The 65375-nt window shown below is 38.0% G+C and overlaps 3 protein-coding genes and 1 long non-coding RNA gene across 4 annotated transcripts; 1 reads left to right on the top strand and 3 right to left on the bottom strand.

Annotated features, from left to right (window-relative positions):
* Window positions 1-3972: 3972 nt before the first annotated feature.
* Window positions 3973-13984, bottom strand: LOC140137177 (uncharacterized). The gene is made up of 4 exons (XM_072158828.1): window positions 12586-13984; window positions 11723-12526; window positions 9480-9609; window positions 3973-4291 (listed from the first exon to the last, which is right to left on the bottom strand). Exons 1-4 carry the CDS (start codon window positions 13982-13984, stop codon window positions 3973-3975), a joined length of 2652 nt encoding a protein of 883 aa, XP_072014929.1.
* A 13530-nt stretch (window positions 13985-27514) lies between these two features.
* LOC140137689 (uncharacterized) lies at window positions 27515-33412 on the bottom strand. The gene is made up of 4 exons (XR_011856885.1): window positions 32772-33412; window positions 29406-29571; window positions 28833-28939; window positions 27515-27965 (listed from the first exon to the last, which is right to left on the bottom strand). It is a non-coding gene; the product is annotated as an uncharacterized lncRNA (long non-coding RNA).
* Window positions 33413-35723: 2311 nt separating this feature from the next.
* LOC140137176 (cytochrome P450 2B4-like) lies at window positions 35724-42486 on the top strand. The gene is made up of 3 exons (XM_072158827.1): window positions 35724-36102; window positions 40752-41693; window positions 42302-42486. The coding sequence occupies exons 1-3, from the start codon at window positions 35724-35726 to the stop codon at window positions 42484-42486; spliced, it is 1506 nt and encodes a 501-aa protein (XP_072014928.1).
* A 10488-nt stretch (window positions 42487-52974) lies between these two features.
* LOC140137688 (cytochrome P450 2A10-like) lies at window positions 52975-57188 on the bottom strand. The gene is made up of 3 exons (XM_072159444.1): window positions 56775-57188; window positions 54613-55554; window positions 52975-53720 (listed from the first exon to the last, which is right to left on the bottom strand). The coding sequence occupies exons 1-3, from the start codon at window positions 57145-57147 to the stop codon at window positions 53536-53538; spliced, it is 1500 nt and encodes a 499-aa protein (XP_072015545.1). The 5' UTR covers window positions 57148-57188; the 3' UTR covers window positions 52975-53535.
* Between the last annotated feature and the right edge of the window lie 8187 nt (window positions 57189-65375).

The following is a 65375-nucleotide window of genomic DNA, read 5'->3' as shown; positions in this document are numbered from 1 at the left end:
GCGCTTTATGCCGTAAACAGCCTCAAAGCGCTTTACATTTATTCCGCCGTTATTAGAATATGTCGGAACCACGTTTGCTGCCTACAAATGGCGCAGGGTTCATCAGTACAACGACTGCGACTACCCCTAACAGCTTCCCATTGCACCTGGGTGGGGTGAGGCAAGCGTGACAAAGCGCCTTGCCCAAGGGCGCAACACGGTGGCGGGACGGGGACTCGAACCCACGGACGTCAAGCAAGCTCTAAGATTATGAGTCCAAGGCCGTAACCACTGAGCCACCGTGCCCTCACAATGCACATACAAGCTGTATATTTAAGTACATGCTGAAGCTATCAGTATTAAATGATATATATGACCTTCACGATGCTATTAATTTAGCCCAAAGATTAGGAAAACTAGCAAAACTGGTGAACTGGTACTGTTCAAATAAAAACATCTGCAAATCTTGCTGCAATTTCCAAATAGTATTTCTATTACTTAAATAATTATTTTTGTTATTTCTTTTAATACAAACACATTACTGCCTATGACGACTTTATCGTATTACTTACATATCAAAATTAAGTAATAATTACAAAACTCGCCGTAAACGATCACCTCTGTGGGTGTTTGGGATATAACCGGCACGAATATTTTCTCAACACTGCGGCATGTGAGAAAGTAGGTCAATAGTAAGAGAATACAGGGCGGGTGCGGCGCCGCACCCGCCCAAAAAGGATGTATAAAATTAATGTTTTGGTTCTTGTCCCCCCCCCGTGTAAAATTAGCATTGTTTGTAGTTTTCAGTCTTTTCGCCAGCGTTAGCTGGCTATCTAATTCGGAGATCGTCTTTGTTTGCTAAAGAGATTACGGGGTACTAGCATTGGTTTGAATTACTTTGCGGAACTTTTTATGGTGAAAATATATAATAGACCTGTTATTGGATTTGTAAGAAAAAGAAAGTATGTTTTGCCGTTTCAACGAATGAAAACGAGTGAGAATTTCAAAAGTTATGGTTTGAAGGAAATATGACATTAAAAGTTTATGCCAGGCCTATAATATTTTCCACAGCATATCAACGAAAGAAAATTATAGAATCCTTGTTATCAGGCGTTCTTAGATTTACATTTGCAGACCTCCTGGAGATCAGCACAGCATGAGATGTGAGTGTATTGATAACATGATTAAAACCTTTAAATGGACGTAAAAGTCAAAGTAAAAATATCCTATATCCTGTATCGTTTTATGGATAAAAATGACTCAAAATGTCATTTATGAAATAATTTATATCTTAAACATCAGTTTTGTCTTTTCAACGGGAAAAATTCGATGCAATTTCAGGGCCTATTTTTGATATGGGTATAATTTATATACATGTAGGCCTATTATAATTGAACAATATCAGTCTTTATACATTTTATAATGTGCTATATTAAGTATAAATTGCGAATTAATATAAAATTAATGTGCATGTATAAGGCAAGTAGGATGGCAGTGTTTAGCCAATTAACTAAAAACTGCATTTCTTTATATTAATAATGAGCTAAGGGTAGCCTAAAAGGCAGAAAAGACAAAAAGACAGAACAATTTGGAGTAATTAATTGACAGGAAGTTATAGGAATTGTTTGGTTTGCTGTTTCTGTGTGCATGTTCTCATCATTGATGGTTTGGTGGACTGTCATGAAACATGATGGATCATAAAAAAGAGTGATCCTAAATATGCCACCACCCAAACTAATTACAAGGCATCTTCTGCATTGAAGCTGGCTTTCCCTTTAAAGGGAATTTTTATCCAGCAATGCTCGAGAAACGGGTGGTATATTATGGGGGGGTAGGCCTAATTATTAGCAGCCTAGGAGGAGCAAAGTTTTTTTGTAGGTCAACTTGGCAGAGGGGGTCGGGCGGTTGGCCGGGTTTTTTTGGCCGACTGTTTGGGCACCGGCACAGCTTCTAACCTTTCTTGAAGGTTCGACAAAGATAACCCGGGAGACAACCATCAGCCAATCGGCTGTTAGCAGCCCAAAATCCGAATCAATTGAAATTTTGGAAATGATTTCTTTCTTTTTTCATGGTCATGAGATTGAACAATACCCCACCCCCAATGTTGTTCGCGTCAGGAACATTTTAGTTAAAAAAAAAACTAAATCTATGAAGGTACAAAAATAGCTCAAATGAAAATTTGTTACGCTTTGATCATGATAAATTGATAACAAAAGTAAGTGAAATATTGCCACCCCGGATTGCCACGCGGGGTAGTGGCTATCTGACAAAAGTTTACGTACTTTTCAATGGAAAAAAAAATATTTGTGATCAAACACCCTATAGGCCTTGGCCTAAACTACCTCATCATCCACTAGTCACTCTTTGCTCAGGGCCCTGAATCTGCTCAGGCCTGAAGCTGGGATCTGCTCTGATCTGCTCTATCACGGCAAACGCGCCACCATTATTATTATACAGACTTTAAAACAAGATGGCGCTATCAGACGGGAAGACCCTGTCAGCAACAGTGCTTGGTGCACGCGATATTCAGCACGGTTTTTAATATCATTATCAAAAAAAATAATAATGATAAAAAAAAATATTAAAAAAGTAAATGTATTAATTTTATGTATGTTCGTGTGCTATTGTTGTTGTGTTGCGTAAAATTATTATGCAAGTGAAGAAAATCAATACACAGTATTTTTATAAAATATAAAATTTAGAATAAAAATATTTATTTAGGCTTACAGTTTCCAAAATATCTGAGCAACTTACACACCGCATATACGATAAAAAGACAAGTTTCTTTCACAATGTACGAATGCGGCGTTACCGTTCATCATCTGAAATGACTCATTTTTAGACATGCGCATTACGCATCTTTATGCAAGTACAATTTTTGTAAGTTTTTGTTTTTAAAGTGCAGACAGAGCTTACCATATTCTTTCAACACATTATATTCAACTGCAAGTCAAGCAATATGTTTTTACAAAATACCAAAAATAACTGGATATATTCAAGGATTTAAAATATAATCATACATTGAATGTCAAAAGAAAATAGTGCCTACACGTACACCATCAGACCACCACATGTAGGCCCCTATATAGTTTTTTCATTACAAAATTAATTCATCTCAATATGCAACAAAAGTGATTCAAGAATGTGCTATTATTGTCACTGAGTTTTCTATTCTATACAGACAGCGAGAGACTCGGCGTTCAACAATAGGATTTAACCTGGTTTTTTCAAAGACAACTCATCTCTCTCTCTCTCTCTAAGGTCACATTGCATACACGTATGCAGGTGTGGTTTTTATGAGAGTATGCCATCGAATGCGGTCAGCGGCAGCCCTGGTAGCCTCAGTGATGCTCAGGCCTGTGATAATTTTGATGTCGTCAAGCCAGCTCGCTGCAGGTCTGCCTCTCTTGCGTTTTCCCTCAACCATTCCTTGGACAATTGTTTTCTGAAGACAGTGATGTCTGGTGATGTGGCCAAAGTATGATAACTTTCTAGAAATGATATCGGCTCGCGAGGTCTTCTGAACTCCAAGCTCTTGGAGAACCCACTCATTTGTTTTCCTCGCAGTCCATGAAATCCTCAGGATTCGTCGATAGCACCACAGCTCAAAAGAATCCAGCCTCTTCATGTCATCGTCCAGGATTCAGATCCATATGATGTCACAGCAAATGCAGTTGATTTTAGCAAACGAACCTTGAGGGATGAAGGAAGTTTACTTTTCCACAGTTTGGTCAGGTCTGAGACTACGCCTCGAGCTATTGCCAATTTTCGTTTTATCTCATGGGTGCAGTCACTTTTGGTGTTAATGGTGGAACCAGAAATTCAAAGCTTTCCACCTCTTCAATGAAATCACCCTCTAAGGAAAAGTTTGCATCTGTGTCATTTCGTCCTGCGTCTACAATCATGACTTTCGTCTTCTTTGTGTTCAAGATGAGTCCCTTCTGTTCATTTGCCGATTTTATTGCTTTCAATAGATCCATCAATTCCCCTTTGCTACTGCACCAGGGTTGTGTAGTCTGCATATCTGAGATTTGTGATCCGCTGACCACCTATGGTAACACCTCCTCCAAAGTTTTCCAAAACATCTCTCATGATGCTCTCAGCATAGATATTGAAGAGCTGAGGAGACAAAATGCAACCTTGTCTCACACCTCTGCCAATTTGGAACCACTCTGAGTCACCTCTACTCGTCCTGACTGAAGATTCCTGATCCTGGTATAGCGTACTGATGAGCTTCACCACGTGACCGGGGAATCCCATATCCCCCATGATGTTCCATAGGTCTTGAAGGTTGACACAGTCAAATGCCTTGCTGTAATCGATGAAACAAAGGTAGAGTGAAATGGAATGTCCTCTGCATTTTTCAATGATATTTTGCATATTGACAATTTGATCCCTGACAACTCATAGCTGAATTAATTACATCGCGATGAGCTATTTAGCGATTGGTTTTTAGACAATCGGTGTGTTTAATCAATCGCTCACCGGGCATGCGAGCGCGGAGTATAAGGTCAGCTTATTTTGTAATAGTAGCAATTCTCAGCAGCACTCATGCTTTGATGCAAGTCGAATTTCTATTGGTTCGTTTACTGCCTGTACAAAATAATTCTTTACCTGATGTGGACGATGTGTTCTATGTACATCCATGAATTTCATTGAACAGGAAAGTAACCTCAAACTTGCGTTGGTAGCAAGTCATTTTCGTAAAGTCCACGGTCCAAGTTCAAAATTTTTGTCTAAGTCACAAGTAAGTCATTTGCAAAAGTTGCAAGTCAAGTCACAAGTCGCAAAAAATAGTGACTCGAGTCGAGATCAAGTCACACGACTCGAGTCTACTCTGTTTAGAGTGAGTTTACTTCTTTTCATCCACAATGCAATTTGAGAAAGTCATAATTAGGCGAAAAATACTATAAAATCGTTGAATGAGTTCATGAGGTTTGTTGGTTAAATAAATGAGCTGACATTTTGTTTGACAAAACCAAGTGAATTATTACTCACTAAAATATTTCGTCCTTCGCATCGGAGGACTTCATCAGGTATGGCCAAAGATGTTTTACTTTAGTAAAACCTAGATAAGCTTATGCCTATACTGATGCACGGCAGTGAACGTAACCGTTCCGGCTGAAATCCAGAAATGACGTCATTTGTTCTGGTGCTGCCACTTCCGGGTAACGCGGGAGAAGAACATGCCTTTTGCAAACAAAATGGCCGACTCGTCCCGGCCCCTTTTCAGCGAAAATACAGCTTATTTAGCCAATGTGAACATGGGTCATCACCAGAAATATTTTCCTTTGCATATTGGACTAACACCTCAGCTATATGGTATTTCACGATATAACAGTAATTAAAAGAAAACTGCAAACGTTCGTTCGTCGGATGTTTGACGAAGTGACCAGCTCTAATGACGTCACTATGTAAACAACATAGAGGTATAAATAATTAATTAGGTAATACCAAATATGGAGGTATCCAAAAGTATGCTAATTAGAACAGGTTAGAAGGAACGACGAATCAGAATACGATCCTGGTATCCAGCTCTATGCAAATGAGATGAAGGAGGTTACGTGAACATGTAAACTTATGCGACTCTTGTGTATACCGACCTCTGTGGGTATGGCTGATCTGCAGTCATCTGATCCACTTGAGACTGGTTTCCGGTGTTGCTTAGACTTATTACCAGTCTTTAGAAGTGGGTCGTAAACGTGGCTCAGGAAGCATGTGCCCTCCTCTCTGTTTAAGGTCTTGCACCCCATTCTTCTTAATTATCTCCATGGCTTCTCGAACTTCTCTAGACCTCCTGTCATGCTCCCGCCCAAGGATCTTTGATTACCCCCAATTTTGGTTGCATGGTTGGCCCGTGCAACATGATCCAATATTGCTGATTTAGTCTGTTCCTTTTCTGATAACTTGCGTTCAGAGCGGGTGTATTTTTGTTCACGGCAGTGAACATTTCCCCCACTTGAACCCATATCTCATATGCACAGTTTATCCCTTACATACACTGTGTCTTGAATAACTATTCTAGCCCATCAACCCTGTGGTTATGAGACTAGGAAATAATTCCTAATGCCTCATACCCAGGTTTGTATCCCTTTATCTAATCCGGCCCCACATGACAAGGACTTTTTAGCACATCTTATCTTGTATTGAGACAATGGCATCCAGGACAATTTTTTTGCCTTTTTTCTAAGCATGTTTACTATTGGATTTAGCCATCACATGATTATAATAATAATAATAATAAACAGACACTTAATATAGCGCATTATTACGAAGAGCCTCAATGCGCTTTACAACAAAATATACATGCATAAAAAACATTAAAAGAACCAACACGCCTAAGAATACAGTCAGAAGGAGAGCAAAACATGGCCAAAGGCTGAAACTCAAACGTGATGGTTTTACAAAAGCAGGCAAGCAATACAAGTAAAATACAGTTATACAGTTATACAGTTATAGAACCACAAAATATAGGCAAGCAATATAATGATATAATGATATAATATGAAAGTAAGCTACAAATATATCAAAGCATCAACATAAAAATATTTCAATTACAAATGCCAAGTAATAAAAAGAGAGTATGGATGACCAGCATCCACGCCCTCGGCAAAAAAGAACATGTCAAACAACATTATTTTAATGCAGGCAAAACCTTATCTAAACAAACATCAGAATACATAACATAAGAGCATATTACATTTCAACAAACTATATGAAACCACTAATGATCATTAATGATTATCGGAAAGATCATTAATAATTATGAAAACAAAACCAAATAATGTGATCAAGCAATTAACAAAGATACAATATATATGCAAAATATAATGCAAAATGAATCAAAATATGAACCAATAATTATGAGGAACACGCAAAGGCAAGAGTAAATAGGGAACCCTTGAATAACGAAGAGGTCACCAGTACATATGAGCAACATTAAGATGCAACAAAGTATAATGAGAAACAATTCAATCATAAATACAACAAATATAATAAAGCATTAATGAAACCGGTTATCATGAGCATACAAAGACAAAATATTATATGGAACCCTGGAGGAGCAGAGGTCGCCAGTACATGCATCCTCAGCCTAGATCCTCAGCATCCGGCTCTTGAAACAAGCAGGAACCCGAGCACAAGAAAAATAAGCAAAACACACAACCCTGGTGGAGCAGAGGTTGCTAGCACATGCATCCACAACCAAGATCTTCAGCATCTGGTTCTTGATGAAGCAGGGTATTACAAATTTTGAAACATGTGTGTCTTGAGCAATTTTTTGAAACAAGCAGCAGATGGAGCGGAACGGATGTTTTCTGGTAAGGTGTTCCATAGTGCGGGTGCAGCTGACGCAAAAGCTCTATCGCCGTAAAACTGCGTAGATGAGCGGCGTGTAACAGACAGAAGAGTTTTGGAAGATGAGCGAAGATGACGTTTGGGCTTGTACAATGAAATGATGTCAGATATGTAGCGTGGAGCAAGGTCGTTGATCGCTTTATAGGTGAGAAGAAGGATCTTATAAGCTGTACGCTGTTTGACCGGGAGCCAGTGAAGGGAATGAAGAACTGGAGAGATGTGTTCGTGACGAGATACGCGTGCGACAAGTCTGGCAGCCGTATTCTGGACTCGTTGAAGCTTGTTGATGTCGGAACAAGGAAGACCATACAGGGCAGAATTGCATGAATCCAAACGCGATGTAACAAAAGCGTGAACCAGTCGTGCACATGTTGTATCATCTAAAAAATTGCGAATTTGGCCGATACGACGAATTGCTGTGAACAGGCTTTACTGATTGGTGGGTAAGGTCAATGCTATTTTGTGATAAGGCTGAGCATATTACTGCATATATGAAAAATACACTGCTATTTTGATACAGGCGATTTACTCAATTCCTTCCAACTGACAAAACTTAATTCCTGTTATCTACCTGGTAATGTTTGCTTATCTTAATTGGATCCCAAATAATTATTGGGCCAAGGTTATTATCTGCATGGTATATTAATTGAATTTCAATAAGCCTATGATAGTGATAATGAGTTTCTTGCTGGATGGAGAGTTATATAGCCAGAGTCAGGATGTATAGGAGTCATTATGCCTCAAATCACTAATTTATTGTAAGATCAGTGCAGAGTAGGTTAGATATGAAAATGGAAAGTTATAGAACAAATTGCTATACACCTGATCCGTGAACTGTGTCTTTTTGAAAGACTCTTCTTGTTTGTTATGCCTTGTCAATTGACTTCAGCTTTGTGTTCTGCCATTCTAGTTCCAAACATATAGTCGGGTATCTACCAGGCTTTAATGTGCATCCCCCCCCAGGACTCTACCAAACCAACTTTTTTAGCTTCCTTTTATGGTCCTATAACACATTCAAGATGTTAACAAAAAATATTTCCCGGCACTCCGGCCATATTCAAGGTTATAGGTCAACACAGGGGTCAAATTTCAAAGTTACTCAAATCTGGTTAACAAGCACATCAAATTATTTCTCTCATTGCAAGGATTCAGAAAAAGTATAGTTTGACCTACCTGGGACATACCGTTCTTGAGTTATAAGCAAAAAGGTCAAATTTTGGGCGGTGGTCAGTTTTTTTGGCCACACAGGGGCCAAAAATTAAAAATGCTCCAATTTGAACGAAATTGGTCTCAAATTGCTTGTTATGTAAAAATAAGTCAAATAAGGAATAGTTGTAACCATGTAGGATGTTTCGTTACCTAGGAAACGTCACAACATAGGTTGTGGTCAATATATAGGCTGTAATGGGGGATTGACCTTTATGGCCAATTTTGTCAATAACGAAGCATTTTAGACAGTGCAAACAATTCCTTTTTTGACTTGTTTTTGCATGACGAGCAATTTGAGACCATTTGCGTTGAAATCGGAGCATTTTTAATTTTTGGCCCCTGTGTGGCCAAAAAAACTGACCACCGCTCAAAATTTGACCTTTTTGCTTATAACTCAAGTTCGGTAAGTCGCAGGTAGGTCAAACTATACTTTTTCTGAATCCTTGCAATGAGAGGAATAATTAGGTGTGCTTGTTAACCAGATTTGAGCAACTTTGAAATTTGACCCTGTGTTGACCTATAACCTTGAATATGGCCGGAGTGCCGGGAAAATTTTTTGTTTAACATCTTGAATGTGTTATAGGACCATAAGAGGAAGCTAAAAAAGTTGGTTTGGTAGAGTCCTGGGGGGGGGGATGCACATTAAAGCCTGGTAGATACCGGACTAATACGCGAAGTTTCGCCAACATGACTCATGAGTGTGATCACAATTTTGGTATCCAATTTCGTAGATGCAATTGCCCGTTTTTTCTTTATCTCGTTTGTTCTTTGGGTGGACTAAAATGCGTCTGAGTGTTTGGTGGGGTTTCATGGCTGTATGATCCTGTATCTACCTTGTTTTTTGAAAATTCACTGTATCCGCTCCGATAAACCATTTAAAACATAATTATACGGGATAACCACCATGCATTTGCTTTTATCTTCAGTGGTCTTACTTTTCTTTGGGTTTGGGTTTGTGGTGTTTTGATTTTTTTTTTTTTTTTGCATTTTGATCTTTCATTTTGTCATCACAGTTTTTAAGTGCTGTACGACTATGTTCTTCTTCTTTGATTTTATCACCTGTTTCTGTGACGAAAGAGTTCATACGATCAAAAAGGGTTCTGATCAGACCCGTAGCCAGGATTTATTTGGAGGGGGGTCGCTGATTTTGAAAAAGTGGACTTTTTTCCTGAACTAATATCAAGGTACTGATCAGTAAGGATGGGCTTTCTCTACACAAGCAGCTTTATGGAGCCGTCAGGTTTTCTGATTATAAGAGTGTCTATTAAGAAAGGGATTTTGCCTTCTTTCTCTTCTTCAAAAGTGAATTTGATACTGTCTGTTTGAATTTTGCACTTGACCATTGTTTATTATTACAAGAACATCATCGGTGCCAAAGCCGCGGCTTGCACTCGATGGGCGCGGTCGCGAAAGCCTGCTGTTCCAGGAACTCCATTAATTAATTTGCTATAATATGGCTGACCAGGCTGCTCATCGCAGCACCAAAACGCTGCCTATAAACGCTGCCCGAAATTCAAAGTAAGTGGTAGTCAAAACAGTTGTCGAAACTTCGCGTATGTTTGGATCTGGAATGGCAGAACACAAAGCTGAAGTCAACAAGGTCACTTCTCCCCTAAACTGTAGACCAAAGTTATGGAAACGTTATGTTGATGACATTTTGGAAGTATAAACTCAGAAAGCATCGGTAGACAAGCTTACACAGCACCTCAACCAAGTAGACCCAACCAATAGTATCAAATTCACCCATGAGACAGGGCAAGATAATCAGATTCCATTTCTTGACACACTTATTGTGAAAAAATTAACGGTTCAAATACTGTCAGTATCTAAATTACAGATTCGTGTAAAATGTCTTATTTTGTCTTAAATACACGACCTTCGGCTGAACCACATTAGCACTTCTATGACAATGGCAAAGGTACCCAAATCTGAATTTTGATGATTTTTACGATCGTCCGGATGAGCAAATCACTGAATGGGCTTTTAAACAGAGAGGAGGGCACATGCTTCCTGAGCCACGTTTACGACCCACTTTTAAAGACTGGAAATAAGTCTAAGCAACACCGGAAACCAGTCTCAAGTGGATCAGATGACCAGGTCAGTCATACCTGATGAAGTCTTCCGATGTGAAGGACGAAATATTGTAGAGAGTAATAATTCACTTGGTTTTGTCAAGCAAAATGTCAGTTCGTTTGTTGAAAAATATAAAATTGCATTATTTAAGTAGACATACTTCGAATCGAAAAGAATAGATTTTGCAGTATAAATCTTTCCGTACGCAGCCACTATAAACTCACTCTAAGTTTCAGTACAAAATGAACACTTACTGTAAATTGCCTAAAATTATGCTAAATTGTAACCGATCACTACAGATCATGTTTGCTTACTTGCTTACTTGCTTAATTCGAGTGGTGTCCTCGAACTGTGATGGCTTTCCACAACTTCCTGTCCTCCATTGCTGTCTTGAAGTCTGTTGCCTCCAGTCCAGTGTCATTTTCCAGAATGTCAATGTAGGTCAGAGCAGGTCTTCCAGGTTTCCGCCTCCCATGCTTGGGTATCCAATGAACCATTTTTGATGCGGGCTCCTCGCTTCTGGAACAGTGGCCAGCAAACCGGGTTCTTCTTTCCCTGATCTTGTGGCTTATTTTGGGAATATCTCCATATAGGTTTGCATTTGACATATGTTCCTTCCAATGAACATTCAGAACAGTTCTTAGCATGCGGGTGTAACAGCCATCCAGACCCTTTGCAAGTTTAGGGGTGATGGTCCATGCTTCGCAACCATAAAGCAGCACCGACTCCACTGTTGCAGCAAAGATTCGGAGTTTGAAACTCCTGGTAAGAGTTGACCTCCAGATTTTCTTAAGTTTACTGCACGCCCTCCATGCTGCTGCTTTACGTAACTTTACATCCCTTTCAGTGCTTTTCATCCAAGCGCCTAGGTACTTGAAGTCATCTACCTCCTCTAGTACTACACCCTCATTCGTTGTGATGTTTTCTCTCCTGTTATTGTAGGACATATACTTTGTTTTGCTTCCATTCATCTTCAGGCCCACTTTAGCAGCTGAAGTCTCCACTCTATGAAGGAGTTCTTGTGCTTGGTGTATTTCCTCAGACAACAGTGCGATATCGTCAGCAAAATCAAAGTCTGTCACCACGACTGGGCCAACTCTCCTACTTCGTCTCTTTTCCAGATGGAATCCTAGCTCCTCTTCGTTTCCTTCAATAGCTATTCTCAATGCAAAGTCGAGGACAATCACGAACAGGTATGGGGCGAGGGTATCCCCCTGAAGTACTCCTGCTAAGATTTCAAACAATTCTGTCTCGCCATCTGGTGATATTACTTTGGCTTTTGTGTTTTGGTACATGTTGCCAATAGCTTCAACAATGAGTTCCGGAATACCGTAGGCACGGAGTATCTTTAACATCTTGCCTCTATGGATGGTGTCGAAAGCTTTCTTGAAGTCGATGAATGTTATTATCGCTGGCAGGTTATGCGCCTTTACCTCTTCAATCAGCCTACGCAGTGCAAGGATGTGTCCAACAGTTGTTCTACCAACTCTAAATCCATTCTGATTTGTTCTCAGATGCTGGTCAATTTCAGGTCTAATCCTATTAAGTATCATTCTGTTGTAGGTTTTGGCTACGATGGAGCTTAGACTGATACCGCGATAGTTGTTTCCGGAACTAAGATCTCCTGTTTTAGGGATAGGAATAATATTAAGTATGGACCATTGATCCGGTTTCTTCCCTTTGAGAAGTGCGTCATTGCAGAACCCTAACACAATGTCATCTAGGTTGCATCTCTTCAGCACTTCTGGAGGTATGTTGTCCTCTCCACAGCTCTTTCCCTCAACCAAAGATGCTTTAGCTTCTTCATATTCTTCTTTGTCAAATGGCCCCACTTTAATATCAAGCTCGTCTAAAACTGGTGTTATTTCTTCTTCCTCATCATCGATGTCAGGAGGGCTTCCAAGAAGGCCTTTGAAGTGGTTGTACCAATTGGTGACCCTTTCACTTTGTGTATTTCCTTCAACTGACCTGTACTGCATGCCTTTCTACCAGTGATGTCGTTGATCAATTTCCACCTTTCACCATGTTTGGAGTTGACATGCGCTCTTTCAACCTCTTGCAACTTGCCATTTAGGTCTGCCTCGATGACTTCGTTGTATGCATCATCAAGGTTTTTCTTCGCCTTCTTGTACTCCTCTCTTTTACAATCAGTAGTGTCCAGTTGATATTCCTCATACGTCTCCCTGATATGGTCTCTTGCATTTATGACTCTTGGATCACGAGAAAAGTTTGCCCTTCGAGATCGCTTCTTTGCAGGGATGATCTTCTCAGCTGCTTCTTTGTTGGCAACGATAAATCGGCTGTACTTATCCGTAGCTGTTTCCTCCATGTCATCAAGGATTTCAAACCTGTTGTGCACTTCTATGGTGTACATCTCTTGGATATTTCTATCAGAGCTCAGGGATTTCCAATCGAACTGGTTCTTCCTTGGTAAAGTCTTGCTCTTCCTGAGGCTTAGTCTTATTCTTGCCGACACTATTCTGTGATCGGAGCCCACACTAGCAAAGGTGTTGTATGCCTCAGCATTCTGCAGACTGTTCCTCCATTTTCTTCGTATGAGTATATAGTCTAGTTGGTATTTATTGCCTCCTGGGCTTGTAAATGTCCATAATTTTCCAGCTTTCTTACGAAACTGTGTGTTCGCAATTATGAGATTCTTTTCTGTTGCTAATTCCACAAGGTACTTTCCATTTCTGTTGGTGGTGTCATGGTATGTAAATTTAGTGTCTTCCAGTCCAACTCTAGCATTGAAATCGCCCATCACTATCAAGAGGTTATGAGCTGGGATGGATTCAATGGCTCTCCTCATACTATCGTAGTGATTCTCTACTATGTCTTCATCAGCTACGTTGGTTGGGCAATATGTAACGATGACAGTTGTTGCTGGGTTACCCTGGAAGTTTGCGATGAGAATTCTGCTGTTGTGTGATCTCACACTGGCAAGTGAATTTTTAGCATTTTTGTTCAGTAGGATTCCAACCCCTCCAACTGCAGCTCCCGCATCGTTCTTAGTTGCGGATGTTGTAATCAGTGTCCTGCCCAGTATGTTCTCGTATCTAATTGGTTCATCGTGAATAATACGATGCTCTTGTATTCCCAATACTTCCACATTGTACTCAATGAGATTAGAAACTAGCTCCTCTCTACACTGCTGTTCTCTTATTGTCCGTACATTCATGGTGGAGATTGTAATGACTTTCTTGCAATTTACAAGGTTTCTCCTCCTGCAGGCACCTTCATCAGACTTGTCCCTTCCATCAGGATTTCGAGGCAAGGCGTCATGTGATCTTTGCAAATCGATGTCTGCACCAGGAGATGTTATGACTGAATTAGGGACTTTAACCCTAGTGTAGTTTTGGTTCGCCATCATAGTTTTTCGATTGCTGATATAGCTGTGGTCGCAACTCCTACAGCTAGCTTTGTTAACAGAGTTTTCCTCTCCGCTTGTCCAGTGGCCGTATAAAAATGTACATACAAGACATCTTTCTTGCGCCCTTCACACTTGTGCTCTCTGTCTCCAACCAAAGAAAACAAGAAATAGTGCAGGTTCCAGGACACCCTGCTTTTGTTCACTGGCCGGTATGGTGAAGTTTAATCACTACGCCCTCATGCCGTTTACAGGATACGTCTCCTTACGCCTGAGGTAGTGAACTACCTCAGCTATTTGACCCATAGCTGGGGCAAAGGTTGGTGTGTAACCAGGGCGTGTCCACGCGCCGGTGGGCCTGCGTACCACACCTTTGGGGCCCTTTGCTGCTCCCAGATCCCCTCATGTCTGCCTGGTATCGCAAGATGCCAGTTGCCCGGTAGTGACCGCTGGGAGGCCATGAGGAGTCTTGAGTAAGGAGAGGCTATGTACTGGCAGGAGAAGACTTACATAATTTGCTTCCCTTTTCGCCTTGCGGCTAGCCAGCGGCAAGTTGGGTTGATCCGCAGTATAGAATTGTTTCAAGCAAGCAAAAAAGAGAAGCGAGGAGATCGATAGAAGAGAAGCTAGGAGAATGCTAGTAGGGTAGAAAGCTAAGAATGAAGGATAGGGAAACAGCAGCTAACTACATCTACAACTACAACTATATGCACTAGACGCATCACCTACCCCTGTGACATAAGTCACCCACCACCAAATCATGTTTAATTTTGATAAATAACTTGAAATTTTGGTAAATTTGACAAAAATTGTTTCAAATTTTGATCAATCTGCTAAAATCGGCAGAAAACGCCACAATATCTGCTTAGAAACAGGAAATGATAAATGAGCAGAAAGTCTACTAAACATGTGCGATTTACCATCCTCATGTGACATGGGCCTGATTTGCTCTTGGCCATATGTTACCGCACCGTCAGCCTTTAGTGGCGTTAGAGACTAGAATCAGTTAGTCGATCCTTTCTCCCCGCCTTTCTCCGGGAAACAATTATTCTAAACATCACAATTAACATAAGTCTACTAATAAGGCTCTGGCTGTGCATCTTTCTGTGGGTCTGTTTTGGCAGCTTGCTTGGCTATATATATTGAACTTGAACTCACTTAACTGAACACATGAAAAGAGGGAAAGTCTGGCAAGATTACAGAGTGGTCATAGTTATTACAGCACAGTAATAGAGCTAATTTGGTCACCAAGGTTTTTCACAATTAATAACTCTTGTCACCAATATCTGTGGGCTAATGCATTACATTTATCATTTCTGACTGTGGTAATCACAGGTATAATTTATCTTAAGACTTTTGATATGCGAGTCTGTCTGTTCGTCCTTATTCTCGGAACTGACAGGTGGCGTGTAACTCAAACTTGGTGGGTAGGTGCGACTTGGTCCCAGAGAGCAAGTTTGCATTTGTAAGGGCATCCAAGGTCAAAGGTCAGGTCAAATTTAAAGTAGCTCCGATCGGGGAAAACAATCCCCGGCACTTGGGGATTATAAAACCGCAATGGTCATGAGGTCAAAGGCCAGGTCAAATGTAAAGTTGCTCCGATTTGGCTGTAACTCGAAGGAAAATGACCCCTGCCACTTGGGGAGATTGAAGTCATTCATATGGAAAGGTTTCTATACAAAAACGACTCTCTTATAAACTATCATGTGCATAGTTTCCATCTCGATACACCTGAGCACACATTTTCGTCACAGTCTTTGATTACACTACACGGTTGAGTGCATAGCAATGTAAGAGCTGTGGAGCTTCTGGCTGAAAAATATGCCTCTTTGATTGGTTTTTGTCGAAATCTCAAGTGTTCCCTTCATCCAATCAGAATTTTTAGCTGCGGGTAGCAGCTCTATAAGTCACCATGTCTCTCCGTTAGTCCGTCCGTTAGTCCGTTAGTAACAAACGCTAAAAGATGCTGTTACGTCAACATCGTTTGTCGCATGGCTATGGTACTTGGTGAGGGGGAGGGCCTATACCGGCCCCATACTGGAAAAGAGTTTCGTCCCGAAATATGCTAATTAGGTCATTAAGGGGCATTACACGATTTTCAACAATTTCTAAAAAATGCTGTTACGTCAACATCGTTTGTCGCATGGCTATGGTACTTGGTGAGGGGGGAAGGCAGGTACCGGCCCCATACTGGAAAAGAGTTTCGTCCCGAAATATGCTAATTAGGTCATTAAAGGGCATTACACGATTTTCAACAATTTCTAAAAAATGCTGTTACGTCAACATCGTTTGTCGCATGGCTATGGTACTACTTGGTGAGGGAGAGGGCCTACAGGGCAATTAAGGGAAATTTGGGAAAAGTGGGGAACATGAGGGAAATTGGGGGAATGGGGGAAATTAAGGGCAATTTTGGGGGAATTAAGGGAAAATCAGGTGAATTAATTGATTTTGTGGGCAATTAAGGGTAATTGAGGGTAATTGAGGGAAATTGAGGGGAATTAAGGGAAATTTGGGAAAATTGAGGAGAATTAAGGGAAATTCAGAGGGAATTTAAGGGAAATTTGGGAAAATGAGGGAAATTGAGGGAGAATTGGGAACATTGAGGGAAGTTAAGGGAAATTGAAGAGAATTAAGGGAAATTGGGGAAAATAGAGGGCAGTTAAGGAAATTTGGGAAAATGAGGGGAAATTGAGGGGAAATTGCGAACATTGAGGGAAGTTAAGGGAAATTGAAGAGAATTAAGGGAAATACTGGTGAATTAAGGAAATTGACAAGAATTAAGGGAAATTAGGGGATTTAACACTTGATGTCAAGGCGCTTTTTTTCCCGAAAATCAACACTTTCGATGTCAAGACGCTTTTTTCCGAAAATCGTTTGGACATCAAAAGTGTCCGAAATCGGTTTCCGAATTGAGGGAGAATTGGGAACATTGAGGGAAGTTAAGGAAATTGAAGAGAATTAAGGAAATTCAGGAAATTCAGGTGAATTTAGGGAAATTGACAAGAATGAAGGGAAATTTGGGAAAATAGAGGGCAGTTAAGGGAAATTTGGGAAAATGAGGGGAAACTGAGGGGAAATTGGGAACATTGAGGGAAGTTAAGAGAAATTGAAGAGAATTAAGGGAAATACTGGTGAATTAAGGGAATTGACAAGAATTAAGGGAAATTAGGGGATTTAACACTTGATGTCAAGGCGCTTTTTTCCCGAAAATCAACACTTTCGATGTCAAGACGCTTTTTTCCCGAAAATCGTTTGGACATCAAACGTGTCCGAAATCGGTTTCGAACACTTTTGATGTCAAGACGCTTTTTCCCTGAAAATCGTTTGGACATCAAACGTGTCCGAAATCGGTTTCGAACACTTTTGATGTCAAGGCGCTTTTTCCCGAAAATCGTTTGGACATCAAAAGTGTCGAAATCGGTTTCGAACACTTTTGATGTCAAGACGCTTTTTTCCCGAAAATCGTTTGGACATCAAAAGTGTCCGAAATCGGTTTCCGAACACTTTTGATGTCAAGACGCTTTTTTCCGAAAATCGTTTGGACATCAAACGTGTCCGAAATCGGTTTCCGAACACTTTTGATGTCAAGACGCTTTTTCCCGAAAATCGTTTGGACTTCAGAAGTGTCCGAAATCGGTTTCCGAACACTTTTGATGTCAAGCCGCTTTTTTCCCGAAAATCGTTTGGACATCAAAAGTGTCCAGAATCGGTGTCCGAACACTTTCGATGTCAAGACGCTTTTTTCCCGAAAATCGTTTGGACATCAAAAGTGTCCAAAATTGGTTTCCGAACACAATTTTTCAAATTTTGATTTTTTTTGGGTGTGGATGGAAATACCCTTTCTGGCATTATTTTACGATGAGCGCCCTCAAAGGTTAAGCTCACAGAGGGGTTACAGGTCAAAATAGGGGTCAAACTTGAACCTGCTTCAAAGACACCAACACTGCAAAATTGAATTCCTTGTCCCGCAGCGACCGCTACGGATCCGACGGTACTTGTTTTTATATCAAACGAAAGCTAACACTTCCCCCTAAAAACACTTTTCGTCACAAGGTCAACAGATAACGCAATTCAATGTTATAGCAAGGCGAATGTGGAAAATCTGTTGAAAACTGCCTATCCAAGCACATTTTTTGACCAAAATGTAGATTTTAAGAGTCAAAACCTCAAGTGTTCCTTACAATATTTTTCAAATTTTATGTCATTAAATGAAAAAGCACACGTATATTGTCCATATACTAGCGTCTATGGGAAGCCAAAAGGCCCATTACGTATTGCGACAACGCGTTGCTTTCGAAAGCAACGCGTTGCTAAGCCAGCCAATAGATATAGAGCTTTTAGCAACACGTTGCTTTCCCCAAAGCAACGTGTTGCTTTCGCCCTCTGAAAGCAACGCGTTGCTTTTGCAAACAACACGTTGTTGTCATTCTTTACGTCTTGTGGCGACAACCAATCACAGCGACTCTTACACGATACACAAGAAACTCTTTAAGCTTATATATTGTTCTCATAATATCTGTGAAATTTTACGCCTGAAATGGATTTCGTTTTATGATATGAACAAATTAATATTGTTGCTCAAGGAATTTCTCAGACTGAGCTGATTTAGGTCTACAATTGAGTGTACAATAGTGTGATACACACAAACATAGTATAGTATAGTATATTTTATTCACACACAAATCGTGGCCCTCAGGCCAAATTACAAGTGGTTTACAATATTAAAACAAATAAAAATTAAAAAATATAGTATCAATATTAACATGGAAAAATACAGCAACTGCTGTCGATAGAAAATAAAATATTGCACTTATTCAAGACATCATTCAAAAACATTATAAATACACACCATTAAAAGGCTAAAATTGCCTCAATATTACCATATTTAAAAAGTCAGAATATGCAAAACAGTTCAGGGCATTTAGTTATTCAATAAATTGATATAGTATGGAATAGCGCTGTTTTTGAAACGATCGGTCCTTGCATAAAGTTGAGAGATTTGATTTGCATTGCGAAGGACCCTGCCATGACTCTCCAGTCTGGTAGGAGGGATGAGATCTTTTGTTCGAATAGAAGCAGAAAGCCCTTCGGCCAACTTACGACAATGATCCTCCCTCCTATCAGCTAGAGAGTCTAGCTGGCACAGATTAAGAGCGTTTTCATAACCATCATACAATTTGCCCAGAACTATTTTGCAAGCTCTTTTTGCAGCTGCTCCAAAGTATAATCTTGAGTTGTGGTGAGTGAGGAATGCCATACTACATCCGCGTATTCAAGTAATGGTCGTACATATCCTTTGTAAACTGAACATAATTCCTGGGTATTAAAACCAAACCTTTTTAAAATCCTAAGCATATACAACCGACGATTGGTTTTGGACACAATTTCAGCAATGTTTCTATCCCATTTGAGGTTGTCCTGCATCCAAATACCCAAAATTTTTGCCTCAGAAACAAAGTTGAGAGGAATGTCATTGATTTTGATAACATTATTGGGTGGATTCCTCTTAAAGCAGACCTGCAGGGCTTGACATTTCAAAGGGTTAAGTTTCAGATTATTATTGGCAGACCATTCACTGAATTCATCCAAAACATCTTGAATTTGGCTGGATTGGGGATGGATACAGTTCTCAACAATTGTTAAATCATCAACATATTTCCAACATTTTGTTTTGGGCACACTACTTGATACAGCATCATTGATTATAATCTGAAAGCCTATTGGGCCTAGTTTTGTACCTTGTGGGAGACCTCCATTTACAGTTTTGTAATCAGAAAGAACATGTTTATAACGAACACACTGTTGTCTGTTGCTGACAAAGTCAGACAACCATGGCACAATAGACTCACGGACCCCCATATGGATAAATTTCTCCATAAGCAGAGTATGGTCGATCAAGTCAAATGCTTTTGAGAAATCCGTGAGTACCACTGTGCCAACGTTGCTGGCCTTGTCAGCACCTTGATGAAGAAAGTGAAGCATGCTAATTAAATAATGTGATGTTGACACACCTTTGACATTACCAAACTGTTGGTGGTCAATTTTATGACTTACATCTTCTAAAACCCACTTGGATATAAAACCCTCCCCAATTTTTGCAAAGCAGTCAGTAAGTGAGACAGGACGTAGCTTCTCAATGCTTGGTGGGTTTGTTTTTGGTATTGGAACTACAATGGCCTTCTTCCATTGAGAAGGGACTACTCCTCAATGAGGGAGGTGTTCAAAACCTCTGTTAAGGGAACACTCAGCTCATAGGCAAATTCTTTAACCAACCTTGGAGGGAAGCCATCCGGCCCACATGCTTTACTCCGATTTACCTTGCTGAGTTCAGCATACACATCCCAAGGATATAATTGAGGGGGTGAGTTGTAAGCAGGTAAATAAGAAGGAAGCTTTGTGTTATCCAGAGGATTGATGTTGGAAGACACATTCACAAACAATTCATTGATGCTGTTAGCAATACTGACATGATCAGAATTCTGAATACCAGGGACGTGTATGTTGTGCTCAGACTTTGTATCATTAGTCATTACTTTAATTTGTTGGTGCCATTTACGTGGGTCCTTATGTTGTAAGTTCCTGACAGAGTTAGCGTGATAGTTAATTTTAGCTTTAGCAATTTCACGTTGAACTTTATTGCGAAGTTGACGCCATTGAGTTTTATCATCAGCCAGAAAGGCTGCTTGGCGTTCCCGAATCAGTTTTTTAATTCGGGGGGTAATCCACTTTTTATCATTATCATGGTTCTTTACTTTGACATGTGGGAAGAATGACTCCATTGCACTGTTAAGATGTTCATAAAAAGCATCCACCTTTTCCTGCGTATTATTGGCTTCAAACACATTAGACCAGTTTTGATCTTGAATCCAAGTGCCAAACTCCCTGATTTGGGAATCTTTAAAGGTGCGTACAACTCTGACAGCATTTTTATGTTTGCGAGTGATGGAAGGATTGGGTTTCCAAACAATGCATATGTGGTCACTCTTACCCACAGGTGACATAGGTAATGGATCTGAATAAAATTTACTAAAGTCAGTCATAATCAAGTCCAGTATAGCTTGTTCACGAGTAGGAAAATTTATAATTTGTTTTAGATTGTAAGATCTTGTTATCAGATTAATGTTCATTCTATTGAAATCACCTAAGATGGCAAAACTAATGTCCGGATATTTAACATGTAACAAGTCCATTGATTCAAGTAGGTGTTGCCGAAGAAGATGTTGATTGGGGAGTCGGTGGTGATGTACACTGCACAAAGTGCTATAACAGAAACATCCCTCGGTAACATTTGAGGTTCAAGCAATACCCAAACACACTCAAGTTCATCTGGAACTGTTATGTCTGTAATATGCATGGCAGATATGTGTGATCTAACATAAACCGCAACGCCGCCTCCTTTACTTGTATCACGACACTGGGAGAACAGATTGTTACATGTAACAGCTAGTACCACTAAGGCGTGATGGACATAACCAACAGCTCTTCAAAGCGCCGATATGATTGGCTAATAAAAAACACGGCTTGGGCGCCCCTGAATTGAGTATGTGAGCAACGCGTTGCTTTGGGAAAGCAACGTTGCTTTCTTGTGAAAGCAACGCGTTGCTAAAAGCTCTATTTCTATTGGCTTTCGAAAGCAACGCGTTGCTTTGGCGAAAGCAACGCGTTGTCGCAATACGCAGGGTCGGATCCAGGAATTTTTGATAAAGGGGGCGCCTTTTGGTCGATGACGAAAAAAATGTGTTAAAGGGGGTTACCCCCTCGAAAACTCAACGGTTTTGGCCCATTGTTTGCTGTTCATGGCCGAATTTGTTCCTTTTTTTATTTCTTACAATTTTTTATTTTAAGTTACCGGCACCCTTTGCTAGTCAAAAAATAGAGGGGGCGCGCGCCGGCTGCGCCCCCCTAAATCTCCCCTAAATCCGCCCCTCGAAGGGGGGGGGTCAAGCTATTTTTGGCAGGTCGAAGGGGGGGCAAGCTATTTTGGCACAGATATGTTGGGCACCATTTCACAAGAAATCTGTGAGTAAATGGAATAGTGTGGAGCAAGACCTGTTTCTTGAAGAAAGTGTGTGAAAAACAGAAGCAGCCCCGTTCCAAACTATTCCACTTACTCTTTTGATATAATCACCTGTGTAATGATCTTGTAGGCATTCTCACAGATTTCTTTTGCTGGGTTCCAATTATTCGCCTGTGAATATGGTCCCGGAAGCTGTTCCGTCTCAGTGCATTTTACTGTTGTGTCAGTTGGACAACTGCTTGGTTACTGACATGGGTTTAGAGTAGAGTATTGAAGCAATCCTGTGTGCAATTTTTGTTCATTTTTATGGACAGGATTTTAAGATATGACGTTGTGAAAAATTATAAATTTCTTTTTGAGGTCGATGACGAAAAAAATGTGTTAAAGGGGGTTACCCCCTCGAAAACTCAACGCTTTTGGCCCATTGTTTGCTGTTCATGGCCGAATTTGTTCCTTTTTTTTATTTCTTACAATTTTTTTTATTTTTAAGTTACCGGCACCCTTTGCTAGTCAAAAAATAGAGGGGGCGAGCGCCGGCTGCGCCCCCCCTAAATCCGCCCCTGATACGTAATGGGGCATTTGGCTTGCCATAAGCGTCACTAGAATGAGCAATGGCCAATTCTCTTTAAATTTGCAAATCTTGTGCAAAAAGTTACAATTTCACCTGTTTTGTCATACGGTTGTAAATTCAATGAACTATGACTTTGCTAAAGAGCTTTGCTCCTAATAAGGCTCTTTCTGTGGATCTTTCTGTGGACCCACTTTAAAACTGATAACACACGAAGAAAAGGAATCTCCAAATCTCATTACTTTAACACCACCAGGTACTAGTAGGTTTGTGGTCTATGACCACATCTTGCATCTAGTTCGATATAAAGTTCAGATAAAGAAGACTCCTAGGACCGTGTCATGGATCAATAAACCAGGATGTGGCACTAGCTAATTTGCATGTGTCCATATTCTAAAATGACGTTGTGACCTTACTAGGGGGCGTTGATATGTCGGACAGGCAGAGCTTGACTCGGGAGTATGATGTCTCGTATCATAATAATCTATGGTGGGTTAAATGGGTTGAATAATCGACATTGTATATCATGCCCTTATGATATACACTGTATGCCTGTCACTTTTTATTTCCTCCGTATTTATATGAAATCCTAATTTCGACATTATTATAGGAAAACAACATTCCCTTATCAAATTAGAAGACTTTCTTGGAAAAACAAATCACTGCTGCCTGATGGGATCATAGTAGTTGACCCCATATCCGGTGGTCGTGACCGTGATTGAGGGCGTTTTTACTCTCTTCAACAGATACGATTCGCTAAACTAATACGACACCTTTATGTGGTGACTTGAATCACATGGGCCGAATAAGACTTTATGTGAATTATTCATAACCGATCGATAACTTGCCCAATAACTTGCCTCCATTTGTTGACAGGAAGCCAAACAAATTTGCCATAGGTTTGTGTGGCAAAAACAAACACCGTGAATTTAGTGCCACCCCCTGACCGTGTTTAGTTCTGATCAAGCATGTCAAGAGGTGGTCAAGAGGTCATGTTCTGGAATCAAATACTGTACAGTACTCTCGATGGTTATCCAGCGAGAGAAAATATTTAGGAGCGCTTAAAGATTGAGCACCATACATATTTGCCGCATGATATAGTCCATGTACCCACACTATCCCAGCTAACCAAAAAACGTTTTCTGAACGTTGTGAGAACGTACCGTTGACGTTTTCTAGACGTTCTGATAAAACGTTTTTAAAACGTAATTTTGTGGAGGGTTTTTGACGTTTTAAAAACGTTATTAAAAGACGTTCTAAAAACGTTTTCGCAACGTAAAAGACGTTTTTAAGACCTATCTTTCCGTTACCCAAGACGTATCCAGGACCTACAGAAAACGTATTGGACGTTCTAGCACGCAACTAACGTACTAAGAACGTTGCAGAAACGTCCAAAACGTCCTGAAAACGTTATAGCAACGTAAAAAACGTATTGGAGGATGCATTACTCACCACCAGAAAACGTATGTTACGTTTCTACTACGTTTTTAGAACGTTTTCTTGACGTTTTAGTGACGTTTAGAAAACGTGCTATGTTTTATTAGTTTAAGACAATGAAAATAAAGCGAAAATGTAATTTAATAAAAGTCCAAAACAAATATCAAATATTATTAAATTAGGCCAATACAAAATTCATGAAACAAGTTAGTTTGGCAAATTAGTGATACTTACGACTTACACGACACATAATAAATCACACCAGACAATTAATGTTGATTTGATGTGTGATTCATTAAACTTTATTCCTGTGTATGAATATTATTCTTCATTCATTTTCGTTGAAAATACTGCTGAAACATAAATTAATTTTATACAAACATGCTATGCAAAATCACCCCATGGAACATGTGGAACTTGTGTTACCATGTATCGAGTCAACTATTGTCATGACCATTGATGACTGTTTATACACTCTATTACTCGATTTATAATAATTATTGTTTAATACATATGCATGGATGGAATACTCATGAAACCCGATTATTGTACATTTATAGGATAAAAAGTTTTAAAACATGATTTATATACATGAAAACTCTCAAATATAAGTTACTATTTATAATTGAAGACAGAATAATATTCAAAAGACTAGTTTGCGTATAATGTCCTGTCAACCAGACCAAAAATGCTGTTCTGCGCAGGTCAGCAACCAATCACACCGCGCCTTTGCCCTGACGTCAGACGCAAACTAATGTTTTCAATTCGGTCTTCAGTTAAATTCGACAAACTTAATTGATTACTCTCACGTACAAAGCGCAGTTAACACTCTAAGAAATAAAGGTTCTAAAAGATTCTAAAGTTGTCCTCACAGGAGAACCCTTAGAGGTTTTCTAAAGAACCAAATATGGTTCCAAGACCATCGAAAATGACCCCAAACTAAAGAACCTTTTAGAGGTTCAAGATCTAAGAGGGCAGGTTCTCCTGAGAGGACAATTATTTCTTAGAGAGTTGATGATGACTAGACTTGAAAGTGCTCGTAACTTTTGCCAACACTTTGCTAAAATTAAGTCATAATTATTGTTCATGGTTTACTTTAATTTTGTAGAATTTTGCCATAGGCCTACTATGTTCGTAATTTCTAGCCCCTCTCAAATTTAATTAGCATTTATGCAAAGTAACGTGGTCCGGTTTGACACTTTGACAAGAACGTATTTGCGCGATGTTGACAAGTCGCAACTCACAACGAATATATGGCGACGGAATTAACAACACGTTATACATTTTGATTGACCAAGTTTTAAGGCAGAATTCTGTAAAATAAAAGTACCATGAACATTTATGCATTTATTTTAGGCATAATATTGACAAATGTACAGTTCATGAGCCTTTTCACGGCTCATTACCTAAATTGATTAAATGTAGGCCTATAAAGATGATAAGTCTGCATTTCCCTTATGGAACTAGCCCCGTTCTCAAACCGCGACGCCTCTCGAACAGCGAGCGGAGCGAGCAGCGAGCGCAGTGGAAAATCATCATACAGGTATCAGAGTACAGAGTGCTAGGAACTACCGGTACCCAAAGCATTAACGAGCAAATTAGTCCTATAAACGAAACTACTTTCGTTTTCGGCCATCATCTCCCTCCCTGCCAGAAACGTAAATCCACAAATGTTGAAAATTATCTTCTTAAAAGAAATATTTTTACAAACTTCATTGAGATTTGAAACCCACTCCCAAAAACCTCGATCTTTTTTGGTTGTTCCTTTAAGGGATGGGGTATGAACGTTTGGACAAAATTTATTGTGGGACATGAGAGCACATCAGACATATCGAATGGCATTCTGAATACGAAGAATGTCCTTCTGTTCTCAAATAATTTTGATTTTTTTTAAATTCGCAATGTAATACACATTTTATGTGAAATGATTAAAATTGATATTTTTTGAAAACTTTATAAATTTGATGTTTTATACTTAAAGTGTATTTATTTAGGATAAAAAGCCGACGATCAATTTAGAAAATTTTGACCTTTCGTATCATGGATTTTTTCTCCCAAACACCCAAAAAAATAGGTCTTTTGGGGAAAAATTCCATATCTTCAATATGGAAAGTCAAAATATTCAATTGATCGTCGGGTTTTCCTCCCAGCTACATACACTTTAAGAATATATCATTAGATTTATAACATTTACTTCGAGGACTGTTAATATCAAAAATGTGAACAATATCAAATTTTAATAATTTGTCATAAAATTTGTATTATACCGTTAATTTAAAAAAAGAAAATTATTTGATATCAGAAAGACATTCTTCGTATTCAGAATGCAATTCGATATGTCTGATGTGCTCTCATGTCCCACAAAAAATACTGTCGAAACGCTCAAAACGCTCATTCCAGATCCCTTAATGTCATTAAACACGTCAAATAATTTGAATACGCATAGTCTAGTCTCAAAGATAAAATAAAACTCCTCAAATTGAATTATTACCTCTTTACTAGTGTCCCCAAATACAACGTAAAAACCACTAATTTACATTGTTTACACAACATACAGATAATATCATCACTTCCGTTGCTGATGGGCAGAGCGATTAACTGTAAACCGTTGACAAGAGCGTACTTGCGCGATTGACAAGGCGCAACTTGCGAGTATGGCGACAGAAATAACAACACGTACGGCGTGTAAAGCACACATAGTAGGCCTACGCTTCGGATCGGAGGCGCATTGTGAACATCGCGGAAGTATGCTCTCGTTTTACAGCAAATTAAAATCACGGTATAGTTACTATAATCGATAAGTCGCTATAATCTGAGGCAGAATTTAAAAGTCCGAGTACATTTTCGGTCTGGTTGGCAGGATGTCAGACGCAAATTAGTCTTTTTAATTCGGGCTCAGATTATAGCATGCCCTCGAGCGTCAAGTCGCAAGCCATACATGGCCTTTAATGCAACTTTGACCAAAGGGCCGTTCATATTACGCCGCAATTGCGGTGCGGTGCGGTGCCGCACTGCAGAATACTTCAATAAATGAAGTTCAATACATTTTAACTTGGAAATGCGACGAGTAGCGTTGAGTTGAGGCAAAAAGTAATCGATTTATCGGTACCGCATCGCACTGCATCGCGGCGTAGTTTGAACGGACCTCGACGCTGCAACAATAAGGCTTTTTGAAGTATGACGGGCACAAATGGAGATGGTGTACTTTTATGTGGGTAATCTTGTGTATGCTTTCTTTCAGCATACAAAAGATTACCCAAATAAAAGTACTCCCTCTTTTGTGCCCGCCATACTTCAAAAAGGCTTAATATAAATCAGCGATTGTGGAAACGCACTCAGCGAATACTAGGTGATTATACACTGGTGAAGTGACGTAGTTAGTCGGATTAACTACCATAGCAATAGATGAATAAAATAAACGTCCATGCGGTACCGATGCATTGAACCATATATTATGTCAAAGAAATGCTAATCACTTGCACCTGTAAGATTAGCCTGCTTGAAAAGAGCGGTATTGTATTCAATCTATTATATGATTGAAGACAGGTGATGAGTGCAACCTGCTGTAGTGCAGAGCGATCTATTCAAAAATTGTATTCATCTATTGCTATGGTAGTTAATCCGATTAGGACGTCACTTCGCCAGAAACAAAAACATCTTAACATGCTTATGAGAAATGTTTTAAAATAAAAGTCTGATATATAATCACAGCTATTTTAAACTTAAACCTTATATTTATCGAATATATATACTTCAATAGACAGTGAGCACCTTGTCCGACAATGTTGTAAAACTAGCATGTTTACCAGTACAGTGCCTGTGGTCTTCAGTTTCAATGTGTCCCCTAGTCTTGTTCTTCCTCTTCCTGTTGGGAGCCACGTTCATTTTCGCCGCGCTCATCATCCTCCAATTCCCCTACAGGTACCGCCAGGTACCGCTGCATCCACATTCCCAGCTTTCTATAGATAATAAAATGGAAAACAATCTATTTATAAGCATGATCATCATTTTGGGAAACATCATTTTTAAATTGAACTGAAACCCGATTCCCCTTAAATCTATCAGCTCACTAAAATAGCAGCCATGACAAAATATATATAAATAGGCATAAGAAATTCTATGAATAAAAAATACTATCAGGTTATGGTCACCCTTAGATATCCAGACAACTTATTTATATTATCAGTATCATTAATTCTGAGTAATTTTCAAGGTCTGTATAAACCATAACGAAATCATAATGCGCGCGTGGGGGTGTGTGGGGGAGGGGCATGGTGCCCCTACTGAACCTAAGAGAAGTGAAAATAAACAAAAATGCTCCATAGAGAAAGAAACATCACGTAGGTGTGTGAAATGTAAGGACAAAAAGTATGTCTCAGATACATTTGGTAAAATAGCTTTGTGCTATGCTTTATTATTTTTTTAAACATTATTTTTAAAAGAAAATGAGCTGTGCGATATGCGATATTTTTTTCATTTTACATTCAACGAACAATATTTATGCACTTTTGATATTCAGATACAGAAACATAGTAATACACTGCAAAAACAGTGTCTAGAGATTGAACACTTTTTTTTTTGTCCTCAATTTGTAAATACGTTTAAAACCTAAACACCAATGTCAAATTTCAAAACATCATATGTTTAATATCTAAACACATTAAGACATATTAATTCCTAAACATGTTTAGCATTTAAACGTGTTTACAAATAGAGGACAAGGTGGTGTCTAGAATGAGTGCTTATTATAATCCCTAGACATTGTTTTAGGCCTACATGAATTAAATAAATGACTTTGGCATTTCAGCAATGATATTTGAACTTACTTTATACTTTTTTCCACCTGGAAGATTTGGTGTTCTTTTCAGATAATCTCCAAGTCCCTTCTCTATCTCAACCTCCTTAGCTTGAGGATGATTCTTCATGCAAGCTTCTATAGAAAGGTGGAAATGATATGAGTTCAGTATTAAATTAAACTCCTTTATCAAAATAAACGGTCTGTATCTCAATATTAGGATTTTCCAAAAGCCTACATGTCGACGTGTTACCATACGTGCGGTCTGTGGTCTTAGGGGAATTTTTTATTTGATAAGTTTATGAATAAAGTATACACATATAATCTAAAATAACAACAACAAAAACCAAGTTGGAAACGTATGTCCGATTTAGGGTCAGATTTAAATATCCATATTTTAATTTTATAGTCACAGAATATGAGTATATTACACCCACTATGATTGGTTCAGACAGCATGACAAATTATATGCATTCTGTTTAGGCTTAGCCGATCTTAGCTCTATGGAAGCTTATGGATCTGTTTTCTCACCCAAAAGGAAAGGCCTGCGTGATTTGACATATTATGTTAATCATAGATTGTATCTTGGGCCTATGAAACTTACTGACGATAACTTTGTAGAAACTTGAAAGGGCTATCTTTAATGCTCAGCTTGCCTTTTCTCCCTATACACTGTAGGAGGACCACAAATTGTTCGTTCCCAGCTTCCTCATCATCCTCCTGATGGTTTCGTTGAGATCATGTCCTCCAACAAGACTAAGGTGTCGTATCTGGAATAAAGACATATGAATCAAAGCTAAATATTTTTAATGCATTATCGCATGGAATTTGGAAGTCAATATCGTTTATGATGTTGCCGTTGTTGATGGTTCAGTATCTTGTGATACTTTGACCCACAACTGAATAAAGTTATTGTGATTTTCATCGCAAGTGCAAAATGTCAAACATAGGCCTATTTTGAATTATGGCCTATTTATAAATGATCATGATTATTAGTACTTCAATTGTGTAAATCAACCACAATTTCATATTGTGTACTTTTGAACACACGAAAATTGCATCTTAATTCATAATTTTGTTTTTAAAGCTAGTATAGGGTGGGGGCAAGGGAACATTTTGCACAGGTTATGATTGTTTGGTATAAAATGACAGTTCCTGAGAAATATTAAAATATTTAAAGAACCTCTCGTGTCTATTCGATATTCCTATATTAAAATACATGTATATAGAAATATTTTTGGCTGAGTGGAGTTTTAATATAAAACCACATGCGGCCCTCATGTGCATGTTTTGCAAAAAGCAAAACTTATAGTTAAGGGCTGGGGTATGAACGTTTGGACAGTATTTATTGTAGGACATTAGAGCACATCAGACATATCGAATTGCATTCTGAATACGAAGAATGTCCTTCTGATATCAAATAATTTTGATTTTTTGAAATTGCAATGTAATACATATTTTATGGCAAATCATTAAAAATTGATATTTTTGATATTTAACAGTACTTGAAGTAAACTTTACAAATCTGATGATTTGTACTTAAAGTGTATGTAGGTGGGATGAAAAGCCGACGATCAATTGAAAATTTTGACCTTTCGTATTGAAGATATGGATTTTTCCCAAAACAAAGTCTTTTGGGAAAAAAATCCATATCTTCAATATGAAAGGTCAAAATTTTCAATTGACCGTCGGCTTTTCCTCCCTGCTACATACACTTTAAGAATATGTCATTAGATTTATATAATTTACTTCGAGGATTGTTATATATCAAAAATTTGAATTTATATCAATTTTTATAATTTGTCATAAAATTTGTATTATATTGTGATTTTCAAAAATGAAAAATATTTGATATCAGAAAGACATGCTTCGTATTCAGAATGCAATTCGATAGGTCTGAGGTGCTCTCATGTCCCTCTAAAAATACTGTCGAAACGCAATAAACGCTCATTTTAGATCCCTTAAGAGTGCACCAAAATATTGACATAGTTTTTTGTATTTCAATCAGGTACAATAAAAAGCTATCTTGTCATGTTTCTTTACAAAGTTCTAATTGATAACTAACTAAACAGCAGATTGCGTAACTCTATCACTCTTTAAACAAATGATAAACTTCAATGTTGCAAAATATGGAATATGGATATTTTTCGACAATGTTCTTAGCACATCGAAAAATGTTTCAACAGAACGAAGGACAATATCTTAAACTTCTGAACCAGCAGTTGCCAGACCTTAAGGCCTATATGATTTTATGACATGTTACATGTACAAAATAAGTAATTGTCTTGCTTTTAAATCTTTATACGAAGGAGAACAACTAAGATTACAAGAGATGGTAATCTAATACTAATGGATATGCGTTTTCCCAGTCGCCACCCAAACAGGGTGGTGAGTTATGTATTTTTAAATTGTGATATGTTTAATTGATAAAATGTCATAGTTTGTTTTGGTGTCATTTGAAAGCTAAAACACCACTAACATTAGCAACCCTGTAAATATGAACAATGTAGCTTTTCAACTACTGGAGATGTGTGGTTGATCGAAAGTTGTGAGGGAAGGATGGGGAAGAGGAGCACACAAAGTCTATGGGAACAGGGCGTTTCGCATGTGTAACTTGAATAAATTAATGACTACAGGGGCTACATGAACTTGATTTTGGTCTTAATTTACAGCTAAAAAATTCTACTTGTTGTTTTTAATCATTTTGAACTCTTATGCATGCATACCTAGGGCTAAAGAATCGTACTGGTCATCGATCTCTTTGATTTTTTTAATTCAGTGCTTTCAGGCAACACAAACCTAATTAATTACACTAAAAATAAAAACAAATGTGTTCCACTTCCAAGCAATCAATATACATCATTATTCATTTGCAATCATTTCATAAATATTCCAACATCTGCAACATTCCATTGTTTAGGGCAAAAATTAGCGTACTTGAACTTCTCTGGGTAATATATGATTTATAGGTCATACCATCTGTTGTTTTTAACCATGGACTTGGAGTTTGTGACTAACCCAGAACATAGGTCAAGACTGAGGTGGTACAGGTGAAGTTCTGGGTGCACAAAATACACCTCTGGGTGCAATAACCGGCAACATGATAATCATTTCAATGGATTTCCAGTAAACCCTTCTGCCTGACTTTAAAGTAATTATTCAAATTATGAGGTTTTGGGCGCTAAATACTCCCTATTAATCACATATTGCTTACATATTGGGTAACCACGGCCACTCTTTTTTGCACTTGTAATTAATAATGTTACTTCTCACGTGTTCTGTTTTTATACTTGATGACTTCTCTTACTACTTTCAGGAATTTGCCTGTGTAAATATACATGATATAGATGAGAATAATAATATAGCCTACTTGTAATTAAATCAGGTACTAAGTTGTCCGACGATCTGATGATCGAGTGTCATGAGTGTCATGCTAATCTAATACTCATCTAACACATTATGTCAGATAGACTTATGAAATAGGTATAACAATTTGACAAACAAGACAAAACTCAAGTCAATAAACCACCTTGAATTTCAACCAAATAATTAATTGTAGGCACGGCCTTTCGATTCTGACAACATCGCCGATCTTTTTCAATTTTGAGATTGCAATTTTATAAAGCTTTCAATCACGACGAATAGGCCAGCTATACGAATGCATCACGAACATACAAGTATTTTATTTAGTAGTACCAATACGGAATTAAACCATGAATATCATCAAACCTTACAACATACTTTTAAGTCAAGAATGGTAAATAATTAGACAAACAATATCCTATTAAAAACATCTTAAGTCCTCAGCTTTTAAAGACTTTCCTCGAATTCAAATTACATCAACCGTCATTATATTGTGGATGCCATATGTTACTCATTGTACTTAAAACTTCACTGATTAAATTGACTAAAAACATACACGCTTTAACATGTTTAATGCAAATATAGTAATAATAAAATACAATCTTACCTTTGTTTGGTAGAACTGAAAGAAACAGATGCAAATAGTTCCTTTTGATGAGCAACTTGATGTATATTCCTTAGAACAGCATGCCAGCATAAACGATCGTGTGAAACGTATAATTTTTCACATTCCAGGTTTGAATTTTGGGTTGCCAGACGATTCACAAAACCATAAAACTTTTATATAGGTCACACTTAAAGATGTCAAGCAAGTCAAACACCCGGGTCATACATCACAATCTCTAAGACACAGTTCCTCACTAACCAGCAGCTTATGCTAGGCTTAGGCTGACTTTAAAATGTTGGTTGCAAAAGCTTATCTCTACAAATTGAGATCAACGTCCGAGAAGTGATGTTGTCGAATGCATATAATTGAACCGTGCTGTGATGAAGAGATTGTTATAATAAAAAGGACTGCGTGAAACACTTGCCAAATTAGGTACATGTTTCCTGATTGATGCACATATAATAAAGAATTAAACAGTTAAACTTGTATTCATCAACAATATACAGACATCATTGACTTCACAATTGCTGGGATTTATATGCGCGCACAGCAGGCGAACATTAAGTTTCATATTTTGAAGTGAAAGTTGATACACATTTGGGTTCATTTCCCACGAAGCGCGCAAAAATATGCAATTTTACACTATTTTATACCAAATCAAGGCGTTTAATGCTATCTATAAACAACAAGGAATTTTTCTTTCACTTTTTTTCTTCTTTGAGATGTCGGGGGGAGGGGTTGTCATAAGAATTCAAGGAATTATTTAATCCCTGTTGATTTAATATTTAGTCGGCGTTGTCATGTGTATCTTGTCTTTTTTTTTACTTTCTTCAATCCTTCGATTTCGTCCTTTTCCTCAGTCATCTGACATGATAGCTCCTCTTTTTCCTTTCTGTTAATTGCTGACGTACCAGATATCAGGGGTATGACATAGACAAATTGCTTTTTACCGGTCAAGTTTACGGGGAGATGCGCGTATTATTCACACAAATCTTGTTATACTATTTTAGCCCCCAATCACGGTGAATTGGATGTGAATATGAAGGTGAATTTGAATTCGATGAAGTAAGCGGAGCGCGAGAAAATTTCAATTCTAAACTAGACCAGGGAAGTGTTTGCCGAAAACGGGGTGGGGGTGACATTTGATATCCCAAAGTGTATGCGGACGTGTCCCCGCTGTCCCCCAGGATTTACGACCATACAGTGCCTTAAACCAGAGTAGGCTACGTGTTAAAACATTTTGATAATATGAAATAATAATTAAACGCTTTAGAAAGACATTTAATTGACGTTGTACAAAACGTTCGGAAAACGTTCTGGAAATAACGTATTATAAACGTGGCAAAATAACGTAAAAATCGAAATATTTTGTAACGTTTTAAAAACGTTTTCTGAACGTCATGGTAAAACGAACAATATTTTAACCAAGTCAAAACGTTTTTAAAACGTTTTTAAAACGTTTTGGAAGACGAAGACGTAAAAGACCAAACTAGAACCTAGAGAAAACGTTTTCTAAACGTTTTGTGTTTGCTGGGATATGTATCAGTCTCTAACCGTGCCATTTCATGAGCGTAGAAATCTGGGCTGTTTTTTGCCGTATGTCAGATAATGTAGTTCCTTGTTTAAGAAACCAGGATTGAATTGAGTGTTCAGAAATACTTTGGTGGGGTGGGGGTGGGGGCTGGGCACTTGGACATTTGGAGTCATAACTTATTAGGGGTGGTGCAATAATAATGTGTACCCCAGTCTGGTGAATTATAGGGGGGCAAGATGTTTTGGCAGGCCAAAGGGGGGGCAAGCATTTTTGGCAGGTCGAAGGGGGGGTCAAGCTATTTTTGGCAGGTCGAAGGGGGGCAAGCTATTTTGGCACAGATATGTTGGGCACCATTTCACAAGAAATCTGTGAGTAAATGGAATAGTGTGGAGCAAGACCTGTTTCTTGAAGAAAGTGTGTGAAAAACAGAAGCAGCCCCGTTCCACACTATTCCACTTACTCTTTTGATATAATCACCTGTGTAATGATCTTGTAGGCATTCTCACAGATTTCTTTTGCTGGGTTCCAATTATTCGCCTGTGAATATGGTCCCGGAAGCTGTTCCGTCTCAGTGCATTTTACTGTTGTGTCAGTTGGACAACTGCTTGGTTACTGACATGGGTTTAGAGTAGAGTATTGAAGCAATCCTGTGTGCAATTTTTGTTCATTTTTATGGACAGGATTTTAAGATATGACCTTGTGAAAAATTATAAGTTTCTTTTTGAGGCCAGTTTATATTACGCCCTAAAATTTTGTAGGAAAACGTTAGGAACACATTCAAATATGCAAAATTTCCTGCTCGCTGTGCTCGCATTATGATAAGACAATTTAAGGTTTTAAATTCGGGTTCCATAAAATCTTACATGTGTAAGGGGGGGGTGGAAAGGATTTTTGGCACGTCAAAAAGGAGGGGCAAATGTTTTTGGCACGTCAAAGGGGGGCAAAGATTTTTGTGTTTGACACAGCCAGGCCAGGGGGGGGCGAGCGATTTTTGGCAGACCATTTTGAAAATTCACCACTCCGTCACAATTATAATATAATTAGGGGCCCTGGCGAACCGGGCCCGCCACCACCTCCTCCCCCAAAAAAAAAAAAAGAGGAAAAGAGAGAAGAGGGGTAAAAAAGGGGCTTTATTGGTACAATGTGTAAATTTTGTATGTTCTTGTTCTTTTAGTATTTTCTTGTTAAAAACTTTTTGACCCCACCCCCTCTATATTAGCAAAAACGTTTTTGATCTCCCCTCCATTTTGCCGAACCCACCCCACCAAAGTATTTATGAACACTCCCTTAGGCGTGATTGTCGCTGGATGTCGTCTCCTTCTCTGGTGCGTAATATTACATTGTACCATAGACTCTATGATTGTACACGTATTAAATTTCGTTTGATCATCAGACCACTCAAGTCCAAAGTGTCCAAAATGTCAGCAAGTTCTTTTGCACTTCCGATAATTTCGGAATTATCTTTTACTTCGATATTGCTTCTGTTTGTCATCCTTGTGACAACTGTAGTCTTCTTCTTTCTTTCTAAAAAGAGCAACTTACCGCCAGGACCATGGACTCTGATTCCTTACATTGGCTTTGCTCCCAACATCGTTTATGCTCTCTACAAAGGCGAACCACTCTACAAGTTTTTGGTGAAGCTTGGTAACAAGTACGGACAAGTATTTTCATTCAAAGCACTTGGAATGCCTATCGTGGTTTTGAATGAAAACCAAGCAATACGCGAGGCTTTTCAAGATATGAAACTAAGTGATAGAGGCGAAAATAAAATGCAAGCCAAAGTCTTCAGTAGAACTTGTAAGTACATGTAGTGAAAACAGTAACGATTGTAAGTTTTGAAATTGATTACCAAATCTATATACTTGATGTAAAAAAATCCAGAATTTAAATAAAAAATGTGGTGCCAGTTTTAAATTTTAAGTCAAAGATAAAAAGTGCCGAATTTAGTTCGTTCACACGTTAGTTCTCATAAACCAGGGTTGCTGATTGTTTTAATCTTTTTTAAATAAAAAAAAATTTGATTTTTAAAACCTTAAACCACATACAGCTACTAAAGGCAACCAAACTAGCTCACATAATGCCTATGAGTTGGCAATTCCATTTAGAGTATTTAGGGGGGCATGGGAGTTTGGGTTGGGCGGAAATTTTTGCTCATAAGATATTAAGTGAGACGTCTGACTAGTGGGCGATTTTGTAAAATATTGTTGAAATAAGATCTTGAATAAATCATGTGAAAATTAGAGGTAAATCAATGTGATTTCCATTTGATCAAATCTAACTGGTAAAAGACATGCAAAGGGTTCAGTTGACTAAATACATGCATAATTTTGTAGAACATGACAAATAGAAAATTCTACATCGCACCCATCGCACCTGACTTCAGTCTCGCCATATGATGATAATGTTGGAGCATTATAGTACCTTCGAAAGATGGTTATTTGATCTATCTTTTTTTTAATTAGAGGGGTCAATTACATTAATGATTGATAGTTTGGAAAGTTTCACTTAATTTAAAAAAAAAATTCCCTCAGTTAAATTAACTGTTTGCGCTAATAAACGAGACAGGACGTAAATGTAAGAGAATAGTATAGCAAAATTACACCAAAATATTAAACTATGAAAAATATTAAACTATGCGTTTATAAATCTCATATAGTTGTTATTATTCAAATTTTCTTAAATATTTTATGGAAAATAACGAAGGTTTCCGGAAATCAATAATTTGAATACCTCAGCAACAACGAAAAAAGGTATGAATGTTAAACAAACACCAAAATATTAATTTTATGTGTTTATAAATAGATTCATACAAAAAACCTTTGATCTTAGGCGGACTTAAGGTGCATCTATGCTCTTCAATTTAGGAACACTTTGATGAATTTTTTTAATATTTGAATTATCTTGATGAAAGGACATTCAAATTAATATTTTATATCTGAATTATCTTGATGAAAGGACATTCAAATTAATAATACATCACAGTTTCATATTCCGCCTGTGATAATCGGCTGAGCACCGCTGCAACATAGTGCAGCAATGGATTTTTGTTTTATTCCTATATAGCATTGAGAGGAAAGATTTGAGATATGTTACAGCCATGATAGAACAAAATTTAAATGTTGGCCCTATTATAACCTTCGACCCTACATGGGAAGAGTAGGGGACATAGAAGGTAATGGAACTAGTCCAATTTTACCAAAAGAACTTTTGCTAAATATTCCCGGGCCTGTCAGTGCAGCAGGACCTTCCTCACGGTTTGAGCGATAGTAACAAGACGTACTTCGCCAAATCGTGGATACGCACTTGGTTGTTGTGGGACCCCGTTTTTTAGCCCAATGGAAATATAAAAAGCGGACACCTAAAACGGGATTCTCAAACAAACAACATTCCTATAAGGCGCTTTAGGCGTCCGCTTTTTATATTTCCATTGGGCTAAAAAACGGGGTCCCACAACAACCAAGTGCGTATCCACGGTTTGGCGAAGTACGACTTGTTACTATCGCTCAAACCGTAAGGAAGGTCCTGCTGCTACACTGACAGCCCCGGGAATATTTAGCAGACGTTCTTTAGTTTCTTTAGTTTCAAATTTTCTGTGGTTTTAAGTTCTTAAGTTTTTGAGTTTTTGGTGTCATTATATCTGAGAACGTTGAAAATTCCTATAAAATATAATCAAATATAGTCCATTGTACAAAATTGTATAGTTTAAGGTATTGTATAATGACCAGATCGCGTGAGATATATCTCACGGGTCATTAGATCCCCAGATTTGATCATTATAACAATATAATGAACAGATTTTGTGTTATTGTTCCTAAAACCAATGACCGTGGAACCAGGACAAATAAATAGGGCATGCGGCCAACAGTTTGCAGTATTTTGGACCCTTGATTTTGGAGGTCAATTCAAAACTTAATGGTCAGCAAGTTGGGAAAGCAAACCAGTGTGTTTGGAAGATGATTCAGCAGATATTAAGGGGCTGTGCAATAATATTGAGCCTCTGGAGGACAAAATTTCCAAACGACGTGCCAAAAGATGTTGCATCCCCCCTGCACATGCCAAATTTTTGGGATCCCAATTTGCAAACATAGATAATCATATAGGACTATTGCGAGTTCAGCAAGCAGGTAAATTTGCATTTATTTAAGGGAAGGGTTATGAACGTTTGGACAGTATTTATTGTGGGACATTAGAGCACATCAGACATATCGAATTGCATTCTGAATACGAAGAATGTCCTTCTGATATCAAATAATTTTGATTTTTGAAATTCGCAATGTAATACACATTTTATGGCAAATCATTAAAATTGATATTTTTGATATTTTAACAGTACTTGAAGTAAACTTTATAAATCTGATGATTTATACTTAAAGTGTATGTAGGTGGGATGAAAAGCCGACGATCAATTGAAAATTTTGACCTTTCGTATTGAAGATATGGATTTTTTCCCCAAACACCAAAAAAAAATAGGTCTTTTGGGGAAAAAAAATCCATATATCTTCAATATAAAAGGTCAAAATGTTCAATTGATCGTCGGCTTTTCCTCCCAGCTACATACACTTTAAGAATATATCATTAGATTTATAAAATTTATTTCGAGGACTGTTATATATCAAAAATTTGAAAAATATCAAATTTTAATAATTTGTCATAAAATTTGTATTATATCGTGAATTTCAAAAATGAAAATTATTTGATATCAGAAAGACATGCTTCGTATTCAGAATGCAATTCGATACGTCTGAGGTGCTCTCATGTCCCACAAAAATACTGTCGAAACGCCATAAACGCTCATTCTAGATCCCTTAAGCGTTTCCCTACTGATTTCCTAAAGTTAATTTTTTATTACTTCCGTGGTCCGGGTACGCGCTGGTGAATTGCGACCGCGTAGAAGTGACAAGGTCGCCTACTACGCGCCGCGCCGACGACCAATGGGTCAACCGGCTTGTTGTCAAGTCCGTTGATCAGCCAATCAGCGTGATTGTTTATTTCTTCTGTGTGTACGCTCGTCTACGCTCGTCTACGCTTGGCGCACAGCTCGGACCACGGAAGTAATAAAGAATTAACTTTAAGCCTTTATAAAGCGCTCTATTTTAAAGACGCCCATGAATGTATATCAAAAATCGATTGCTCTCCCTCTCAGCTTGTCAAAATTTCTTGCAGCCCCACTTTCGGATGGCCAAATATTTCTTGCCCCCAGTTTACCCTCCACCAGGGCTCACAATTAGTGCATATCCCCGAAAATCTGTCAAACTTTTGTTCCTATTCACCTCCTGTCCCTATTTACACCGGTTTGCGGTACCCATGGTTACTTTTGTTACTGATTATACAAGTCATATTAATCATTCCTTTGAATATTTAGCACTATGAAATTCAGATAAGTTTGTTGCTTTGTGTCTTATATCCATTGACTTTTCTGTAGAATTGAGTGATATCTATGGGCGCACCAAGCCAGAGCCTATCGAGTTAAAAACACACATATCGAGTTTAAAAAACACATGTCAAGTTAAAAAAATACACATCGATAAGCGCCACCTAGAGTTTATGTTAGACCATTATATCTTGGGATGGGCTTCTTCTACAAACAAAATCAGACATTAGAAAATTTAGATTTTCATTATCTAAATCAATTTATTATTGCAAAATAATACTTTGATGTTTTGCAAAAGTTCATTCTACAAATCATATACTTTGAAAACTTGCTCGATTTATTGTTGTGAATGCGTTATGTACATTTTACAAAAGTGTTGTGGTTTCAGTCCTCTTTACAACATACGAGGGTTGGTCAATAAGTCCTCGCAACTACTATATATCTCTGCTCAAGCATGACTTTGATGACGAGTTGCTTATCATAAATACAAGTTTGTCCCTTTGTCTTTCAAAACACATAAAAAGTTTCTATTAGAGTACCTTAAATTATGTAACCTCATTTGCATAAAGTCACTGCTATATATGCACTGACAATTGTCAACATTGGCGGGAAATTTGATTTGTAGTTAAGGAACGTGTAATTAAAAGTAGCAGAAGTAAGGAGCAAAGCAGTTTACAAGCTTTGTTTTTGGTATGAGGTAATTTAAGTATATTCACTTGATAATTGTAAGAGAAGAAATGTGTCCATTAACAGATGAAGAAAAGGACCGTCTTTGAAAGGCATCAAATATAGGCCTTAACAACAACCAAAAATGCTGTGAAAATCACGAGAGATGAGCACTCAAGGTAGACACATTAATCAAAATTATCTCCAAAATGAAACAAAAACAAATATGATTATTGGTATGGTGTGAGAGGTCATATTCAGGACAATAGAAATTGGTACAATAAAAATGTAAATATGCGCATGCGTTGCTGGTATATTTGATTAAAAGTGCCAAAAATGTATGAAAAAAGGAAAAATGTAAAATCATAATTTATTTTTGTCCATTCTACATTTTATCATTTTCTTGTAGTTAACAAATTGGATGACATGGGACCTTTCCGGATTTTTGCGCTAGCCTGCTTCCGTCAATTTGGAGTCGGTGCATCTCGTTTTGAGGAGCCCATTAGTAAGGAAAGCACATATCTGATCGAGGAGTTAGCCAACCTTAAAGGCAAAGCTGTCGACCTTACTTGGTATTTCAATAATGCCGTATTAAACATCATCGCTAAAGTCGTTTTTGGAACCCGATTTGAACTTTCCGACGAGCGCATGCATCGGCTTACGAGTCTTTTGAATCGTCTAAATGAACTGTTAGGGGCAGGTGGCTTGGAAATATTTATCCCAATCAACATCCCAAGTAAAGCGAAGCAAGAATTGAACAAAGTTGTTGATGAGCTACTGGCGTTCATAAACGGCATGATTGAAAGTCATCGTAAAAACTTTGACACGGATAACTTGAATGACTTGATAGATTTGTGGTTGAATGAGATACGACTTCACAAATCCGATGATCCTAATTCTTTCCGAAATCCAGATAATATGGCCGGACAAATATTACTTCTCTTCTTAGGGGGGACAGACACGACTTCAAATACACTTCAATGGGGCAGTCAATACCTTGTCCGATACCCCAAGGTGCAGGATCGCATACATCGCGAAATCGATACGGTAGTCGGTCGTAACCGGTTACCAAAGCTGGATGATAAATTGAATCTGCCTTACACACAAGCCGTCATTGTAGAGCTTCATCGAATCATTTCACTTTTCCCTTTGGCTGCGTTTCATGTAGCAGGGGACACGACAACTTTCCGTGGCTACACCATTCCGAAGAATAGCGTGGTGATTTCTAACTTGTATGCAGTGATGCACAGCCCTGAAATATGGGGAGACCCAGAAGAGTTCAGACCAGAACGCTTTTTGGACGATAAGGGTAACTGTCAAGGAACGGACGAAGTGATTCCATTTGGAATAGGTATGTAGGCCTATAGTAGTAAGGGGCTGTCATTTTCTTTAGAATGGGGGGGGTCTTGAATATACTGGGGGGGTCATTGAAATTATATACGAAAAATGGGGGGGGGGTAGGGTCGGGTGGGTTATAAAATATTAAGGGCTGATGACATCAAGATAAATTAACCAAGAGGGAATGCTACGATGTTCATACAAGACCACAGTAACGTAGCCAGAGGATGGCAGATTATGATAATATGATATTAAATGAGACATTTCGTTATTCCCCCTCCATCCGGGACAACTTAATGACCAAGCCTGTTCCCTGTCTGAACAGTCAGACTAACAGTAAATGTTTCCAAATATGAAAAGTGTGGACCTTCTTGATAAGTGTCAGCTCATTTAGGCATTGTCCACACATTCAGTGAACAAGTGTCATATTCCTTTATTTGGCTTCACCCTACGTATAGTGTCCTCACTTCAGACGTAAAATAAGATGTGAAAAGATGTGGGGATATACAAAACACACCAATTTATATAACATTATGGAGTAATATTTATAATCCATACGTTGTATTTTGTACATTTATTGTGTACCATAATATAACATTATATTAACATTTTCGATTTTAGGTCGCCGTATGTGTCTAGGAGAAGCTCTCGCGACACAAGAACTCTTCATCTTCTTTACCCATCTTCTGCATCAGTTCAAGTTTGAGAAGACATCTGAGGACGCACCGATGCCTACCTTGAAACCAATTGACGGAGTTGTCACTCATCCTGAAAAGTATAAACTTAGGGTCATTAAACGAGATTAAATAAATATGGTATCTTCTCTTTGGGTCCATTATCAAAGACAGGCTATGTGGAATATTTCTTATTTCCTAAATAGTCGCTATCCTTGTTACTCCAGTACACTTTCTGTAATCATAACATGAATCGTGAAATACATACATGGCATAAAGGATTTGACAAAAAAACTTTACCCAGGGAATGTTCAGAAATAATACCTTGGTGGGAGGGGGGGGGTCGGTGGAAAATATTTTTAACCCCACTTAGTGAACCCAAAATTTTGACCCCACCTAAAGGAGGATTTCGTGATGCCAGCATCCTCAGTAGATATCCACGGTAAAAGCTTATTCCCAAAATTCCAGTTGATTCCGATTTTGCGTTTGGGAGTTATGCATGATTATGTGTATTACACTGCTCCATAGGCCACTGTTGTTATTTCGTTCTGGTATACCAGAACGAAATTCAAATTTGGCGATATTTTTGCTAAACGAATTAATCTGCAAGGTACATAAACATTTTGTAGCAAGAGGCTTCTTTTTTTGAGAAAAGTAGGGGGATGAGGCTGTGGATCACGAAATGCCCTTTAAATGGACCAAATACTTTTTGACCACCACCATTATTAGGAACAAATCTATTTTGATCCCCCCATTATAATGTACCATGATTCTACAAAGGACAAAGGAAAGACATTAACTCTCTCCACGGGGGTGTCGAGTGCATACGACCGAGTTTCATTTTTTTCATTCAAAAAATGTCAGAATTGTGAATTTTCATGACCATAATGGCATCTGCATAATTGCTTTAAAATGAGTACAAATAAGCCTAGTATTGGTTCCGTGGTTCTTAAGGTAGCTCTTTGATATAAAAGATGTGGAATTGTTAAAATATAAAGTATATTTAATAAACCATTGGAATCAGTGGCGGCGGAATTTTAGGGGGAAAAACTTCAATTTAAGACTATTTTAGCCCGAAATGAACGTGTGTTTTACTATTCGATGGGCCAGTTCGCGCGATGCGCAAAATTTTGCAATTTTACCCTATTTGGGTCCAACACACGCTGCTGCTCCCGCTTCTGACGTCTATGAGTGGAATGCCACATGATTTAATTATAAAGAATATAATATAATGGTCAAAATACAGTGATGATAATCTGTACTACATTAAAGATTATTGTAAAATGTCAACACTAAAGAAGAACAAAGATATTGCAGCCTTTTAGACCCGAAGGAACTGACACATAGCTCAAAATTAAGTTATAGACAAAACACTTTTTTTACACTACATAATCTCATCTCTGACAGTCGAGTATTGAATTATTTATCAAAACACGTGAAGTATCGCGATGTCACTGGAATTCTTGTATAAAATACTGCATAAAAGAATATAGAATGCAATTAATAAATGTATGCTATCATTAATATTAATCTATCATCATTATTATTATCATTATTAATATTATTATTATTATCATTATTAATATTATTATTATTATCATTATTATTACTAGTTCACCCGTAGCCGTGAGAGCAAGTGATAGCGATGCTGTTTGACCCCTGATGACCCTTTTTACTTTTGACATGTTGAGGATTCTTTTTACCACTTTTGACCGCGATTTTATTTCTCACCGTTATTCCTCTCGTCTCAAGGATGACACCCACCAAGATTGAGCCCGATCGGACCTTTGACCTTGACCTCCGATGACTTTTAAAACCACCCGGTCAACATACATATCTATATCCAAAATATCCGAGAGTAAACTGAGAGTAGCGATGTTATTTGACCCCTGATAACCCTTTTGACTTTTTGACATCTTCCCGTTGTCATATTGAAGATTCTTTTTACCACTTTATGCGCGATTGGGCATACTCAAACGTTTGACACCATGTGACATTTGACCTCGAGTGATCTCGGTTTGATTTTGTTCATGCTCCCGTGATATGGAGAATTACTTTCACCAAGTTTAAGCCAAATCGGGCGAAGTTTAGCCCCTGGATGACCTTTGACCTCAGATGACCTCGATTTATTTATTTTTGTGCTCCTCTCATACGAAGGATACACCCACCAAGTTTAAGCCCAATCGGACGAAGTTTGAAATTCAAAAATAATTTGCAGCAATGAATTCTGGGTAGACATTACGGTGCATTTTAAATTAGGCAGATAGCCAAAATCTTGATCAAACATGTTTTACGCTGTTCATAGTTGCCCAGATTGACCTTTGACCTCGGTTGACCTCTATTATATTTCGCGAATATATTCCCTCCTATCAAGGATTCCACCCGCCAAGTTTGAGCCCAATCGGACAAAGTTTGAAATTTGAACCCTCCGTAATGACCTTGGACCTCGGTTGACCTCAATTTTATTTCGCGCATATATTCCCCTCCTATCAAGGATTCCACCCACCAAGTTTGAGCCCAATCGGACAAAGTTTGAAATTTGACCCCCTCCGTAATGACCTTTGACCTCGGTTGACCTCTATTATATTTCGCGCATATATTCCCTCCTATCAAGGATTCCACCCGCCAAGTTTGAGCCCAATCGGACAAAGTTTGAAATTTGATCCCCTCCGTGATGACCTTTAACCTCGGTTGACCTCAATTATATTTCGCGCATATATTCCCCTCCTATCAAGGATTCCACCCGCCAAGTTTGAGCCCAATCGGACAAAGTTTGAAATTTGATCCCCTCCGTGACGACCTTTAACCTCGGTTGACCTCAATTATATTTCGCGCATATATTCCCCTCCTATCAAGGATTCCACCCACCAAGTTTGAGCCCGATCGGACAAAGTTTGAAATGTGACCCCTCCGTAATGACCTTTGACCTCGGTTGAACTCGATTTATTTCGCGCATATATTCTTCTTGTAAACTACGCAAAAAGTTTTTTATGGTTAGGAAATTTATCCACTATTAAAATCTAGCAGCTAATAATTGTGTACGTTTGCTAAATAATCGCATGCGGGAGATTGTCCTGCGCATTTTGACACCTCAATCACTACGACACAGGATATGAATGTTTAAGTACCAAGAGGTCGACAAATAAAAATGGCAAAGAAGCCTATTCAGTGGTTTTAGAGCTGATTCACTGATCCAAGACAGTTTCATTATTCGCGCCTTTTCAATTTGAATTTAAAGCATTTTCCTTGATTCACGTTGGATAATCCTTTGCTTATTGCGCAGATGAATGATCAAAGACAAAGGTGAGTGGGTACTAAGACATTTCGGTTTTGAAAGATGGGTTTGGAAAAGGGATTCAAAACAGATCATGATTACAGCCAGGACAGCTGCATTCCTGGAAGCAGAAGGAATTGAGACACTTGAGTGGCCCCCCAGAAGCTTAACCCCTAGCCCCTTGGAGAACATTAACAGCTCAAGAGACGAGTCAACAAGAAGATAAAGGCAGATACAACTCTGGTGGGATTGCGTCGCATCGTTATCAACGAGTGGAACGGGATTGAGCAAGGTAACATTCGACGCCTCATTAGGAGCATGAGACGCCAACGGTGGACACACAACGTACTGAAAGACTGGTAAAGAAAGAGATTAATCTCAAGTGAAGTTGGAAGCGGCAGTATGATGCCTGAAATGGGCTCAGCAAGTAAACAGAAAATGTTATCTCCATGTTTGTTGCTTTTTGTGTTCTTCTATTCTAAAAACTTGAATAGGCCTTTTTACGATTTTTATTTTTCGACCTCTTGTTACTTAAACATTCATATCTTTTCTCAGGAGTGTCGTAGGGTAGTGATTGAGGTGTCAAAATACGCAGGACAATCCCCCGCAAGCGATTATTTAGCAAACATACAAAATTAATCACTAGATTTTAATAGTGGTTAAATTTCCTAACCATAAAGAAACTTTTTTGCGTAGTGTATTAAGGACTCCACTCACCAAGTTTCGGCCCGATCGGACAAAGTTTGAAACTTTGACCTTGACCTCCGATGACCTTCAAAACCACCCGGTCAACATGCTTTTCCCGATACCTATCCACATCCGAAATATCGGATCGATGCGTCGAAGCACGGCGAAACGCATAGCCGGAAAGACAGACAACCGGACACACAGACTTCGCTTATTATTTTAGTATAGTAGATAGATAGATTATTAGTATTTTATTATTATTATCATCAAAATATGTAAAAAATACGTAATCTACCCAAAATTCAATTTATATCGGGGTATAAAACTTAATACGCGGATTTAGGGTTTCTCTACCGAAGTCAATTTGTGCCGAAATTCCTTCCCACAATGCAATAGCGTTTTGCATAACAATAGATACAGTTCGGAGGTTAATCAATATTCTTTGTTATGCAATACGCATATTGCATTGTGGGAAGGAATTTCGGCTCAAATTGACTTCCGGTTGAGAAACCCTAAATCCACGTATTCTTGGGTCATTTCCTTTTGATAGATAGAGAGATAGATAGCCTATAATATATTATTGATAATTGTGCTTGATCTTTCATCACATCACTTGTTCCCTCAGCTGCAGACAAAATTCATTCATTAAAAGTATCCGCCATCACCCACATCGTGAGGGGATGGAGGAAAATGGAGGCCAAAATTTCGACTTTGAAGCCATTTTTCAAACGTCACCACGGTCAAGGTCAAGGCACATATTGGGGGTGGGTTTGTGTATGTGACGTGTGTGTGGGTCTATACGTCACATTAGTGGGTATAAGATTCCCTCTATGTGTCCCAAAGTCATTAATGTAACCGTACAAAAGATGACCACCCGGTCCCCTTCTCGTTTCTCTGAGGGTGGAGGTCTTAATCTTGATCATTAAATGGTACAGAATGACAGATCATATAGAGTATTCATTTATGCATTACGTTGCACTAAGGGAGCTCAATTATGACACTACCCTCAGATATGTAAGGAGGGGGGCCGGGAGATCATCTTTTGTGCGGTTACATTAATGACTTTCCCCACCCCGGAGATTGAGGGAATCTTATACCCACATCACATACACAAACCCATCTCAATATGCCACTTGACCTTGACCGTGGTGACGTTTGAAAAATGGCTCCAAAATCAAAATTTTAGCCTATATTTCCCCCCTCCCCTCAAGATGTGGGTGATAGCGGATATTTGTAATGAGTGAATTTTGTTTACAATCTGGGGAACAAGCGGTGCCAGTGAAATGATTAAGTTCCGAACAATTATCAATAATATTATCATCAGATCCAATGTTTTCAAAAATGCTGATTACATTCAACTGATCTTTTAATTCTTTTGCGAAGTGTATATATTTAATATCCGTTTTTCAAATTTCTGAACAATTGAAGTATCAGCTTTACCATTATAACTTTTTTTTTATATTAGTAGAAAGATTAAAGGATGCTTTATTCGAACAAAGGCCAGATGGATAGAGGAGGGAGAGAAACCCACAAAATATTTTCTTAATCTTGAAAAAAGAAACTTTGTAAACAAACAAATGGTTAGAATTGTTACAAGTAAGAATACAGAAGCAACATCTCAAGATGAGATTGAAAAGGAGGTAGTTTCGTTTTATGAAAATCTGTACAAAGAAAAAGGTGGAAATAATAATGTTAAAATTGATGACTATGCTTGGATAAACAAATTAACACAAATGCAATCGGGTACCTTAGAGGGTGAAATTACTCCTTCTGAGCTCGCAGATGCTTTGAAAAACATGAAAAACAATAAGACACCGGGGCCTGATGGTTTTACAGTGGAATTTTACAAGTGTTTCTGGTTGGAGATATCCAGTTTTCTTCTTCGTTCTTTAAATCAAGGTTTTAGAATTGGATCTCTTACTCAGGTTCAAAAAACGGGCCATGTCACTCTTCTGCCGAAAGGAGATAAGCCTCGTCAGTTCTTAAAAAACTGGAGACCTATATCGCTTCTTAATGTTTCATATAAATTAGCCTCTGCCTGTATTGCAAACCGTATAAAATCGGTTTTGCCAAATTTAATTTCAGAGGATCAAACAGGTTTTGTCCCAAATAGATTCATTGGTGAAAGTATTCGCCTTATTTATGATTTGTTAAGTTGTTAAAAAAAATCCGGGATGCTTTTACTGATAGATTTTGAAAAAGCTTTTGACACGGTGTCGCATGATTTTATACTTAAAACCTTAAGGGTATTTAATTTCGGAGCAGACATTTGCAGATGGTTTAAGACTTTGTATAAAAACGCATCATCTTCTATAATCATTAATGGAAATATATATATCTAAACCTTTCCAAATTCAGCGCAGTTGTAGACAAGGCGATCCTCTATCGCCATATGTATTTGTTTTATGTGCTGAGGTTTTAGCTTCAATGATAAGACAAAATAAAGATATAACTGGAATTTCCATAAATGACACAAATTTCAAAATTGCACAGTATGCAGATGACACTACATTAATACTAGACGGTACAGAAAAATGACTAGAAAGTGCCTTTAAAACATTGCAATCTTTTCATGAGATATCTGGTTTGAAAATTAATATTGATAAAACGGTATCAGTATGGATAGGGTCTCAGAAATTCATACTATAATTAGTAAAAATTTAAGAATAAAATGGAATTTCGATGGTTGCTTTGATTTTCTTGGCATTTCTTTTAGTACAAACCTTGCTCAAATGGTGAATGATTTTAAGTGTGCTGGGACGGGTTGTAGTTGTTAAATCATTGGCCTTGCCAAAAATAAGTTATATTGCTCAAATGTTACCGAACCCAAGCAAGGAGTTTATCAAAGTGGTAAATGATGAGATATATCAATATGTTTGGAACGGCAAGCCAGATAGAGTTAAAAGAATCCAATTTGTACAAAATTATGAGAATGGTGGAGTAAAGCTGCCAAATGTGGAAATGCATATGGTCGAATCCAACGAAAAGTGTACACGGCATGTTCAGGGCCATAACTTAAAAGTATTAATCAATTGGCATTCGTTTTTGTATTGTGTTTATTCGCCTTGATCATACGCTTCGCGCTATATATAATAAGACCCCCTTCTGTGAAAAACTTAGACATAGAGACCCCAAAACATGCTATTTTTACCCATTTTTTCAAAATATTTCTTTAAGTATTTTTAAAAACATATAAATCAGTTATGAAAAGAAGTCATTGGATTGAATCTAAATTGATTTCCTGAAAGGTGTGTATTCAAAGATTGCCTGTTCAATTTTTCACATATTTGTACATCATTATGAATGAATTTTTTGAGTGGTATTTTTTTACATTACCTACGAATACAATTTTTCATAGCCCTCGATATATCTATAAAAATGGAAATCACTAACAAATGCGCAATGGCTACAAGCTTTGATATGTCCAATACTGAAATGCATTGCATTCGGACATCTTTATTATTGTGTTTAGCTGCCAGAAATTCTAAATGGCACAAAGGTAGGTTTGGTAAAAATATGCATTACCTCCGAATACATGTTAAAAGCTGTGCCATTTCCACAAAGTGAGAGAATAGTAAACAATAGTTAAGCAATAGGTGCAGGGTAATACACTCTTTATTTCTACCAAGTTTCAATAGTCTGCGTTTAAATATTTCTGAGATGTCAACAATAAAAGCAAGTATTCGTAGGTAAATTCGGTAACCGAATGTTACCTACGAATACAATTTGACATCATGACAGTATTGTGAAACACTGCCATTCATGTCAATGCCCATATTGGTACATAACAAAGGCCTGTATGTTTGCTATCAAATCATATGTCAATGAAAGTTGCGAATTCACATACATGCCCACCATGCAAAACTGAATACGGCTTAATTGGTGAAAAATATGTACTGAAATAGACGACGGTCTGCTCATTTGAAAGAAAAATCAGATTCAAAGAAGATTAGAAGGGATAAATACTTGGATTTGTCAACTGTCATGTGTGCTTCATTTTAAATGTTTACCGACCTTCTGTGTCCAAATTGATTTATTCGAAGGTAACTTTTGACGTTTTTGCTAAGGTTACCTACGAATACCATGGAAAAACGACTGTTCTCATTGTCTCATGATCTAGACAACACATTGATGGACCCTGGTATAAAGCTAATTGTAGTTGCCCTCAAACGAAAGGCCACAAGACGTAACTGACTCCAAGATGGACTTCACAAGTCTGCAATAACGGTTTTAAGCGATTTGTGTGCAATTAAGCAAATTAAAGTCACTTTAGTGCCTTTGTTTCTTACTTCAATCCTCTTTCAACCGCTGTGAACCGACATTATTAATACATGATAGGGACTAAAGTATCAACAAACGCACATAAAGAAAATAATACATTCAAAGTGCTTTATAAACTGAAGTTTTGATTGCGATATCCACCAAAAGTCTAATTCTTACCTACAAATACTGAAATGTTACTTACGAATACAGCATAATACATGACATGTGTAATGAAGTGTCTCTACCAATGGAAATTAATTGTCAAAAACTTTAAGCGGTACCCCAGGACACTATTATTACCCATATACGGATTCATTCAACAATTATTTATTATGTAAAATTGCTGATTAACTACTTGTATATCAAAATGAAGTGGTCAAAATCTTGCTAAAAGCATCAAAATTTTTTTGATCTGAGGTAATAGCATTTATTCATTTGGACGTACCATCTGAAAGAGATCTAAAACTACCATTTTATTAATTCATTACCATAATAGCCAAATTTAAACCTCTAAACTCAATATAGATATTGTTAAATCGCTCATGTTACCTACGAATACCCGGGTTTCTTCACCTTTTCATTGTATAAAGCGTTAGGTGTATGCGTATAATTCCTAATATTCTTGAAAACATATATCCTACTCGTTCTAATACAATGTGTAAATTGATTCATACTCATTTGATAAATAAAATACAGAAACTGACCTAAACTTCATTTTCAAAAATAAACTAACATAAATTGACTAAGATCATATTGATCGCGTTATAAAAATAAAAACAAATATTTTCTGGTTGAGCTAGCATTTTCCTGACACCCTGTGGTCTACATTACACGAAATAAGCGTTAATGGGAATATTCCATTTGTTTTAGGTTGATTAGTATTGCGATAGTGAAAGCATCCTAGTGGTATTCGTAGGTAACATTGGGTTTTGATATCACATTTACTATCACACGTCCTGGATTTATTTTTCAAGATTAGTAATGGCACTTTTGGTTCCTATAAGGCCAATATGTCATCAATCAATGGGCAAAAGGAAAAAATTGTGGAGACATTTTTATTTCGGACTTTTATTTTTGGTCCGTGAACACTTTTGGTTGGATTCGACCATATAGACGCTTTAAAGGTAAACTGGATTCGAAGGGTTGCCTGTGGTGATCATAAATGGGTAAAGTTATTTCGTCTTTGTATGAATGTAATAAGTGATGATATTTATTGCTTTGGTATATCTCGTTTTATTGAGATGAAAAACACGATAGATAATAAGTTCTGGTATGATACATTGCTTTCTTGGTCCTCACTTATAAACATTGCAAATAATGAAAATCTGGATTTTAACCGTATTGCCAAACAATACTTGTGGTGGAACGATAAAATAAAGATTGGTGGTAAATCCGTATGGTATGCCCATTGGAAGAAAAGGGGCGTACTGTTTATAAATGATCTATTAAAAGTAAACGGATCTTTTCTGTCGACTGACGAATTTACAAAATTATACAAAGTGAAGACCAATTTCTTGGAATACAATGGTATTATCAGGGCAATTCAGTCAAATTTTAATGACAATGGTACTAAAGGCTCCAAACTAGCATCACCTTTTCGGCCAAATAATATGGAATTACTTTTTAAACAACGAAAAGGGTGCAAAGTGTTCTATGATATTTCCATTGGATCAAAAATGAAGAATATAACAAATAAGTGGCAAACGGAATTTGGAATAGAGAGTGATGATTGGAAAAAAATATGTACTTTAAATTTTAAAATTTCCAGTGATATTCAAATGAGATGGTTTCAATATAGAATTAATCAGAGTATCATAGGCACAAATACATTGTTGTTAAAAATGAACATAAGGGATGATGACTTATGCACATTTTGTAAGGTAAATGCAGAAACAATTAAACATCTTTTTGTGGATTGCCCGATTTCAAAAATATTTTGGGATAATCTCAAAGATTGGATAAAAGACAATATCAATATAGATCTACTTATGACCCCTCAGTTAATTGTTTTTGGATCGAAATTTGATTTTATTCTAACACTGATTTTGACGATTGCAAAACTTCATTTGTATAGAGCAAAGATGACAGAAAAACAACCGAACTTAGACATTTTAAAAAGGGAACTTAAATGTTACTATAATGTTTTGAAATACCAAGCAATATGTAGCTTACAGTTACAAAAGTGTAATAAGAAGTGGCAATCATGGCAACGATTAATGCTATGATTTTTTTCCCCTGTGTATTTTTTCTCACAGTAAATTGATTTGCTTGTTTTTTCAATCCTCGTATAAATTCTATTATATAACAAAAAAATAACTTTTTTATATTACTTTACTTATATATACTTTACATATTATATTTACATTCCCAACAAACCATAGACAATATCCACAAACAAACATATCCATTCCTTATAATCAATTCAAAATTTAATATACATTATTATTGGATATGACTATAAAACACATTCCGGTACATGAATTTAAACATTTATATGTCACCTTCATAACACCTATAATAAATAGCATCTTTTTCAATATTCATGTTAAGTGGTCTTGTTGTAGGATTAACATTGTTATCTAAATGTTTATATTCATAAATTCGGTATTGATTAAAAAAGTCACTAAAATAACACTTGTTCAGATTCGTTTTTCTTGTTTTCTGTGCCAATGCATTCATAGAATAGAATAATTAGGTTCCAACAACCCCCTCCACAACACACAGTGTCATCGCCCCGATATCTTCATGGCAGAAATCGCCATGGTAGGTTGAATCCACAGCCACGCATGGCCATTTTGTTCCGACCTGTTCAATAGTTTTGAGATGCAAAATGGGCTGCGAAATTCACATTGTGCAGGGGGTAAGCATGGGACCCAACAATCATACGATAAAAATTCAAATTATGCCGAATAGTGGATGACACCATGATAATATGGTCAAACAATAGGATACCAGATTTATTCTCGTTTGATGACTCTAATTTTGTATGTTTCTGGGTGTGAGATTATCCCGTCAATGGGTATCAAAGTAGGCATCGGTGCGTCCTCAGATGTCTTTTCAAATTTAAACTGATGCAGGAGATGGGTAAAGAAGATGAAGAGTTCTTGTCTGGCGAGAGCTTCTCCAAGACAATTTCGGCGTCCTACAAAGGAAATAATAAAACACGTATTATATCATTATTAGAAATGTTCTTTATATTTTATGTCCTGGAGTAGGTGTTAATAAAGATATAAGATAAATATGATTTCAATTGAAATTTCTTAAAGTATCTGAGTGTGGTAAATATTATTTCAAAGGCTTTTTAAAAGTCCGCTATTTGAAAGTAAACACATCCGTGAGTTACAGCTGATGTCCTAACTTAGGAATGCCAAGAAAGTTACCTCATTTGCATATCAATTAACAATTATTAATTTGTCATACAGCGCAACAGATGTAAGGAGATTCTGTTTATTACAAATAGCTTTCATTTGATCATAAAAAAGACCACAATTTTAATAAAAGCGCATGCATAACAGTAGGCTGCATAACAGCTTTTAGGTTGAACAGCGCCCTCACACCCTAAATTGGAGCTTGAACTCACAATAAAAAAGACACAATTCTGGTAAAAAAAATGGTCCCCAAATTGGTAAATTATCAATACAAACCACCAAACATTGTAAATATGGCAACAATATTCAAAATAATGTAAAAGGGTGGCAAAAACGAAGCTGCTTCAACGTCGTTTTTTGGCCCGCGACATCTACTTTTTCAACCGATTTTTTGAAAAGGTGGACGAGAGCGTCCTTTTCGGCAAATATTACAATAATTATGGCTTTAAGGATGCTGCCAATATAGTGGGAAGTATCATAACAATCCACTTTTCTGTGTTATACAATGAGTGGAAGTGACAGTGCATACAGGTTAGGTGTCTGTCGAAAAGATTCTTCCGAAATGTTGACTACGCTACCGCAGCTTGTAAATATTACTTAATTGAAAGTGAACAAAACTCCTCCCCAACAAGATCAAGAAGCTTGGTATTTACTTGCATGACCTACCTACTGCAAATGGAATTAATTCATCTGCTTCAAGATGGTTGCTTTCATCGTCCAAAAACCGTTCAGGTCTAAACTCTTCTGGATCTTCCCATATTTCAGGGCTGTGCATCACTGCATACAAGTTAGAAATCACTATGCAATTCTTCGGGATGGTGTAGCCACGGAAAGTTGTGGTGTCCGCTGCTACATGAAAATCTGACAGGGGTGCCAGTGAAATGATTCGATGAAGTTCCGCAATGACGGCTTGTGTGTAAGGCAGATTCGGTTTATCGTCCAACTTTGGTAATCTATTACGACCGACAACCGTATCGATTTCGCGATGTATGCGATCCTGTACATTGGGGTATCGGACAAGGTATTGACTGCCCCATCGAAGTGTAGCTGAAGTCGTGTCAGTTCCCGCTACGAAAAGAAGGAAGATTTGTCCTGCCATATTATCTGGATGGAGGAAAGAACTAGGATCGTCGGATTTGAGAAGTCGTATCTCATTCAACCACGTATCGATTAGGTCATTTAAGTTATTGGGGTCGAAGTTTTCACGGTGACTTTCAATCATGTTGTTTATGAATTCGTGCAGCTCGTCACAAGCTTTGTCCATCTCCTGCTTCGCTATACTTGGGATGCTAATTGGTATAAAATATTCCAAGCCACCCGCTCCAGCAAGGTCATGATAACGATTCAAAAGATTTGTCAGCCGATGAATGCGTTCGTCGGAAAGTTCAAATCGAGTTCCAAAAACAACTTTACAGATGATGTTTGATACGGCATTATTGAAATGCCAAGTAAGATCTACAGCCTTGCCTTTAAGGTTGGCTAACTCCTCGATCAGATATGTGCTTTCATTACCAATGGGCTCCTCAAAACGAGATGTACCGACTCCAAATTTTCGGAAGCACGTCAAAGCAAAAGTTCGAAATGGTCCCATGTCATCCCATCTGATCCCTACAGGAAAGATTAAAAGAAAGGGACATTTTTATATTTTGAAACTCCTGATTTTGTTTGAACATTAAGGAAAATTTGAGCACTATTAACATGATTAAAATTAAGATTGAATTTAAATCTGGTCAACCAGACATACCTATTTTTGACGGACGCACCGACGTTGCGACTGAAACCTTCAGTCTTCAGCTGGGTTGTGATGCAAATGACCTTGAGTACCGGACACTTCCGGTATTGATGACAACCCTGACAATCGACGAGGAATGTCCTTTATGTGACAGCTTGGCCCGGACGCCTCCTCTACAGTTTTTTGATGGTTGCTCGGCCCTCACCCAGATGGCCTCTTTCACGCCACGCTCAAACCACCGCTGAAATCCGGACATCCTTGGTGTCAAAATGCTTTTCGATGGCTTTCGATGAAGAAAACACTGCGGAGTCGTTTCCACTAGAGCTGGCCCTGCGATGTTGTTGCATGCGATTGTGAAGAGGTTGAGCGGTTTCTCCTATATAAGAGTCCTGACAATCTTGCTCTCCAGAACAGCATACCCCGTAGACCACTCCACTAATCCGTCCCTTGGGTTGTTTGTCCTTGGGATGTACTGAGGACTGGTGGATAGTTTTTCAGATAAGTCACCGTGGTATGGGATGGTTGTCCGTCGGTTCGTCCGTCAAAAATAGGTATGTCCGGTTGACCAGATTTAAATTAAATCTTAATTTCAACATACCCAGATGAATGAAAGTCTACACAGTTTGATTAACATGTTAGTGTGGTTCATAACGATGATGATAGCGCCTCACGGACAAATAGTAACTACATGTAGAAGCTTGTAGAGCGGTTATCGCACCATAGGTGAACCATGGGGCTTCGGCAGTGTATTGTGGTATACCACTGTCACCCAGGCGGTCATACGTACCTTGTTAGGTTTTCGAGATATACCTTGTTGGAATTTATGAAACGGACTCAAATAGGGATATTGACCCGAGGAATGTTACCCTATTTTTTCTTATTATTATTCTATACTGTTTTCTTTTTTCATTTGACACCACTCAGGAATCATGCGTTCTGGGGATTTCGAAATATGAAATGGACCCAAAATAGAAATACTGACCCGGGTCTTAGGGGTAGTGCAATAATTATTGGCAAGGCAAGTATAGTATACACTATAGGCTGATACCATTTCATGGTTCAGCAAAACCCTAAATTGGCACCCACAGCTACTTACATGTCCTGCCAACAGCCTTGATTATCATCTCAGAGCTACCCCTATCACTTAGTTTCGTATCTTGAAATGCCTCACGTATTGCTATATAGTCATTCAGAACCACGACCGGTATCCCAAGTGCCGTGAACGAAAATACTTGTCCATATTTGTTACCAAGTTTCACCAGAAACTTGTAGAGTGATTCGCCTTTGTAGAGAGCGTAGGCGATGTTTGGTGCAAATCCGATGTAAGGGATTAGAGTCCATGGTCCTGGCGGTAAGTTTCTCTTTTTGGAGAGAAAGAAGACAACAGCCGCAACAATGACGACCAGAAGTAAAATATGAGTGAAAGATGATCCTGAAATCATAGGTAACACAATTGAATTTGCTGTCATTTTGAATCAGGTTGCTAGATTGGATCAGACGAGACTATATAGTCAACCTTGCCTACTCACAACATGTACAACGGAATGACGTACGAAAACAAGACATGGTTCATTAGGTCAAATGCTATATAAATAGATACAGGGTGTCAAAAAAAAAAAAAAAAAAATCATGGGGCGCCTTTTAAATAAAACGCTCTAAAAAGGCTTACTAAAACAGTACGGAAACGCTTAAATATGCAATATAATCTAGACCATTTAAGGGCTCGGATAGCAACGTTTGCATGCATAGTATTTTTTTCTTGGGCATAAGAGAACGTCAGAGCCCCGGACCTAAAATGGAAGTCTTTTGGGAAAAAAATGCTCTTCAGTACGAATGGTCGAAAATTTTAAATGATCCTCCCAGCTACATAAGTTTACTTAAAGGACTGCTAAATATCAAAAATATCAATATTTAGTAATTTGCCATAAATTTATATTATATCGCAAATTTAAAAAAAAAATCAAAATTATTTGATATCATAAGGCAATTCCACATGTCTGATGTGCTCCGATGTCCCAGAAAAATACTATGCAAACGTTGCTATCCGAGCTCTTAAGGTTTGTGTCCATCTATGGATTAATTTTCAATTTAAAAAAAGGACAAATTAGAACACTATTGTAACAGGTGATGCGCATTGAAAATTTCAAAACTGACGTTCATTTTTTTATACTTTATATTTATAACTCAAACACCCTAAAATCTACTAAATATTTAATGCAATATTTGCCCATAGGGTGGGGTGGGTAGTTGTAGTCCTTGTCCCTATAACATAAATATCTTACTTGTCATCAATGCTCTATATTTTTTGAGAAAAATGCAAAAATAGGCACAAAATTTGCCAGGGGTGTAATACCCCCTTAAGGGCTGGGGTAACGTTACATCATGTCACATGGCAGCGTTTTAAAAACGTTTTATAAACGTTTCACAAAACCGAAACCAAACTAAAACCAATTTAAAACGTTTTGAAAACGTTTTGTGTTTGCTGGGAAGGGCAATCATAAACTTAAAGTACTGGTAACTAGAGAGAGAAAGCGACAAGGAATCCCAAATCACAGCGCCAGGTAATGACTGGGTCACCAAGTGCAAATGTGCATTTATTTTGGATGGTTCATGTTTGTTTTAAATTTTGGGGAGTTTTTTCCGAAATTCAATATTTTGGTGATATTTCAAGAAGGCGACATGCCAAAGACAAAACATTTTGCACATACTTTGTTATTGCTACAACTCTTTTCTGCATACCTAAGGTACAATTCGTTTTGGTGATTTAGTAATATTATAAATTTTGTGACTGAATCTAGATTGGCTCTGAATAAGTATCGTAGTCCTCTCGATTTTGAAGCCATTATTCAAACGTCACCACGGTCAAGGTCAAGTCACATATTGGGGTGGGTTTGTGTATGTGACGTGTGTGTGGGTCTATACGTCACATTAGTGGGTATAAGATTCCCTCTATGTATCCCGGGGTGGGGAAAGTCATTAATGTAACCGTACAAAAGATGACCACCCGGCCCCCTTCTCGTTTCTCTGAGGGTGGGGATCTTAATCGTGATCATTAAATGGTACAGAACGACAGAACTTGTTCCCTTAGCTGCAGACAAAATTCATTCATTAAAAATATCCGCCATCACCCACATCGTGAGGGGAGGGAGGAAAATGGAGACAGATATGTGAGGAGGGGGGCCTGGAGATCATCTTTTGTGCGGTTACATTAATGACTTTCCCCACCCCGGGATACATAGAGGGAATCTTATACCCACTAATGTGACGTATAGACCCACACACACGTCACATACACAAACCCACAACAATATGTGACTTGACCTTGACCGTGGTGACGTTTGAAAATGGCTTCAAAATCCCTCCCCTCACGATGTGGGTGATGGCGGATATTTTTAATGAATGAATTTTGTCTGCAGCTGAGGGACCAAGTTCTGTTCCACCCCGAGGATACATTGAGGGCATCTTATACCCACATCACATACACAAACCCATCTCAATATGTGACTTGACCTTGACCGTGGTGACGTTTGAAAAATGGCTCCAAAATCGAAATTTTAGCCTCTATTTCCCCCTCCCCTCAAGATGTGGGTGATAGCGGATATTTGTAATGAGTGAATTTCGTTTACAACCTGGGGGAACAAGTTATGTTATGAAAGATCAAGCACAATTATCAATAATATTATCATCATATCCAATGTTTTCAAAAATGCTGATTATATTCAACTGATCTTTTAATTCTTTTGCGCAGTGTATATCTAATATCCGTTTTTCAAATTTCTGAACAATTGATGTATCAGCTTTACCATTATAACTTTTTTATATTACTTTACTTATAATACTTTACATATTATAGTTACATTCCCAACAGACCACAGACAATATCCACAAACATATCCATTCCTTACAATCAATTCAAAATTTAATATACCTTATTATTGGATATGACTATAAAATACACATTCCGGTACATGTATTTAAACATTTATATGTCACCTTCATAACACCTATAATAGCATCTTATGATCTGTTTCAATATTTATGTTAGTGGTCTTGTTGTAGAATTAGCATTGTTATCTAAATGTTTATATCCATATATTCGGTATTGATTAAAAAAGTCACTAAAATAACACTTGTTCAGATTATTTTTTCTTGTTTTCTGTGCCAATGCATTCATAAGAAATAAATATTGCAAAGCTACATTCTGAATACAACCCCCTCCACAGCACACAGTGTCATCGCCCCGATATCTTCATGGCAGAAATCGCCATGGTAGGTTGAATCCACAGCCACGCATGGCCATTTTGTTCCGACCTGTTTAATAGTTTTGAGATGCATAATGGGCTGAGGGACATCCGACTGAGGCTATTGACAATAGCCCGGTGACTGACCTCTCCGTGTGTCGAGCATGGTATGCGTCATGAGGTCATCTGCTTTTAGACTGCCTCCACAAGTCGCCTATGGTGCGCTATAGTTCGGCACATATAAAATGACAGAATTTTTGTCAGTTTTTGAGCTCAATACGCACGGTTCTTTCGCAATACGCAAGCTAACGACTATCATATCCTTTCCACACATATATTCAAGTGCAAGGAAAACAATATGGTTTCTTTAGAATAAAAAATTACGGGAGATATTCATCATTTTCTACCCCGGTATCCAAAGATTTATCGTCTGAATATCAAACCATGCATAGCACATTCACGTGTATCGATCCCGGGTATTGATTTTAGTGTCTCTGCTGTACCAAGTAATTATTAACCAGGCGATGTCGGTGTGCAACATGATAAACCATTACCAATAATAACGAAAATATGAGCTGAAATCCAAACTACACGGACTAATAAATCAAATGAACCTTTTGATGCCAATTTTTCTGATGGTGTTAAAGCAATATGTGATTTGTATAAAGAATAGATTCCTATTTATATGTTAGTTTTCACTGATATCTACTGAATACATTGTTCCCTTTTCATTTCGAGCCAAACAAATGATGTAAAACGAAGAAAATTGCTATTTCATTCCAGCACTTACAATGCATGTCGCAGCTCGCCGTTCGTATTATGAGCATGAATATTGGCGTAGTTTTACACAGCTAGGACGAACAAACTAGCCGCCATTTTTGATTTGACCCCCATTGTCAGCATGGTCCATTCAGTGGTCCACGGAGATTGGATTCCAGTTCAAAGAACAAAATAAACATGACGTAAGGCCCCATACCCCCAAGGTTAAATACCACTAATAGGCCTGGGCGATACATTGAAATACGATGAGTAACTATTTGTTTTCATGGCATTCGAAAAGACTGCATTAAAATCGCGGAAATTGATCAAGTTATATAGCCAAAAAAGTACTTTTTAGAGTTTGATGCTTCAAAATGGTACATTTTCTCTCATTATATGACATTTTTGATGTAATAGTACCAAAATTCATACGCACGGCTTCGGTGTTTAGTAAATAGTCGCCCTATCATATTGTAACTTTCAGCTTCGAGGGCGCACTGTCATTTTAAGGTGTTTACGGTTCAGTGCTTTAAAACAAGAAAAGTCTCAGGTCAACCTATGTTGAATTTTTGATCATTTGGCATCTAAATCATATAGTTTCACCTGATATTGGTGGCATTGAACTGTGAGAGTTCTGAATATGAGAAAATTACACCCGAAATTAGGCATTTTCCCATTGAAACCCGTGTAATACATAATTAGTGGTATTTAACCCCAAGGCCCCATACTTACAGGGTATCAATGAAAGAACTGCAATATGCGGAATTCTGCGAAATTGTTGAGTATTTTAACACATTGTGCAGGGCATGCGCGTACGCAGGAATTTCTCAAGGGGGGTGTGATGGTAAAAATACTAAAATAAAGAAATGTCCACGTAGCGGTCATCCCGTCGCGCCTGCGCGACGCAGGGGGGTGTCTGAGGGGGGATGTGCCCCCCTCAGGATTAAGAAACTTTTGGAAAATGAAGACCTAATTGAAACGATTTGGTGGACCATTTTGGCACTATTAGTGTGTACAATTTTAATTTGAAAATTTGTGAAATGACCATGAAGTCTTTCGTGAACAAGTTTTCACTACAGTTGTAGGCCTATAAATTGTGTTAAACACAAATCGGTAAATGTCGAAAGCAGTTAAGCAAAATGGCTGCTTGTTTATCCACTATGCAGGGGGGTGTCTAAGGGGGGATGTGCCCCCCTGAGAATTAAGAAACTTTTGCAAAATGAAGACCTAATTCAAGCGATTTGGTGGACTATTTTGGCACTATTACTAGTATTAGCATGATTAGCGTGTAAAATGTTAGTTTGAACTAGCCGAAAATTTGTGAAATGACGGTCCAAGAAGCCTTTCGTGAACAAGTTTTCCCTACAGTTTTAGGCCTATAAATTGTGTTGAACACAAATTGGTAAATGTCGAAAGCAGAAACAAAAATGGCTACTTGTTTATCCACAATACGCAGGGGGTGTCTGAGGGGGATGTGCCCCCCCCCCCTCAGAATTAAGAAACTTTTGCAAAATGAAGACCTAATTGAAGCGATTTGGTGGACCATTTTGTGAAATAGCGGTCCATGAAGCCTTTCATGAACAAGAGTTTTCCCCTGCAGAAGTTGGAAAAATTTGCAAAATGAAGGTCCGATTGAAGCCATTTGGTGATAAATTTTTACACTATTTTTAATCATTGCTTCAAACAGAAAAAAGGGCCTGAACTCAATTTGCACAATTAAAACCTTGTAGGCCTACGTTGCCGGGGTAGGGTCCGGGGGTAGGGTGTGGGGTGTGATGATGTGAGGGTGGGGGTGTTAACATGTATCGACACATTTACGTACGTTGCAGGTCAATGCCGGGTATAGGGGTGAGAAAAATCTGTGTGGGGGTAGTTAAGGCATCTATAGGCCTATGATAATTATGATAATATGTCCCTATGCCTTGCTCTTCTCCCTCCTCTCCTCTTGCCCCTCTCTATCTCCCTTCCTCTCTCTCTCTCTCTCTCTCTCCCTCTCTCTCTTTTTCTTTGCCTTTTCGCCCCCATTTTTATTTTTTTGGACAGAACCAAGGGGGGTGTTTCACACCCGTAACACCCCCCCTGCGTACGCCAATGGTGCAGGGGGTAAGCATGGGACCCAACAATCATACGATAAAAAATTCAAATTATGCCGAATAGTGGATGACACCATGATAATATGGTCAAACAATAGGATACCAGATTTATTCTCGTTTGATGACTCTAATTTTGTATGTTTCTGGGTGTGAGATTACCCGTCAATGGGTTTTAAGGTAGGCATCGGTGCGTCCTCAGATGTCTTCTCAAATTTGAACTGGTGCAGGAGATGGGTAAAGAAGATGAAGAGTTCTTGTCTCGCGAGAGCTTCTCCAAGACAATTTCGGCGTCCTACAAAGGAATTAATAAAACACGTATTATATCATTATTAGAAATGTTCTTTATATTTTATGTCCTGGAGTAGGTGTTAATTTTATATCTGATTTGGATGTCACAATGGAAATGTCAAAGATAAATATGATATCAATTGAAATTTCTTAAAGTATCTGAGTGTGGTAAATATTATTTCAAAAGCTTCTAAAAGTCGGCTATTTGAAAGTATAATTAAACACATCCGTGAGCTACAGCTGATGTCCTAACTTAGGAATGCCAAGAAAGTTACCTCATTTGCATATCAATTCTTAATTTGTCATACAGCTCAACAGATGTAAGGAGGGCGAGTTAGCGCAGCGGTATTTCCCTCGCTTTGCACCACTGAGGTCCCGGGTTCAAGCCCCGGCGCGGCCCAAGGACTCATGTGCACTTGGTTTATTCCGATTCCGTTTTCTCCGGGATCTCCGGTTTCCTCCTGTATCGCAAAAATCGGTGATTAGTTGTTTGGTTATCAAAAACTTCCTTCACCCAATGGAATTTGGGGAGCTGCACAGATAATTAGTGGATGTTACAATCTAAATGCGGATAGGTGTGCGCCGTTCGGCAGCAACCTAGTTGATGCGATCTGATTGTGATGATTCCCCATTGCAGCGAAATTACAGCGCTTTGAGTCCTCTAAGATCTGGAGAAAGGCGCTTTATAAATGCAAAATCTATTTATTTTATTAAGGAGATTCTGTTTATTACAAATAGCTTTCATTTGATCATAAAAAAGACCAAATTTTTAATAAAAGCGCATGCATAACAGTAGGCTGCATAACAGCTTTTAGGTTGAACAGCGCTTTCACACCCTAAATGGGATTATTGAACTCACAATAAAAAGACACAATTCTGGTAAAAAAAAATGGTTCCCAAACTGGTAAATTATCAATACAAACCACCAAACAGTATAAATATGGCAACAATATTCAAAATAATGTAAAAGGGTGGCAAAAACAAATCTGCTTCTACGTCGTTTTTTTGGCCCGTGTCATCTACTTTTTCAATCGATATTTTTGTAAAGGTGGATGAGCGGCTTAAAATAAGATCCTCATCCAAACTTTGTGAAGCATCACTCTTTTGCCTATGCCTATTACAATCAAGTAAAAATCAGAATTTTGACAAAACTTGAGAGAGTCCTGTTCGGCAAATATTACAATAATTACGGCTTTAAGGATGCTGCCAATTTATCATAACAATCCACTTTTCTGTGTTATACAATAAGTGGACGACTGGGCGTGACAGTGCATACAGGTTAGGTGTCTGTGAAAAGATTCTTCCGAAATGTTGACTACGCTACCGCAGCTTCTAAAATATTACTTAATTGAAAGGGAACAAAACTCCTCCCAACAAGATCAAGAAGCTTAGTATTTACTTGCATGACCTACCTACTCCAAATGGAATTAATTCATCTGCTTCAAGATGGTTGCCTTCCAAAAACCGTTCAGGTCTAAACTCTTCTGGATCTTCCCATATTTCAGGGCTGTGCATCACTGCATACAAGTTAGAAATCACTATGCAATTCTTCGGGATGGTGTAGCCACGGAAAGTTGTGGTGTCCGCTGCTACATGAAAATCTGACAGCGGTGCCATGATGATGAAATGATTCGATGAAGTTCCGCAATAACGGCTTGTGTGTAAGGCAGACTCGATTTATCGTCCAACTTTGGTAATCTATTACGACCGACAACCGTATCGATTTCGCGATGTATGCGATCCTGTACATTGGGATATCGGACAAGGTATTGACTGCCCCATCAAAGTGTAGCCGAAGTCTCCCTCTGGATGGAGGAAAGAATTAGGATCGTCGGATTTCACGACTCTAATAATCATCTGACATCAGTTGTATTATCCATCATCATCATCATCATCATCATCATCATCATCATCATCATCATCATCATCATCATCATCATCAACAACAACAACAACAACAACAACAACAACAACAACAACAACAACAACAACAACATCATCATAATCATCATCATCATCATCTAAACCATCATCATCATCACTATCATTATCACCACCATCATCATCATCATCGTCGTCGTCATCATCATTTACAATATAGCCACACAAATAGAATTAACTGCAAGTCATCAGAAAAACAAAATATTTTAAACAAATATTGTTTTATTACTGTGCGCACAGTTTGCAACAACAACATCAACTGCAAGATTATGCTCAAATGAAAAATAAAATAGACTTTCAAAAGTCTAAAATGAAAATAAATGTTGTTATAGGTCACCTTTGACATAGACCGCATTTTCTATATTTGTTATATTG

This window comes from Amphiura filiformis, chromosome 17, assembly GCF_039555335.1.
Source record: "Amphiura filiformis chromosome 17, Afil_fr2py, whole genome shotgun sequence".
Taxonomy (NCBI): Eukaryota; Metazoa; Echinodermata; class Ophiuroidea; order Amphilepidida; family Amphiuridae; genus Amphiura; species Amphiura filiformis.
The sequence above is the reverse complement of the archived record's forward strand: the minus strand, read 5'-3'. Positions and strand labels throughout refer to the sequence as shown.

Bases quoted from the DNA above. Each gene is read 5' to 3' on its own strand.
- LOC140137688 (XM_072159444.1), bottom strand. From the start codon at position 57,147: ATGACAGCAAATTCAATTGTGTTACCTATGATTTCAGGATCATCTTTC. The intron at 55,555-56,774 runs GTAAGTAGCTGT...TCTTTCCTGTAG, and splicing joins CAAGGCTGTTGGCAGGACAT to GGATCAGATGGGATGACATG. The intron at 53,721-54,612 runs GTAGGTCATGCA...TTTCCTTTGTAG, and splicing joins ATTAATTCCATTTGCAGTAG to GACGCCGAAATTGTCTTGGA.
- LOC140137176 (XM_072158827.1), top strand. From the start codon at position 35,724: ATGTCAGCAAGTTCTTTTGCACTTCCGATAATTTCGGAATTATCTTTT. The intron at 36,103-40,751 runs GTAAGTACATGT...ATTTTCTTGTAG, and splicing joins CAAAGTCTTCAGTAGAACTT to TTAACAAATTGGATGACATG. The intron at 41,694-42,301 runs GTATGTAGGCCT...TTTCGATTTTAG, and splicing joins AGTGATTCCATTTGGAATAG to GTCGCCGTATGTGTCTAGGA.
- LOC140137177 (XM_072158828.1), bottom strand. From the start codon at position 13,984: ATGGCGAACCAAAACTACACTAGGGTTAAAGTCCCTAATTCAGTCATA. The intron at 12,527-12,585 runs GTCAGTTGAAGG...ACCACTTCAAAG, and splicing joins TAGAAAGGCATGCAGTACAG to GCCTTCTTGGAAGCCCTCCT. The intron at 4,292-9,479 runs GTAAGACCACTG...CATCGATTACAG, and splicing joins AAACCCAAACCCAAAGAAAA to CAAGGCATTTGACTGTGTCA.